The following is a 61,061-nucleotide window of genomic DNA, read 5'->3' as shown; positions in this document are numbered from 1 at the left end:
TAAAGTGATAATAATATCTCAGATGTGTAAACTGTAGGGCCTTTTTAAGTAGTAGTGCTCCTTATTAAGTAAAGACCAATGTGGGATTGATGGAAGAGGGTGTTCAGCGTTGATTTGTGCCCGTCACAGAAGATGGGCACAAAACTAGCATTGGCCTCGGGCCAATTCTTATTTTCTAAGACATTAGATGGCGGGCCAGAACCTATAATGAAAGGCTAATTTAAGATTTTTTTTTTAACCAAAACTCCAAGACAGAACGCCTTACAAGACATTTGTGATACAGAGAATGAATCAGAATGTAAGCTAATAGGTGGCATAATAAACTGTAAACGAGCAGCTTTCCATTTGTGAATAATACGTTTATGGACTGACCATGTAACTTTTAATCATTTGACATACTTTTATTCTCATAATCATTCTTCCAGACGTATAGGCTACAGCGTCATATCAATAAGCATGGTTCATCTGAGGATAGATTGAATATATTCGGGGCGCAGCACCGTCGTACGGCGGAGCATAAACTGGTCGTTACTGAATTGATTGTAAATGCTACTGGTGCCGAGAGTAAAGGGTTAATCTGCTGCTTTAGTGAGCAAGAGAAATGACACACTGTCCATACTTTAGTGCTTTGGTATTTAAATGAGGGGCTGGAGAACACAAACAATGTTCTGCTGAGGAAAGGTGAAAGTGTGACAGAAATCAAACAGCCTTAATTGATTGATTGATTGATTGATTGATTCCTTTATTTATTCTCTAAAAGAGCAATGAGGTTCACCCTCATTTGTAATGCTGTGGAGATTATAGAACAAGATTAAGATTACACACACAAGATAAATTAACAATACATTCTACAATTCAACAATACAACATATAAAACAAACACTTAAATGAACTTCTTATTGAAATGAACTGCATGAGACTTCTCTCTCTCTCTCTCTCTCTCTCTCTCTCTCTCTCTCTCTCTCTCTAACCTTGCTGCTCAAAGATACACAGAGACATTCTCATAATTCAGAACACATTCTGATCTTCTTTTGATTGATTGAATACTTTATTTAGAAAAGACATGGAAACAGTACATGGAAGTACAGTTAACAATACAAGCTCCTCTACATGTAAACAGTACATGTAATGTAATGTAATGTAATGTAATGTAATGAAACAGTACATAGAAGTACAGTTAACAATACAAGGTCCTCTACATGTAATGTAATGTAATGTAATGTAATGTAATGAAACAGTACATGGAAGTACAGTTAACAATACAAGCTCCTCTAAACTGGATCGCTTATTTAAAATGAGATCCTGTGCACTCACATCATGATGACATTTAAGAAAACAGACAAATATACACTACTATGCAGAACATCATACAATCAGCTTACAGGTTACTGCTATGAAACACAAGAAATATGTACAATAAATAGTTAGAGGAAGGGGGGGTGTAGGTTACCCAGGGGCCAGTTTGGAATTGTAAAGTGTCCTCTCAGCTCTCCTCCTGTCTGTCTCTTATAAAACAGACTCAGTTTCTCCCACTCGTTGTTTTTGACACTTTGTTCTGTTGATCATTGGCTAGGACTGCAAAGGTCAAGGGTCAACAGAGAGTCAGCAAAGCTCTGAGTCTGACACAGAGCAGACACACACACACACACACACACACACACACACACACACACACACACACACACACACACACACACACACACACACACACACACACACACACACACACACACACACACACACACACACAGAGACAGACAGACAGACAGACAGACAGACAGACAGACAGACAGACAGACAGACAGACAGACAGACAGACAGACACACACACACACACACACACACACACACACACACACACACACACACACACACACACACACACACACACACACAGTGTATTTTAACCATCAGCACTTACTGTGTTTATAGAGAATAGTCTTTATCATCATATCTAACATATCATTTTATTATGACAAGCTCTTTCCTCACATCATTCAAATGACTGTAATGTTTGTTTTTCTGGTAAAACTGTCTGTTTGAGACAGTTAACATAATATTTAATTATTAATACTTATAATAAACATAATTAATTATAGATTGAAAACTATGAATAATGACGGTTCAGTCGTTGTAATGTTAATGTATTCATGTCATTTAATTATGACTTAAAGGATCACTTCACACATTTTCAACTTTATCTACATATAATTGGTCCTCACTAATGCTCATCTATCCGCCGGAACAAAAACATTTTTGTTCCGGCGGACCGCGATCGTCCGTTCTATTGAATACGCTTCGTTTTTTTCTAACCCTAACCCTAACCCTGAGTTATTGTGTTTTTCTACATCTCATAACATGGTAGTGGACGGAAGTGAATGTTTTTGGATGACGTCATATCCGTCTATTCCTTCTCTCGCAGTCAAGGGATCATTCATAGGTTGGCGAAGAGTGCCCTCTGGTGTAATTTCTAAACAAATGATTTGACTTAGATCTACATCAATGGCAGGGAATGTTTTAATGAACATTTTAAACGTTTGTGTCGTCCAGCGTTCCCGTCAGATCCGGTCGTCACGGTGACTCAGGGTGCGGTCCTCCACTGTGCTGTCAATCACGTCTACTCAGCCAATCAGAGGCTGAGGTTCCAGTGGCTGTCTGGGAGCAGGGAGGTGGGGTCAGAGGTCAAACGCTTCTCCTCTGGGCTGACCAATCAGAGCGTCTCCTCTGGGCTGACCAATCAGAGCGTCTCCTCTGAGCTGACCTACCGTCTGGACAGCCGTCTGGAGGTCGTGACCTGCCGGGTCAGTCTGCTGACCGCTGGAGACGAAGCCTTGAGAGTCAGAGAGACCAACATCACCCTGCGTGTCCACGGTGAGTCCTTCTGCCTCAACCAACCTGTCACTGTCTACAAGTAGAAGAGTCTAGGACGTGTGGAGTGTTGTCCAGGGTGTTTTAGAGAAGAGAGAAGAGTCTAGGACGTGTGGAGCGTTGTCCAGGGTGTTTTAGAGAAGAGAGAAGAGTGTTTTAGAGAAGAGAGAAGAGTCTAGGACGTGTGGAGCGTTGTCCAGGGTGTTTTAGAGAAGAGAGAAGAGTCTAGGACGTGTGGAGCGTTGTCCAGGGTGTTTTAGAGAAGAGAGAAGAGTCTAGGACGTGTGGAGCGTTGTCCAGGGTGTTTTAGAGAAGAGAGAAGAGTCTAGGACGTGTGGAGCGTTGTCCAGGGTGTTTTAGAGAAGAGAGAAGAGTCTAGGACGTGTGGAGCGTTGTCCAGGGTGTTATAGAGAAGAGAGAAGAGTCTAGGACGTGTGGAGCGTTGTCCAGGGTGTTTTAGAGAAGAGAGAAGAGTCTAGGACGTGTGGAGCGTTGTCCAGGGTGTTTTAGAGAAGAGAGAAGAGTCTAGGACGCGTGGAGCGTTGTCCAGGGTGTTTTAGAGAAGAGAGAAGAGTCTAGGACGCGTGGAGCGTTGTCCAGGGTGTTTTAGAGAAGAGAGAAGAGTCTAGGACACTTGGAGCGTTGTCCAGTGTGTTTTAGAGAAGAGAGAAGAGTCTAGGACGTGTGGAGCGTTGTCCAGGGTGTTTTAGAAAAGAGAGAAGAGTCTAGGACGTGTGGAGCGTTGTCCAGGGTGTTTTAGAGAAGAGAGAAGAGTCTAGGACGTGTGGAGCGTTGTCCAGGGTGTTTTAGAGAAGAGAGAAGAGTCTAGGACGCGTGGAGCGTTGTCCAGGGTGTTTTAGAGAAGAGAGAAGAGTCTAGGACGCGTGGAGCGTTGTCCAGGGTGTTTTAGAGAAGAGAGAAGAGTCTAGGACTCGTGGAGCGTTGTCCATGGTGTTTTAGAGAAGAGAGAAGAGTCTAGGACGCGTGGAGTGTTGTCCAGGGTGTTTTAGAGAAGAGAGAAGAGTCTAGGACGTGTGGAGCGTTGTCCAGGGTGTTTTAGAGAAGAGAGAAGAGTCTAGGACGTGTGGAGCGTTGTCCAGGGTGTTTTAGAGAAGAGTCTAGGACGTGTGGAGCGTTGTCCAGGGTGTTTTAGAGAAGAGAGAAGAGTCTAGGACATGTGGAGCGTTGTCCAGGGTGTTTTAGAGAAGAGAGAAGAGTCTAGGACGTGTGGAGCGTTGTCCAGAGTGTTTTAGAGAAGAGAGAAGAGTCTAGGACGTGTGGAGCATTGTCCAGAGTGTTTTAGAGAAGAGAGAAGAGTCTAGGACGTGTGGAGCGTTGTCCAGAGTGTTTTAGAGAAGAGAGAAGAGTCTAGGACGTGTGGAGCGTTGTCCAGGGTGTTTTAGAGAAGAGGGAAGAGTCTAGGACGCGTGGAGCGTTGTCCGGGGTGTTTTAGGAAGGGAGAAGAGTCTAGGACGTGTGGAGCGTTGTCCAGGGTGTTTTAGAGAAGAGAGAAGAGTCTAGGACGTGTGGAGCGTTGTCCAGAGTGTTTTAGAGAAGAGAGAAGAGTCTAGGACGTGTGGAGCGTTGTCCAGGGTGTTTTAGAGAAGAGAGAAGAGTCTAGGACGTGTGGAGCGTTGTCCAGGGGGTTTTAGAGAAGAGAGAAGAGTCTAGGATGTGTGGAGCGTTGTCCAGGGTGTTTTAGAGAAGAGAGAAGAGTCTAGGACGTGTGGAGCGTTGTCCAGGGTGTTTTAGAGAAGAGAGAAGAGTCTAGGACGTGTGGAGCGTTGTCCAGAGTGTTTTAGAGAAGAGAGAAGAGTCTAGGACGTGTGGAGCGTTGTCCAGAGTGTTTTAAAGACGTGGACGTGTGGATGTGGGTGAAAACAAACCTTACATACTGTAATTAATATTCAGTACCTACAGACTGGGTCAGAGTGTTTCCAACCACAGAACAGCATGATGTTTGTTCCACATTCTGATGAAGATTAGGATTAGATTTTTGTTTGGTGATGAAGTTGTTAAACTGCTCTCTAGTGGGTCAAACGTCTAAACAACCTTCTACTACTGATGTTTTAACATATCAATCTGTGTTGTTACAGCGCCCCCTGTCAACACGTCTCTGTCAGTGTCTCTATATTAATAATATTAATAATACTGTGTTACAGCGCCCCCTGTCAACACGTCTCTGTCAGTGCACCCACAGGAGGTGATGGAAGGTCACAGTGTCACCTTCACCTGTCACTCATCAGGAAGATCCTCCCCCGAGGGGCGGAGTCTGGTGCTGAGGAGAGTCAGAGGGGAGGAGTCACATCAGATGAAGGTGAGTGATTGATTGATTGATTGATTGATTGATTGATTGATAGCTCAGAGGTTATTTTTAGTCTTTTGAATGTAAATGTGTGTAAACTGAGTGCCATGTGTTTTTTTTCTTTTCTTTCTTTTGTTGGGGGGGGGGTAGCAAAGACCCAGAATAATAACATCAATAATAAATACATTCATTCATACATTTTCAACACTCTAACCCTAACCCATTAAAACATCAAAGAACAACATGAGTCCTGTTACAACTAGGCATGTAACGATTCACTCATCTCACCATACCATTTGATTCACAATATTAGGTTCACATAATACCATTTTTCACAGATTTTTCAACACAAAATACATTTCCAGACAATTTGAGACAAATCTATATTTTTTTATTTACTCTTACTCTTACTCTACTCTTACACAAATCCATTATTTTCTCTCTCTCTCTTTTTTTTTTTTTTTTTTACAATACTGTGTTTTCTCTCTTCAATACAGATACTCTCTACAACATTGGTTCTCAAAGTGGGGTCCGGGGACCCCCAGGGGTACTTGAGGGGGTTCCAGGGGGTCCCCAGCTAAATGATGGATAGGAACCAAATGGACCCTTATGGGTCTGTAACTCTTGAGAGTGTACAAATGGAACCAAATGGACCCTAACGGGTCCATTTGGTTCCATTTGTACACTCTCAGAGTTAAATTAACATTGATTTTACAATATGAATTGGGGTCCCAGAGATATGAATGCCATTAAACGGGGGTCCGTAGCCTAAAGCATGTCAAACTGGGGGTCCTTGAAATTAAAATGGTTGAGAATCACTGCTAGAGCCGTAAAAATCTTCTCTTATGGGGGTCCCTGGCATATCTTTTCAAATGGGGGTCCGCGGGCTAATAAGTGTCAATTTGGGGGTCCTTGACATGAAAAAGTTTGAGAAGCACTGCTCTACAAAGATCCTGTTTTTTCTTTTGTCTTCTCAGACGTCTGTGATATCACTGTATCTTTATAACCAGCTTCTAACAAGGGTTGCCAGATCTGCTTATTATAATTTCCTCGCAAGATTGTATTTGAAAATAGCCGATTGTGAGCTTGTAGATCTGCTATTTTCAAATAGCTGATGTATGTGTTAAAATGCTCGCGTGGCCCATAGTCGCTTCTTCTGGGCTGGTTGCTTGTTTTTCTCTCACAGAATCTGGCAACACTGCTTCTAACATAACGGCGTACGTCCGTGCTACCAGTGACATCACTGTCCAGTTCTTCATGGAGGTTAATGGAGGATCTAATGGACTCATTCCACTGAACTGCTGCAGGGCATTAAAACGAGTTGTTTCCCATCCTCCAGGTGTCCTCGTCTTCCTCGTCTTCCTCCGTGTCTTTCGTCCTGTCCTCAGTCAGACTGGAGGACTCGGGGGTTTACCAGTGTGAGGCTGCTAACCAGTATGGATCCCAACTGGTCACCATTAACATCTCTGTCAAAGGTCAGGACACGACCTTTACCCTTTAATAACGGCTTCATATTAACATCACTGTAATCTCTCAAGAACAGATTCTGCTCTGCGTTTGAATCTGTTGGTAGCCGTGTTGACAACCCGTGCGCATTGGTTTCAAGTGGGCGTGCCTTCAGATCAGGAAGCAGACCGCGCTTTACCCAATCAAATTTAGTGGGCGGGATTTACGTGTGTGCCGTTCCTTCCCCACTGGAAACAAACCGAAACTCATGTAACACTAGCGTCCTCGGAGCCGACAAGACCACGGAAAGTTAATAACATTTTAACTTACTCTTTCATCATAGAAACAAGTGGGCTTATAACCAAAACCATCCATGTTCTCTGGGAGAAATGGTGTTAGTGTTCTGTGTAGAAATATTGTTAGTGGGAATGAAAACATAGTCGCACCACCGGAAGTGAAGCGCTGAAGGCTATGTATAACCTCATGTACATCACGATGTTGTGTATGCTCTGTGTAGATATGTGTAGATCATAGTTGTTGTTTTTTTACAGTTTTATTTTCTCCTTGCTCTCCTTATCTCTGTCCCTCCACCTGATAAACAACAAAATGATAGAGTTTATGCAAAACCTAATTTCACCAACTTCTTTACATCTTTACACAGTGCTGGACAATAATGTTGATAGTGGTTGTGGTTATGTTGTAGCTCCTCCCAGGACAACCACAGTGGAGTTCTTATTGGTTGTGGTTATGTTGTAGCTCCTCCCAGGACAACCACAGTGGAGGTCTTATTGGTTGTGGTTATGTTGTAGCTCCTCCCAGGAACACCACAGTGGAGTTCTTATTGGTTGTGGTTATGTTGTAGCTCCTCCCAGAAACACCACAGTGGAGGTCTTATTGGTTGTGGTTATGTTGTAGCTCCTCCTAGAAACACCACAGTGGAGGTCTTATTGGCTGTGGTTATGTTGTAGCTCCTCCCAGAAACACCACAGTGGAGTTCTTATTGGCTGTGGTTATGTTGTAGCTCCTCCCAGAAACACCACAGTGGAGGTGTTCCCGTCTACGGTGGTCCATGAGGGTCAGAACGTCACAGTGTGCTGTCGGACCGTCAGCTTCCCGCCCCCCGCCGTGGTGCTGAGAAAACTGACCAATGGCACGGAGCGCCACTCCGCCGACGGGACCTTCCTATTGGTCAACGTGACGGCCAATGACACGGGGCTGTACCAGGTCAACGTGACCAATGAGCTGGGCTTTCAGACGGAGGTGTTCACCATCAGTGTCATGGGTCAGTTTATCATTATTCATATTATTACTATTACTATTACTATTATTATTACTATTATTATTACTATTATTACCCCTATTACTATTACTATTACTATTACTATTATTATTACTATTACTATTACTATTACTATTACTATCACTATTACTATTATTATTACTATTACTATTACTATTACTATCACTATTACTATTATTATTACTATTACTATTACTATTACCATTATTATTACTATTACTATTACTATTACTATTACTATTACTATTATTATTACTATTACTATTACTATTACTATTACTATCATCACCTCTTTGCCAAAGATAGCCGATCTACAAGCTCACAACGCCTCACGCTGCGAGGCGTTGTGAGCTTGTAGATCGGCTATTTTTGGGTAAAGTCCTCCTCAGAAAAGGGATGCTAGGGTTCAAGTGGCTAAGGTAAAATAAATAATCATATCACACAAAGATTTGAAGGACCCCCTGTAGTAACTCTGAGGACCCCCTAGGGGTCCCGGACCCCCTGTTGAAGACCCCTGGTCTAAACAACATGTATCCACTCACAGCTCAGAGGAACTCCATCGAGCGTCTGGAAAGTGTTGTCAAAGTGTGATGTTTAGTGTGTTGACGTTGATACAAAGTGTGATGTTTAGTGTGTTGACGTTGATACAAAGTGTGATGTTTAGTGTGTTGACGTTGATACAAAGTGTGATGTTTAGTGTGTTGACGTTGATACAAAGTGTGATGTTTAGTGTGTTGACGTTGATACAAAGTGTGATGTTTAGTGTGTTGACGTTGATACAAAGTGTGATGTTTAGTGTGTTGACGTTGATACAAAGTGTGATGTTTAGTGTGTTGACGTTGATACAATGCTCTTTAAGTCTTTGACATGATATGTCCAGGTTTGTTCCACTTTAAATGTACTTTTCAATGGTTTTATAAGTTATACAATATATGAAACTTAATTCCTATATCTCCATATTTAGACTTTTCATGTTAGTTTGTTTTTTTGTAACTTAATGCCCTACTGCGCTGTACAAGAGTGTTGCACAATGCTATCAGAAATAGCTGATCTACAAGTTCACAAGATTGTTGTTTACTTTGAAAAAAATCATAAAGAGAAAGTGGAATATCCCACTTTCTCTTTATACATATTTTATACATTTTTAAACAAAGTATTAACTAGAGGTGTGATTACATAATAACTAAATGGATCCATTGGAACACAGATTATCTTTTACATACAAGGTTTACATACAATGAATGAACAGAGGATAAATAAGTGAATAATGACGCTATTCCTCCATGCAGAGAGAAGCTCCAGAGCTCCAGGCAGCCTGGCCAGCGTCCTCATCCCCAGTGTGAGTGTGTTAGTGGGGCTGATCTGCTCCGCTGTGGTCCTGGAACATCTGAGGAGAACCAAGAAGAAAGGCTTCTATCAGCTAGCTAAACCCGCTAAGACCGCTGCTAGCTCTGATGCTAGCTGTGATGCTAGCTGTGATGCTAGCTCTGCATAGACTCAATGAATGAGTGAGTGAGTGAGTGAGTGAGTGAGTGATTGACAGACTTCATCTAGGAACGATCAGAGGATAGACTCATTAATCCATTTAGACCGGGAACATGTATTACTATTTTTAATGACTTTGTCTCCGGTGAGCACCTGGTTGTTGTGTTTTCTCTGTCTTATCTTCATATAATTGGTCGTTGCTAATTAATGCTCATTATAAGATGGAACCTTTTATGTCTACTCGCTCTGCGTCTCTTTCTGTGGACAGTTCAGAAACCTGCCTACCAGTGACATCATCGATGGGGATTCCGAGCTAATAGAAACTGCAAGCCATTGCTTGCATTAATACAACGATATAATGGTTTGAAATCACCAAAGGTTTGTGAACTGTCCACAGCTCACCAATGACACAGACAGTAGACAGATACCATCTTATAATAATGAGCATTAGTGAGGACTAGTTATATGAAGATAGGTTGACAATGGGTGAAGTGTTCCTTTAATGCTGGTTGTTTTATTCATGTTTGACCACATTCATTGTTTTTATAAACCTGTGTAATAATCTAACTGAAAGGACACAGTGTGGACCACAGTGTGGTCACAGTGTGGTCACACTGTGACCACACTGTGACCACACTGTGACCACAGTGTGGTCACACTGTGGTCACACTGTGGTCACACTGTGACCACACTGTGACCACACTGTGACCACACTGTGACCACACTGTGACCACAGTGTGACCACAGTGTGGTCACACTGTGGTCACACTGTGACCACACTGTGACCACACTGTGACCACACTGTGACCACACTGTGGTCACAGTGTGGTCTAGCCAACACCAACTCAGGACTTCTGAATCGCTGCCCTCCAAAACCTCCTGTCTACGTAGGTGGTGCACCTCCTACTGGCTCCACTGTCACACTGCAGTGTGTCTACGTAGGTGGTGCACCTCCTACTGGCTCCACTGTCACACTGCAGTGTGTCTACGTAGGTGGTGCACCTCCTACTGGCTCCACTGTCACACTGCAGTGTGTCTACGTAGGTGGTGCACCTCCTACTGGCTCCACTGTCACACTGCAGTGTGTCTACGTAGGTGGTGCACCTCCTACTGGCTCCACTGTCACACTGCAGTGTGTCTACGTAGGTGGTGCACCTCCTACTGGCTCTACTGTCACACTGCAGTGTGTCTACGTAGGTGGCGCACCTCCTACTGGCTCCACTGTCACACTGCAGTGTGTCTACGTAGGTGGTGCACCTCCTACTGGCTCCACTGTCACACTGCAGTGTGTCTACGTAGGTGGTGCACCTCCTACTGGCTCCACTGTCACACTGCAGTGTGTCTACGTAGGTGGTGCACCTCCTACTGGCTCCACTGTCACACTGCAGTGTGTCTACGTAGGTGGCGCACCTCCTACTGGCTCTACTGTCACACTGCAGTGTGTCTACGTAGGTGGCGCACCTCCTACTGGCTCCACTGTCACACTGCAGTGTGTCTACGTAGGTGGTGCACCTCCTACTGGCTCCACTGTCACACTGCAGTGTGTCTACGTAGGTGGTGCACCTCCTACTGGCTCCACTGTCACACTGCAGTGTGTCTACGTAGGTGGTGCACCTCCTACTGGCTCCACTGTCACACTGCAGTGTGTCTACGTAGGTGGTGCACCTCCTACTGGCTCCACTGTCACACTGCAGTGTGTCTACGTAGGTGGTGCACCTCCTACTGGCTCCACTGTCACACTGCAGTGTGTCTACGTAGGTGGTGCACCTCCTACTGGCTCCACTGTCACACTGCAGTGTGTCTACGTAGGTGGTGCACCTCCTACTGGCTCCACTGTCACACTGCAGTGTGTCTACGTAGGTGGTGCACCTCCTACTGGCTCTACTGTCACACTGCAGTGTGTCTACGTAGGTGGTGCACCTCCTACTGGCTCTACTGTCACACTGCAGTGTGTCTATGTAGGTGGTGCACCTCCTACTGGCTCTACTGTCACACTGCAGTGTGTCTACGTAGGTGGTGCACCTCCTACTGGCTCTACTGTCACACTGCAGTGTGTCTACGTAGGTGGTGCACCTCCTACTGGCTCCACTGTGACACTGCAGTGTGTCTACGTAGGTGGTGCACCTCCTACTGGCTCCACTGTGACACTGCAGTGTGTCTACGTAGGTGGTGCACCTCCTACTGGCTCTACTGTGACACTGCAGTGTGTCTACGTAGGTGGTGCACCTCCTACTGGCTCTACTGTGACACTGCAGTGTGTCTACGTAGGTGGTGCACCTCCTACTGGCTCCTCTGTCACACTGCAGTGTGTCTACGTAGGTGGTGCACCTCCTACTGGCTCTACTGTCACACTGCAGTGTGTCTACGTAGGTGGTGCACCTCCTACTGGCTCCACTGTGACACTGCAGTGTGTCTACGTAGGTGGTGCACCTCCTACTGGCTCCACTGTGACACTGCAGTGTGTCTACGTAGGTGGTGCACCTCCTACTGGCTCCACTGTCACACTGCAGTGTGTCTACGTAGGTGGTGCACCTCCTACTGGCTCCACTGTCACACTGCAGTGTGTCTACGTAGGTGGTGCACCTCCTACTGGCTCTACTGTCACACTGCAGTGTGTCTACGTAGGTGGTGCACCTCCTACTGGCTCTACTGTCACACTGCAGTGTGTCTACGTAGGTGGTGCACCTCCTACTGGCTCCACTGTGACACTGCAGTGTGTCTACGTAGGTGGTGCACCTCCTACTGGCTCCACTGTCACACTGCAGTGTGTCTACGTAGGTGGTGCACCTCCTACTGGCTCCACTGTCACACTGCAGTGTGTCTACGTAGGTGGTGCACCTCCTACTGGCTCTACTGTCACACTGCAGTGTGTCTACGTAGGTGGTGCACCTCCTACTGGCTCTACTGTCACACTGCAGTGTGTCTACGTAGGTGGTGCACCCCCTACTGGCTCCTCTGTCACACTGCAGTGTGTCTACGTAGGTGGTGCACCTCCTACTGGCTCTACTGTCACACTGCAGTGTGTCTACGTAGGTGGTGCACCTCCTACTGGCTCTACTGTCACACTGCAGTGTGTCTACATAGGTGGTGCACCTCCTACTGGCTCCACTGTGACACTGCAGTGTGTCTACGTAGGTGGTGCACCTCCTACTGGCTCCACTGTGACACTGCAGTGTGTCTACGTAGGTGGTGCACCTCCTACTGGCTCTACTGTGACACTGCAGTGTGTCTACGTAGGTGGTGCACCTCCTACTGGCTCTACTGTGACACTGCAGTGTGTCTACGTAGGTGGTGCACCTCCTACTGGCTCCACTGTCACACTGCAGTGTGTCTACGTAGGTGGCGCACCTCCTACTGGCTCCTCTGTCACACTGCAGTGTGTCTACGTAGGTGGTGCACCTCCTACTGGCTCCTCTGTCACACTGCAGTGTGTCTACGTAGGTGGTGCACCTCCTACTGGCTCCACTGTCACACTGCAGTGTGTCTACGTAGGTGGTGCACCTCCTACTGGCTCTGCTGTGTGTCTACGTAGGTGGTGCACTCCACTGTCACACTGCAGTTAGTCCATGAGCCAGACAAGATTTCATTATCAAAAGAGTGGGCAAAACCAAACCTATATTAAATTGTTCATAGGGTCAATACGAGTAAATAAATATATGATAACCTCTCCACAGGAGTAGCTTTTTCATGGTTATCACACATTTTGTTATTTTCCCCATACGTACATGACAGGTGAAAAAATGACAACATTTAAAAAAGAGTTATCATAATGAAACTTCCTGAGTTGATTACTTACATAAAGACAATGATTTATCGTATTACAAGTTTTCTGAAATTGTATATTTAAATATGCAAATTAGGCATTTAGTCCATGAGCCAGAGCCCCAAAATTGAGCCAGATATTGAATATTCCATCGTTAAAAACCTTTGACTCCAACATCTTAACAAAATGAAATAAGTTTGTTGACTCTGGCTTTGTCCAATGTTCCAATGTTGATTCTGGAAAGTTATGCAAATGTGGGCATATTTTCCTAATGCATAATTTGCATATTTAAATATACAATTTCAGAAAACTTGTAATACGATAAATCATTGTCTTCATGTAAGTAATCAACTCAGGAAGTTTCATTATGATAACTCTTTTTTAAATGTTGTCATTTTTTCACCTGTCATGTACGTATGGGGAAAATAACAAAATGTGTGAAACCATGAAAAAGCTGCTCCTGTGGAGAGGTTATCATATATTTATTTACTCGTATTGACCCTATAAACAATTTAATATAGGTTTGGTTTTGCCCACTCTTTCGATAATCATTGCTCAATTTTGGGGCTCTGGCTCATGGACTAAGTGTGTCTATGTAGGTGGTGCACCTCTTTCCCTCCTAGCTGTGCTCTGGGTTGGTTCACAGTGTCAGTTTGTTTGCCTCAGTGAAAGAACACTTGTAAGTGAAAGTATTGTCTAATTAATCAGTTTGTCAATTCAACATTTAAAAAATGTGATAATGAAATGTATAAAAGTGTTTGTATCTTTTATTGTATAGATATGTACAGTAAACCTTACACACATATAGATATGTACAGTATGTTTTATATTTTTATGACGTTTTTATTATTAAAGAGATTTATTTGTAACATTGTTTGTTGATGGAGAAACATGTCAAAACCACTTCCTGTGTGCAGCTCAATTCTTTTTCTTAAGATCTGTTGAGTAGACAATCATTTTTTACCCCTTTTTCTCCCCAATGTAGTCGTTATGCCCCCACACACATCTCTGTGTTGTATCCTAATGACTCACCTGCCAGTGAGGAGCCCCCACCAGGAGGACATAGAGCCTTCGTCCTACTCCTCCCACCCAACACTCCCCGCTGACAGGTGCCGCCCCAGCCTGTAGGAGTACGTGCAATAACTGATATCACCCTCCTCCTCCCCGCACGACTTCTCACAGTCAAGGCCAATAGTGTTCGTGTAGACGCCGAACAAAGCCGGATGCTCCACGGTGGATTTGAACCCACAACCTCCGTGGTGGAGGGCAGGGACTTTACCGCTGAACCACCTGAGCACCTTATTTCATGACTGTGAGAGTCTGAAGATGATTAAACACATCAATGTGAGGCCCCTCCCACTAGACTAATGTCTCTGTTCTAACTCAGGGTGGGGTTAGTATTCTACTCCACTACACCTTAGAGGCAAATATTATACATACGATTTTGGTTATTATTACAAAACATTCATTAACCACTTCAGTCCTATATACATTTAAGCCAAATAGCAGATCTACAAGCTCACAATGCGTCGCAAACTTCTGGCCGATCCACACGGTCACGACTTTTTTCTGTTCTGGCCCCACAGTGGTGGAATGAATTCCCCACTGATGTCAGGACAGCAGAGACACTGATGTCAGGACAGCAGAGACACTGATGTCAGGACAGCAGAGACACTGATGTCAGGACAGCAGAGACACTGATGTCAGGACAGCAGAGACACTGATGTCAGGACAGCAGAGACACTGATGCCAGGACAGCAGAGACACTGATGTCAGGACAGCAGAGACACTGATGTCAGGACAGCAGAGTCACTGATGTCAGGACAGCAGAGTCACTGATGTCAGGACAGCAGAGTCACTGATGTCAGGACAGCAGAGTCACTGATGTCAGGACAGCAGAGTCACTGATGTCAGGACAGCAGAGACACTGATGTCAGGACAGCAGAGTCACTGATGTCAGGACAGCAGAGTCACTGATGTCAGGACAGCAGAGACACTGAATGTCAGGACAGCAGAGACACTGATGTCAGGACAGCAGAGACATTGATGTCAGGACAGCAGAGACACTGAATGTCAGGACAGCAGAGACACTGAATGTCAGGACAGCAGAGACACTGATGTCAGGACAGCAGAGTCACTGAATGTCAGGACAGCAGAGTCACTGATGTCAGGACAGCAGAGTCACTGCCCATCTTTCACCGCAGGCTGGAAACGCACCTCTTCAAGAAACACTACCCTTCCTCTTGGCCTGGCCTACTTGTTGTTAACTAGTTGTACGAACTCTTGTTTTATTGTTGTATTGGATCTTGTTTATTCGATACACTTATTAGTTTTATCTCTTGCTCATTTGATTTTGCTATTTTATCTCATCTGTTTAAGACAGTAGGTGGCTGATATATTACACTTTTACCTTAGCTCTAGGTATACTCTTAGTTGCTTGTTTTTGCAGAAAATGCACTTCAGACTTCTGGTGATTAGTAGTTTTGTTCCCTATATGTTGAATGCACTTATTGTAAGTCTCTTTGGATAAAAGTGTCTGCTAAATGACTGTAATGTGAGCTTGTAGATCTGCTATTTTCAATATGGTCCAGGAGTCATAAAGTGAGAGTTTCCAGAAGCAGAGCAGGATGACAGGGTGTTCTGGAGGTTGAGGTGGTTAAAGGCCACAACGTTGTGACAACTAAGTGCTCAGTCAGCTGAATGAGGACGTGTGGCAGAGAGAGAGAGAGAGAGAGAGAGAGAGAGAGAGAGAGAGAGGAAGAGAAGGACAGCGAGAGAGAGAGAGAGAGAGAGAGAGAGAGGAAGAGAAGGATAGAGAGAGAGAGGAAGAGAAGGATAGAGAGAGAGAGGAAGAGAGAGAGAGAGGAAGAGAGAGAGAGAGGAAGAGAAGGAGAGAGAGAGAGAGGAAGAGAAGGAGAGAGAGATAAATCTATGCTGCCACATTTCAGCTGCTGTTGGTCCGGTGCCGACCTCTGGATGACCTCTTTGTGACCTTGCATCTCCTCAGGAGGTTCTAGTCTCTTTCAGGAGGAAACCTTGTAAGTCCATTTAAACTCATTTATATATGCAGGAACAAATAAAAAGCTGAAATATGGAAATACAATTTACAATTAGCCCGCGGACCCCCATTTGAAAAGATAAGCCAGGGACCCCCATAAGAGAAGATTGTTTACAGCTCTAGCAGTGATTCTCAACCATTTTAATCTCAAGGACCCCCAGTTTGACATGCATTAGGGCTACAGACCCCCATTTAATGGCATTTATATCACTTGGACCACAATTTATATTGTAAAATCAATGTTAATGTAACTCTGAGAGTGTACAAATGGAACCAAATGGACCCGTTAGGGTCCATCTGGTTCCATTTGTACACTCTCAGAGTTACAGACCCACAAGGATCCATTTGGTGCCTAATCTATCATTTAGCTGGGGACCCCCTGGAACTCCCTCAAGGACCCTTGGGGGTCCCCGGACCCCACTTTGAGAACCCATGATGTATGATATGAGGTTTCTTTGTGACATACAGTAATACATGATGCCAGTAAAGCTGAGGTTCTGTGTTCTGTCATGTTAATCACTCTGCTAACACCACTTCCTGTTTCAGCTCTCTGTTGTTCAGACAAACAGGAAGTGTTGGCACGGCGATGCGTGGAGGAGGTGAGGGTTTGTGTCGGGGCAGAGAGGTGGTCAAAGTGCGGTGCGGGGGGACGGCACAGGGTCTTCCTGAAGGGTCCCAGGCAAGACACATGAGGAATATTGTATTACAGTTAAATGAATCTATTTCTAATGTACGGTTATGACTTTTACATGATTTCATTTAACCTAAAGCATGTTTTATATCAGGGTATCTAGGATATAATCATTTGAAATGGGGGTCCTTGGTTTTCATGATGTATTTGGGGGTCCTTGGTTTTGGGGGTCCTTGGTTATTCATTATTAAACTATGGAAATGTTTCAGACCATTATAGTGTTTACTCTCACTTTGGAAGGACTTGGTCTCTGAACATACTGTTATAATAGCAGCATCCATTGTGAGCTTGCAGATCTGATATTTTCGACAAAGATGTAGTGTGAAAACAGGAGGGCTACAGTACAGAGCCCTGAGGGCCTCCGGTAGGTCAACAGGGGTCAAGTGTCTGAACTCTTCACCATGTGTTTATTTATAGCTCTGTGGAGCGTGCTGCTGACATGAAGATATATGAACCACATGAGCTGCTGGATGAATCTAGAACAGCAGTGGTTCTTCTCAGCAGGTGGAGCTTGTAGATCTGCTATTTTTGTATATTTTTTTATTTGAAAACTTGTGAAACGGAACATTCTGCACAATGAGTACTTTCTACTTTTGTAGTTGAGTTGAGTATATTTTTATACCAATACTTTTGTACTTTCACTCAAGTAAATTTAGAATTCTGGACTTTTACTTGTAACAGAGTGTTTCTATATTGATACATATACATTTACCATTAAACATAATGTGGACATTATGTTTAATGTCGTCATCCACTATGACAGTTCAGCACGATACATTGATTGATTGATTGATTGATTGTGATCAATCAATGACCTCAGTACATCTCCACATACAGTATAATGTGTGTGTGTGTGTGTGTGTGTGTGTGTGTGTGTGTGTGTGTGTGTGTGTGTGTGTGTGTGTGTGTGTGTGTGTGTGTGTGTGTGTGTGTGTGTGTGTGTGTGTGTGTGTGTGTGTGTGTGTGTGTGTGTGTGTGTGTGTGTGTGTCAGTCAGTCAGTCAGTCAGTCAGTCAGTCAGTCAGTCAGTGACCTCAGTACATCTCCACATACAGCAGTATAATGTGTGTCTGTATATATATGTATATATATATATATATATATATATATATATATATATATATATATATATATAGTACTGTACTATGTAATGTGTAATTACAGTGTACTATGTATTACAGTAATGTGTGTCTGCATTGACCTCTGTTAGGGTCAGTGAGTGGCTGTCTTTATACCAGCACTCAGCAGTTACAGGGTTAAGTGTGTTGTTCTAGGGACACTTCAACACATGGACCGTGTGTGTGTGTGTGTGTGTGTGTGTGTGTGTGTGTGTAGTAGTGTCATAGTGAGTGCAGACAGGCTCAGCTCTGTTCTGATAACATTCACACACACTGTCAGGTCATCCAGTTCACACACACTCTGTGTTTTTAAATCTAATGTTTTATGTATTTATTTATCTCTGCTGTACATTGTTTTATGACTGTCTTTGTTGTTACAGTGATTGTCCTGTGGCTATAGAACACAATGTGTTATCACTTACTTTACTTTACTTACTTTATGTCTGCTTTTATTTATTCTGGAATTAACCCATTCAGACCAGGAATGCATCCATGTAACCACTTTATCCACATTTAATACTATTTAAAAAAAATAGCAGATCTACAAGCTCATAGAAGCCGTAGAGGCCGATCCTTGATCCACAGTCTCTATTGCAGTGGGTGCATAATGTGAATGGTTGACTGGGTGGTGGTGGTGGTGGTGGTGGTGGTAGTGGTGGTAGTGATGGTGGTGATGGTGTGAGGAGCTGTTTTGGTGGAAGATCTCTTTCCTTCAGCGGCACAGTGGAGGTCCTTCTCTAGGTGTGTGCCTTCATGGACCATCCTGCTCCACGTGTCTGTCTGGAGAGCAGCCTCCTCCCAGTTCCTGAGGCTAAAGCAGTGGTACTCAAACTTTTTCATGTCAAGGACCCCCAAATTGACACTTATTAGCCCGTGGACCCCCATTTCAAAAGATATGCCAGGGACCCCCATAAGAGAAGATTTTTTACGGCTCTAGCAGTGCTTCTCAACCATTTTAATTTAGATTGACATGCATTAGGGCTACAGACCCCCATTTAATGGCATTTATATCTCTGGGACCGCAATTCATATTGTAAAATCAATGTTAATGTAACTCTGAGAGTGTACAAATGGAACCAAATGGACCCGTTAGGGTCCATTTGGTTCCATTTTTACACTCTCAGAGTTACAGACCCATAAAGGTCCATTTGGTGCCTAATCTATCATTTAGCTGGGGACCCCCTGGAACCCCCTCAAGTACCCCTGGGGGTCCCCGGACCCCACTTTGAGAACCAATGGGCTAAAGGACACTTTCTCAGGTGTGTTTTGATGTTGTCTTTTATACCTCTTCTTCTTCTTCTTCTTCTTCTGCCCCCATGAGTGCTCTGTCCTTCCTTCAGCTGACCCACAACCTAAACCAACAGTAGTATTTAAGAGCGGGAACACATCTGTGTCATTTTTACATTTATTTGGCTATTCAAAAAATAAAAGATCTACATGTATACTTGTAGATCTGCTATTTTTTTTATGTGAATATGTGTGCAAATCTTTGAATATATATATATATATTTATAAAGCGAACATTTTTAACTAAAATCTTTGCTTCATGGAGGTCCCTGGAACAACATATTTTGAGATGGGGGTCCGCTGCCAAATACATATCATTTTGGGGGTCCTTGAAAACGTTTGAGAACAACTGATATAGAAACAAAAAACTAATACATGTAAAAATGACACAGATTCTTTTCCAGTGTAAAGATGTTGTTCTGAACCAACCAATCGTCTTTCAGTCTCACTTTAAACACAACATTAACTCCTTCACTGCTGCTCACTTCCTGTTGGCCTGCACTGACCTTCAACCTTTCCTGGACCCACTCTGTCTCTACGAGACAAACACCACATGTTGACCCTCTGCTCCTGAACCACACACATACACACACACACACACACACACACACACACACACACACACACACACACACACACAGCACGCACGCACGCACGCACGCACGCACACACACTGAATTCTCCACATATGCCTCTCATCATAGAGGTCATGTTATATATATATAGAGAGAGAGCGGCCGCTTGGGAGAAGGAAGGTTTCCGGTTCGATCCCCTGCAGCTCCCCGAGTTATATTAGTGTGGAAGTGTTCTTGAGCAAAACACTGAACCCCCAACTCTGTCCTGATTAACAGCTTGGTGCCTTGCATGTTTTCCTCTCTCTGTGTGTGTGTGTGTGTGTGTGTACAAGCTCAGCTCACAATGTTGTGAGCTTGTAGATCTGCTATTTTTGCGCACGCACGCACGCACGCACGCACGCACGCACGCACGCACGCACGCACGCACACACACACACACACACACACACACACACACACACACACACACACACGTATAAAGTTCCCAGGAAGTTATCCCCATGGTGCTCCAGGCTGTGAGCCAATCAGATCCTCTGATTCCAGCGGCCCCAGTCCAAATGAATACTAATGAGCTGGTTGTCATGGAGATCTGTTCTTCTGTGTAACCGCGGGCGACCGTACAGCCTGGAGACTTTGTCCTCATCTAGGTCAACAAACACACTGCTGTTACCATGGCAACAAGAACCTGAAACCTGCCTGGAAGAGATTTATACTATTATTATAATAATGATTGTGTTAATACCAAGGAGACACTGTATTAGTATTAGTATTTATACTATAGTATTATAATAATGATTGTGTTAATACCAAGGAGACACTGTATTAGTATTAGTATTTATACTATTATTATAATAATGATTGTGTTAATACCAAGGAGACACTGTATTAGTATTATTAGTATTTGAGTTAATGTGATGGTATTTTAGTTTATTGATATTAGACCATTAAGAGCGGGAACACTTTGTGTGTCATTTTTTGATTTCTTTGGCTATTTTTGAAAAATCGTGAACATTTGTGCAAATCTTTGAATACATATTTTTTTGAAAGCGAACATTTGTAACTCAAATCTTTGCTTCTGAGGGGCGGTCCCTGGAACTAAATATTATACAAATGTTCACTTTAAAAATATACATATTCAAAGATTTGCACAAATATTCATGAATTTTCCAAAATAGCAGATCTACAAGCTCAGCGCTGCACTCGGTAAGTCTGCTATTTTTTAACAGCCAAATAAATGTAAAAAATACTCAGATTCATGGATTATTGATTTAAGGTATTGTTTATTTGAATATAAATTATGTTGACACAGTTCTGAAACCTCTGTATGATATAGAGTTTTATAAGAGCTTTAGTTCTAGTGGAAAATGACCGGATGTCAGGATTATAATGAAGAGTTTAGTCAGAGATGATGTAACAAGGCCTTGTAACTCGTAACCGTAACGTGATGAACAAAGTGCTTAATTTAGGACATTTACAATAAATCCCCTAAAAAATACACAACGATCTCCTCTATTCAGTGCAGATAGAAACATAAGATAGTGTGTGTGTGTGTGTGTGTGTGTGTGTGTGTGTGTGTGTGTGTGTGTGTGTGTGTGTGTGTGTGTGTGTGTGTGTGTGTGTGTGTGTGTGTGTGTGTGTGTGTGTGTGTGTGTGTGTGTGTGTGTGTGTGTGTGTGTGTGTGTGTGTGTGTGTGTGTGTGTGTGTGTGCGCGCGCGTGTTAGTGTCTCTGTGGGAAGTGCGTGGGTCTGACAGTTAGGATCAGTGGGAAATGTGTGGTCAGTGGTTTATGGTCGTTGGTCAGTAAGTGTGTGGTTGTGTCTTAATGAGAAACAGACCTTCAGGAATTCTTTCACTCACTGTAGTGGATCACACTGTTCTGATGTTACAGTGTTTCACTCACTGTAGTGGATCACACTGTTCTGATGTTACAGTGTTTCACTCACTGTAGTGGATCACACTGTTCTGATGTTACAGTGTTTCACTCACTGTAGTGGATCACACTGTTCTGATGTTACAGTGTATCACTGTAGTGGATCACACTGTTCTGATGTTACAGTGTTTCACTCACTGTAGTGGATCACACTGTTCTGATGTTACAGTGTTTCACTCACTGTAGTGGATCACACTGTTCTGATGTTACAGTGTTTCACTCACTGTAGTGGATCACACTGTTCTGATGTTACAGTGTATCACTGTAGTGGATCACACTGTTCTGATGTTACAGTGTTTCACTCACTGTAGTGGATCACACTGTTCTGATGTTACAGTGTTTCACTCACTGTAGTGGATCACACTATTCTGATGTTACAGTGTTTCACTCACTGTAGTGGATCACACTGTTCTGATGTTACAGTGTATCACTGTAGTGGATCACACTATTCTGATGTTACAGTGTTTCACTCACTGTAGTGGATCACACTGTTCTGATGTTACAGTGTTTCACTCACTGTAGTGGATCACACTGTTCTGATGTTACAGTGTTTCACTGTAGTGGATCACACTGTTCTGATGTTACAGTGTATCACTGTAGTGGATCACACTGTTCTGATGTTACAGTGTTTCACTCACTGTAGTGGATCACACTGTTCTGATGTTACAGTGTTTCACTCACTGTAGTGGATCACACTGTTCTGATGTTACAGTGTATCACTGTAGTGGATCACACTGTTCTGATGTTACAGTGTATCACTGTAGTGGATCACACTGTTCTGATGTTACAGTGTTTCACTCACTGTAGTGGATCACACTGTTCTGATGTTACAGTGTTTCACTCACTGTAGTGGATCACACTGTTCTGATGTTACAGTGTTTCAGAGAGAGAGAGAGAGAGAGAGAGAGAGAGAGAGAGAGAGAGAGAGAGAGAGAGAGAGAGAGAGAGAGAGAGAGAGAGAGAGAGAGAGAGAGAGAGAGAGAGAGTGTGAGGGGACATTGGTCACAGTGCTACAGTGTGTTTCACATAAAAACATCTTATAAAATAAGTAATTTAAATAATAAACTGAATAATTTAAATGTATTTGTTGCAGTAAGGGTTAACTGCTAGCCTGGCATTGGACAGACTGATAACATGGATTCACTCTCATGTTCCTCCTGCTATCAGTCTGCCTTGCTCAATGAGCCCTCAGTCTGTACAGTGGTGGTGGTTGAGGGGGGTTGGATTGGAACCATGTGACGTGATCATGTGATCATGTGATCAGTTGTTGCTGTGTCCTATTGGCTCACTGTTCACTAAACATCACTGAATGAAGCAGAGCAACGAGGACACCTAGTGGTGAACATTAGTCATCACACTGTGTCATTACATTACAGTCATTTAACAGACACTTTTATCCAAAGAGACTTACAGTAAGTCACTTATAATAAATAAGTACATTCAACATAGTGGGAACTAAACTACTAATCACCAGAAGCATTTAGTGCATTCTCTTTTTTCCCTCTACACTGAAAATAGCTGATTTACAACACGCTGCAACACGTTGTGATCTTGTATATCTGCTATTTTCGGTGAGTGAGCGTTCTTGTATTCCAGACTACTACCCAGGAGGGCTTGGGGATCTATGGCTGTTTATCTGGAATACATTAAATGTATGTAGGTCACCTAGGTCATACATGGGCCACATGGGGCCCCCACCTTCACTTAATGTGGCCCCCACCTTCACTTAATGTGGCCCCCACCTTCACTTAATGTGGCCCCCACCTTCACTTAATGTGGCCCACAGGTTAATATCAGAATAGTGATATATTAATAATATATATTTATTTCAGCTGTTATGATTCTAAACATGTAAACATGACCCGCTTTAATGACTTCTGTCTATATTAGTAGCTTAATGACTTGTATTAACATTCTATTGTCTTTTTTATGTCCAATGTATTTGTATTTAAGTTCATAAAGTTAACATAAGTATAACTAAATGCATTTGAAATTAAACAAAAATGGTACTTTTCAGGATTCCAAATTCAAAAATAGCAAAAATAGCAGATCTACAAGCTCAAAACGTGTCGCACTGTGACGCGTTTTGAGCTTGTAGATCTGCTATTTTTGCATTTTTTTTTGCTCCTCAAGCGTGTAGAATGACGTCACTGGGATCCATTCACTCAGCATGCTGCTATTCCGGATCCGGTCTAGAGCGGAAACGGTGAGCATGTGAAAATCACCGGATTCGGTAGGCGGGCTCTAGACCGGAAACAGAACGCTGGTACGGAGAGCATTGATGCTATTGGCTGAACGTTCTGCCCCTCGCCGCCGCTGATTGGCTGAACGTTCTGCCGCCGGTAAACAGCGCCATAATCAATGTGTTTCATCCCGCTGTGTTTGTTATGAAGATAGTACTTTATACAACTTTATCCTTCATTAATAGAGTTATAAATGAACTACAGCCTCTATATACTCTATATGAGGCTACATGATGCTAAGCTAACCTAGTAGTTACTTTCTATGAGGCTACATGATGCTAAGCTAAGAAGCTAACGGTAAGACTGAAGACAACGCTAGCCTGGCTAATGCTGCTAGTGTTTACTTTGTTAAATGTTTCATTGTAACCTTAATGGTGTTTAAAGTGCTTTAATAATAACCTTAGTTTATTTTAATGTTTAATTCCGTCAGATATGAGCTGTCAGGAGTCAAGTCAATGTATTTTAATATATTTTAATGTGTTTTAATAATGTTTATTTGGTCAGATATGAGCTGTCAGACTAACATTAACATATTGTAATGTATTTTAATAATGTCTAATATATTTCAATAATGTTTATTGTATCAGATATGAGCTGTCAGGAGCAACCTTAATGTATTTTAATATATTTTAATGCATTTTAATGTATTGTAATGTTTATTTGGTCAGATATGAGCTGTCAGACTAACATTAATGTATTTTAATGTATTTTAATATATTTTATTTGGTCAGATATGAGCTTTCAGACTAACATTAATGTATTGTAATGTTTATTTGGTCAGATATGAGCTGTCAGACTAACATTAATATATTTTAATGTATTTTAATGTTGTTTATTTGGTCAGATATGAGCTGTCAGACTAACATTAATATATTTTAATGTATTTTAATGTTGTTTATTTGGTCAGATATGAGCTATCAGACTAACATTAATATATTTTAATGTTGTTTATTTGGTCAGATATGAGCTGTCAGACTAACATTAATTTATTTTATTGTATTTTAATGTATTTTAATGTTTATTTCATCAGATATGAGCTTTCAGACTAACATTAATGTATTTTAATATATTTTATTTGGTCAGATATGAGCTGTCAGACTAACATTAATATATTTTAATATATTTTAATGTATTGTAATGTTTATTTCATCAGATATGAGCTGTCAGACTAACCTTAATGTATTTTAATGTATTTTAGTGTTGTTTATTTGGTCAGATATGAGCTGTCAGACTAACATTAATTTATTTTATTGTATTTTAATGTATTGTAATGTTTATTTCATCAGATATGAGCTGTCAGGTGAAGTTACAGGATTTACCGTCTCATGTGTTGGAAACTGTTTTAACTACAAACAATATGATGACCAGGTGAGTGTTTTAATATTGATAATAATAATAATAATTATTATAATAATAATAATAACTACAAACAATATGATGACCAGGTGAGTGTTTTAATATTAATGATGATAGTAATTATATTTCACATTGTTTTACAAATCACACATGAGGACTTGGTCTCAATATTTCGTGTTGTGAGATTTTATTTGGTTTTTATCCATGATAATAATACATATAATAATAATAATAATAATAACCAGGACCACTTAGGAAAAAAGTCAATTCAGTGTGCATCATCTCACTGCATGTACCTGTATTATTTGTATTATTTGTATTATTTGTATTATTTGTATGAGGTACAAATAAACCCTTGATTCTTGCGTCTGAGATGTAGTGGAGTAGAAGTATAAAGTATCAACACATAGAAATACTCAAGTAAATAAAAAACCCTCACAATCGTACTTGAGTGCATTACTTTAATACATGTATTTAGTTACTTTGCACCACTGTTGGCCAGCGAGGGCTCTAGGTTTATTTATTGTCACATTTTACATCAGAGTCCAATTAACTAGTTCTGCTTCCTCAGTATACAGTGTAAAGAAGTAATAATAGTTAACTATAAAGAAAACATCACATGGGACGTATCATCAGTGTTGTAGCCTGGGGTCATCGTGTGTTTGGGGTCTCACAACAACATACACCCTCACCCAGGTGACCCAGCCGGGGTTGATCAAGCCCTGACTTACGTCCCAGTAGCTACTGTACCCACAGTCAGTCCTCTAAGGCAGTGGTTTTCAACCAGTGGTCCGGGGACCACCAGTGGTCCTTGAGGGAGTTCCAGGGGGTCCCCAGCAAAATTATAGATAGGAACCAAATGGACCCTTATGAGTCTGTAACTCTGAGAGTGTACAAATGGAACCAAATGGACCCTAACGGGTCCATTTGGTTCCATTTGTACACTCTCAGAGTTACATTAACTTTGATTGTATGATAAACATTGGGGTCCCAGAGATAGAAATGCCATTAAATGGGGGTCTGTAGCATAATGCATGTTAAACTGGGGGTCCTTGAAATTAAAATGGTTGAGAATCACTGCTAGAGACGTAAGAATCGTCTCTTATTGGGGGACCCTCACATATCTTTTCAAATGGGGGTCCCTGGGCTAATGTGTGTCAATTTGGGGGTCCTTGACGCAAAAAAGGTTGAAAACCACTGCTCTAAGGGAAAGACAGACTTATGTCCCAGTAGCTACCCACGGTCAGTCCTCTTAGGGAAAGACAGACTTATGTCCCAGTAGCTACCCACGGTCAGTCCTCTTAGGGAAAGACAGACTTATGTCCCAGTAGCTACTGTACCCACGGTCAGTCCTCTTACGGAAAGACAGACTTATGTCCCAGTAGCTACTGTACCCACGGTCAGTCCTCTTACGGAAAGACAGACTTATGTCCCAGTAGCTACTGTACCCACAGTCAGTCCTCTTAGGGAAAGACAGACTTATGTCCCAGTAGCTACTGTACCCACGGTCAGTCCTCTTACGGAAAGACAGACTTATGTCCCAGTAGCTACTGTACCCACAGTCAGTCCTCTTACGGAAAGACAGACTTATGTCCCAGTAGCTACTGTACCCACAGTCAGTCCTCTTAGGGAAAGACAGACTTATGTCCCAGTAGCTACTGTACCCACGGTCAGTCCTCTGAGGGAAAGACAGACTTATGTCCCAGTAGCTACTGTACCCACGGTCAGTCCTCTTAGGGAAAGACAGACTTATGTCCCAGTAGCTACTGTACCCACGGTCAGTCCTCTTAGGGAAAGACAGGGCCACTCAGTCCGCTTCTCCGGAAGTACTCTGCCGGGACTCGGGGAGAGGGGAGGCTCTGGCACGTGGAGGGACTAGGCTCTGTGGGTTGTCTCCTGGCCGGGCTCCTCCTTCGTCTCATCTGGTCCAGGACCTGAGTGCTGTACCAGATCCTCTGCACCGGCCCCGATCCAAACGTTTCATTCTGGCGTGATGGTGTGTTGGGCCGTGGTGGTACTGCAGGCTCCACTAGCAGAACAGTGTAAATGAATGTATAATATAATAATAGTGTTTGGTTTTGGTTCTTCCAGGACGTGTCCTCCAGAGAGGCCTGGTTCTGCCCTGATCTTCCCCCAGAGCAGGTGTTCTCTGTGGGATCCCAGTCCCACCGGAGAGGCCCTGTCTGTCCACCTCTCCTACTACAGGTACATTAAAACACCTCTCCTACTACAGGTAAACTATACAATAAATACATTAAAACACCTCTCCTACTACAGGTAAACTATACAATAAATACATTAAAACACCTCTCCTACTACAGGTAAACTATAAATAAATACATTAAAACACCTCTCCTACTACAGGTAAACTATAAATAAATACATTAAAACACCTCTCCTACTACAGGTAAACTATACAATAAATACATTAAAACACCTCTCCTACTACAGGTAAACTATAAATAAATACATTAAAACACCTCTCCTACTACAGGTAAACTATACAATAAATACATTAAAACACCTCTCGTACTACAGGTAAACTATAAATAAATACATTAAAACACCTCTCCTACTACAGGTAAACTATACAATAAATACATTAAAACACCTCTCCTACTACAGGTAAACTATAAATAAATACATTAAAACACCTCTCGTACTACAGGTAAACTATAAATAAATACATTAAAACACCTCTCGTACTACAGGTAAACTATAAATAAATACATTAAAACACCTCTCCTACTACAGGTAAACTATAAATAAATACATTAAAACACCTCTCCTACTACAGGTAAACTATAAATAAATACATTAAAACACCTCTCCTACTACAGGTAAACTATAAATAAATACATTAAAACACCTCTCCTACTACAGGTAAACTATACAATAAATACATTAAAACACCTCTCCTACTACAGGTAAACTATAAATAAATACATTAAAACACCTCTCCTACTACAGGTAAACTATAAATAAATACATTAAAACACCTCTCCTACTACAGGTAAACTATACAATAAATACATTAAAACACCTCTCCTACTACAGGTAAACTATACAATAAATACATTAAAACACCTCTCCTACTACAGGTAAACTATAAATAAATACATTAAAACACCTCTCCTACTACAGGTAAACTATACAATAAATACATTAAAACACCTCTCGTACTACAGGTAAACTATAAATAAATACATTAAAACACCTCTCCTACTACAGGTAAACTATACAATAAATACATTAAAACACCTCTCCTACTACAGGTAAACTATAAATAAATACATTAAAACACCTCTCCTACTACAGGTAAACTATAAATAAATACATTAAAACACCTCTCGTACTACAGGTAAACTATAAATAAATACATTAAAACACCTCTCCTACTACAGGTAAACTATAAATAAATACATTAAAACACCTCTCCTACTACAGGTAAACTATAAATAAATACATTAAAACACCTCTCCTACTACAGGTAAACTATAAATAAATACATTAAAACACCTCTCCTACTACAGGTAAACTATACAATAAATACATTAAAACACCTCTCCTACTACAGGTAAACTATACAATAAATACATTAAAACACCTCTCCTACTACAGGTAAACTATGTGTGGTTGTGTCTGGCTGTTCTCCAGTTCTCCAGTAATCTCACAGACCACTGGACCAGACAGTGTGTGGAATACGGAGTCACATGTCATAGATCATTTAACTAAAACTAAGATGAGAGAACATATTACTCCAGCTCTAGCTTCACTACACTGGCTCCCTGTTGTGTTTAGGATTGGTTTGACTAGTTTATAATTAAAGCTCTAAATGGTCTGGCACCTTCCTACCTCTATGACTGCCTAGAGAGATATGTTCCAAACCGGCCCCTCAGGTCTAGATATGTTCCAAACCGGCCCCTCAGGTCTAGATATGTTCCAAACCGGCCCCTGCGATGTCTGCGTGCATCACAGATTCATGTCTGTTTCATGTCCTCACTGTATCGACTGAATGATTGACATGACTATGTCGACTGAATGATTCACTGCCATCTGTGCTTTTCTTTTAATGTTTTATGCTTTTTTTCTTTTTTTGCTTTATTGTTAAATTAGTTGTACTTTTCAGTAAGTGTGTGTGTGTGTGTGTGTGTGTGTGTGTGTGTGTGTGTGTGTGTGTGTGTGTGTGTGTGTGTGTGTGTGTGTGTGTGTGTGTGTGTGTGTGTGTGTGTGTGTGTGTGTGTGTGTGTGTGTGTGTGTGTGTGTGTGAGAACAGAAACCCCAGGCTGGTCCTCTCAGAGAAGACGTTACGCCTGGCTCATCGTCATGCCAGACAGAACAACAAGAGCAGCTTCAGCTGCTTCCTGCTGGGAACCGTGTCTGTGGACCTGGGTGAGACCTTATGACCACACACACACACACACACACACACACACACACACACACACACACACACACACACACACACACACACACACACACACACACACACATAGTGAAATGTCAGACCCAGAATAAGTACTTATTAGCTCTGATCTTATAAAGTAAGATCAGAGCTATTTAGCCGGACTTCACATGACGTGTCAGCCTGTGTATGCCCATGTATGGACGAAAGGGGGACAGACTTTTACATGCCCATGTATGGACGAAAGGGGGACAGACTTTTACATGCCCATGTATGGACGAAAGGGGGACAGACTTTTACATGCCCATGTATGGACGAAAGGGGGACAGACTTTTACATGCCCATGTATGGACGAAAGGGGGACAGACTTTTACATGCCCATGTATGGACGAAAGGGGGACAGACTTTTACATGCCCATGTATGGACGAAAGGGGGACAGACTTTTACATGCCCATGTATGGACGAAAGGGGACAGACTTTTACATGCCCATGTATGGACGAAAGGGGACAGACTTTTATGGCTGGGGCCTAAGGGTAAAGGGGGCATGCCCATGTATGGAGAAAACAGGTACAAAGCCTCATGTAGGCCCGACCCCCTGGGTCTGGCAACTAGACTGGTTAAGGTTCATTCAGAGTCGTCCTGTATGTATGCTGGTGAGGCCCAGGTGTCTCTTGTTGTTGTTGAATTGACTGTTGTTGTTGTTTTGCTGTGCCGTGTAGATGAGGAAGGAGTAGCCGTGACTCTGGACCGCTTTGACCCGGGTAGAGAGCAGTCTGGAGTGAAGGTTCCCTCTGGAGAGCCGGGTAGAGAGCAGTCTGGAGTGAAGGTTCCCTCTGCTCTGGCACCAGGAGATGTGTGCGTTCCCTGTGTGTTTGTTACGGACACACACAGCGAACCACACACAGACTCCATCATCCAATCAGAGGCCCAGTTCCATGAGGCCTTCAAGGTACCCATTCATGTCTTTATTTTATTGAACAAACAGACCAGTAGACTCTGCTGTAACTAGGGTTGCCCCCCGTCTCGTAAAATACGGAATCGTACCGTAATTGGAAACTAAAAGACGTGTTCCGTATTGAACCGATACAGGACGCACTTTGTCCCGTATTGTCAGGTCGGGGAATCAATATGAATGATAGGGCGTCTATGAGCCGTCCTGTCTCTTCTCTCCACTGTGTGACTGAGAGAGTGAGAGCTCAGCTGTGCGGGTGTCAGTCAGTGTTGCCAAGTATAGTGAGAGAAATGAGCCAGCCGACCTACAAAAACAATCCAAAAACAAGCCAAATTTTGTCCAAAAGTTGCGGTAAATAAACAGACTTGGCAACGCTGGTATGGTGCTATTGTCTGGGAGTGTGCTCAGCGGCTCATTACTCATGACATGACCAATGAGAGTTAGCGCTTTCACGTTGCTAAGATACGTTCTGTGCGGCTGTGCCAATCCTCATGGTTGCCTAGTTACCTCTGCTCAGTCACTGCACCGCGCTGTTTGAAAATGTCTACATCCGTCACTCCACCGCGTCCTCAAAGGAGAAAACGCCTCTTAAAGTACAGACGTGAGGGAGTGGGAACGGGAAGAGGCAAACCCTCGGCTTGACAGCGTCTGCGTCAGTGCTTGTTTTTGGAGGTGGGTTGGCTTATTTCTCTCACCAGAGTTGGCAACACTGGCACTACAACAAACCAGAGGCAGAGAAAAAGGATTTGAGCGATATGAGTGTCTTACTTTATAACACATGACATGGTTCCCCCCATGGAGATAACACACTTACTACAGGTACAACTATGAAGCTGGACATGACTTCATAAAGTATGTCCTGAGTCCTGCAACGTCCCGCTTATAAAGGAGGGAGAACATCTCACATCTCTCACTATTCCACCTCTACAAGACCAGTGTAGCCCTGTAAACCTAAATGTTAACATGTTATTCAATATATTATTTTAACAACATAGAGGCTATTCTAAACCAAGCCCTGTTTCCATGGTTATGTTATTGCATTGAATGAATTATATTCTACAGTTTAACTCAGTGATTCTCAGCCATTTTAATTTCAAGGACCCTCAATGTGATAGAAATTAATGAAATTAATTAATCCCATAGATTAATAGAAATGAATGTATGGGACCTTAACTCATTCAGTGCCAATGACGGGAACACGTCAAAATAGTGTTTATTTCTTTTTTCGCCAACCCCCCCCCCCTCTCAGAGGGGAAAAGGAAATTAAACACTGACATCTGCTGGTCAAAAAATCTCATAAAAATCAGAGGAACAGGTGGGCCTAAATATTGATTTGGCCAAAAGCTATAAATGATGTGAAGCCTGTGTAGTTAGTTTAGGCAGCATGCCAACCTGATCAGGTGACCAGTCACATGATCTGTTCTCCTGATCTGGGCGGCTATGACCTTCATTGGCTCCCAGCAAAACACAGAATAGATTTCAAAATACTCATCACCACCTACAAAGCCCTCAATAACCAGGCCCCCCCGCTACCTCTCTGACCTCCTCCACCGCCCCACGCCCCCTCCCGCTCCCTCAGGTCTGGCAACGCAAACCTCCTGGACTTCCCCAAAAAAATAAAAAAACGCACCTGGGGTGACAGACAGGGTTTTTTCAGTTGCGGCCCCCACCCTTTGGAACCCACTCCCACCTCACATCAAAGCCCCCCCCCCACTCTTGCCGTGTTCAAAGCCTCCCTCAAAACCCGCCTCTTTAGACTCTCTTTCCCTGCCTAAACCTAACCAAACCTCACTTCCTTCCTCCACGTCTTAGCCTTTGTTTTTAGCCTTTTAACGTTTTCTTTTCTCCTAATAAAAGTTGTTTTTAAGCTGTTTTGTAAAGCGACTTTGGGTACTAGAAAAACGCTATGTAAGTCTGATGTATAGACCACTGAAGTCTGACGTAATTTACGCATCCTTTGTTTGTCTACCTGGTTCGCAGTTTTCCACCCCCATTCTGAATCCCACAGACGTATTTAATATCGCTAGCCTCGCGTAGCCAGACAATATCACACGACACACTGCGTGGATATTAGTCTGGTCCCTATCAACGGTAGATTTTCTTCCAAGGGGCGGTTACAAAAAGATCCAAACGGACTCTATTGGTTAGACCTAAACCAATCAGAGCAGTGCTTCCTTGAACGAACCAATCAGAGCAGTGCTTCCTTGTACGTCATTGCTCCAAATAAGGTGATAAGCCCGCCCACATTTGGATACTGGGCCCTGGTTGGCTCCGCACAACTGCGGAGGGAGAGAATTGAAATCTCTATGGAGGGGGGCCAGACCTAATCTGCCGAGGGCTAAAGTGCATGCAATTTTGCAAAGGCAGATTCGTCTGGAACCAGGCTATAATATCGCGTCAAATAAGAACTGTGTTCCAAAAATAAACTAATGACCCCGGTGGTTTGACTCTTATGGATATGAAGCATCAACTGACGGTGAGAAAACCATAATGTTACTTCCACCGAATTAGTTACATTTTCGCCAGAAACAGACTGTATCAAATATAAGTGACTGACTATCATAAACGATACAGAACCTCCCTGACAATATCGCCGAGACAGTTTGTTTATTTTTGGATCACAATTCTTATATGAGACGATTCTATGATGACCCAATGTTATTCTCCATAGAGACATTACTTTATGAACCTGGGGATGAACGAGTGACGTCAGGACTTTGGTGGTCTATTATTATTATTATTATTAGGTGTTACCTCACAGCCTGTCTGTCTGCCTGTCTGTCTCTCTAGGTGTTACATCACAGCCTGTCTGTCTGTCTGTCTGCCTGTCTCTCTAGGTGTTACATCACAGCCTGTCTGTCTGTCTGCCTGTCTGTCTCTCTAGGTGTTACATCACAGCCTGTCTGTCTGTCTGTCTGCCTGTCTGTCTCTCTAGGTGTTACATCACAGCCTGTCTGTCTGTCTGCCTGTCTGTCTCTCTAGGTGTTACATCACAGCCTGTCTGTCTGTCTGCCTGTCTGTCTCTCTAGGTGTTACATCACAGCCTGTCTGTCTGCCTGTCTGTCTCTCTAGGTGTTACATCACAGCCTGTCTGTCTGCCTGTCTGTCTCTCTAGGTGTTACATCACAGCCTGTCTGTCTGTCTGCCTGTCTGTCTCTCTAGGTGTTGCATCACAGCCTGTCTGTCTGTCTGTCTGCCTGTCTGTCTCTCTAGGTGTTACATCACAGCCTGTCTGTCTGTCTGCCTGTCTGTCTCTCTAGGTGTTACATCACAGCCTGTCTGTCTGCCTGTCTGTCTCTCTAGGTGTTGCATCACAGCCTGTCTGTCTGTCTGTCTGTCTGCCTGTCTGTCTCTCTAGGTGTTGCATCACAGCCTGTCTGTCTGCCTGTCTGTCTCTCTAGGTGTTACATCACAGCCTGTCTGTCTGTCTGCCTGTCTGTCTCTCTAGGTGTTACATCACAGCCTGTCTGTCTGTCTGCCTGTCTGTCTCTAGGTGTTGCATCACAGCCTGTCTGTCTGTCTGCCTGTCTGTCTCTCTAGGTGTTGCATCACAGCCTGAGCAGCAGAGAGACACTGGACCTGTCTAAGGTGTTGTGTGTGAGGTCAGAGGTGAGCTGCAGACAGCAGGGTGACCGTCTGTCTGTCTGTCTGCGCTGGCTGTGTGTCCTGCCCGCCTCCACCCTGGACCTGGTCCCTATCAGACCTGTTCCTCTGATCCCTACAGCGCTGGTCAGGACCCTGACCTCTCTGACCCGCCTGGCCCAGCCCCACCACACTACTACACACTCACAGGGGTAAGAACCATGACCCCTAACCCCTAACCCTAATATAACCCCTAACCTGACCTCTCTGACCCGCCTGGCCCAGCCTCAACACACTACCACACACTCACAGGGGTAAGAACCATGACCTCTAACCCCTAACCTGATCTCTGACCAGCCCCACCACACCTCCACACACTCACGGGGCCCGTTCGGCGTTCCGTGGTGGGGCGGGAGGGGTCATGAAAAAACCCGACCCGCGCATCACTAGCGACATAGCCCCTAAGACAAGTAGCATATCCAATCCAACCTAGCAGTGCATGTAAAATGTATTAATTTTGCTGGCTGCAGACTGCAGAGATGGGGCAACAGCGCAGGCCAGTGCAGCCTCGCGCTCATGGCAGATTAGCGACCCGACTCCCCCGGGCCAATCAGGTGGCGAGTTCGAGTGAGCCCGAATGGACCCGAGTGCAGCCTGAATGCAGCCGACCAAAAACGAACGGCAGCCATCTTTTTTGACCACAGTGTTTTCTACTCTCTTTTAAACTTCAAAACGGTCTCAAACTTCTATTTTGAGGCACGGAATTTACTTTTAAGATATCGTTTGGATAGAATGTAGTTGTTTAACTTCATATATGTGGTCAATTAATCATGACAGAGCCTATTTAAAAATATAAATTCAGAGAACCGGCAGGGGCGGACAGTGACACGCATGTATCCCAATAAGGCAACCTATTTTGGGCATGGCCGTCTCAAAAGTCCTGTTGCTTCACATTAGTCTGGAGGTGGTAAAAATGCACTGCTGAAGGGGAACACAGCTGATTGGCTGAAGGGGAACACAGCTGATTGGCTGAAGGGGTTGTCAGTCCAACAGTAGTACTCCCGCCCAACTCCAGCCCACAGCCAAAGTGAATGAATGGGCGATGATGCCAGACTCACTCCTGAAATAAATGACAAATGAGATTTCCGGAGGGAGGGTTTACCAGGCTACTAAACCCCTAACCTGACCTCTGACCCGCCTGGCCCAGCCTCAACACACCCATATGCCCATATATTAGTCCATGAGCCAGAGCCCCAAAATTGACAAATGATTACCGAAAGAGTGGGCAAAACCAAACCTATATTAAATTGTTCATAGGGTCAGTACGAGTAAATAAATATATGATAACCTCTCCACAGGAGCAGCTTTTTCATGGTTATCACACATTTTGTTATTTTCCCCATACGTACATGACAGGTAAAAAGTTGAGTTGATTACTTACATGAAGAAAATGATTTTTCGTATTACAAGTTTTCTGAAATTGTATGTTTAAATATGCAAATTAGGCATTAGGAAAATAGGGAGGCATGCGTTAATCCGACAGACCTTTTCTCCGACTATGTGGCATCCGCGTGCGGTTAGGGTTAGGGTGCGGGTTTGGTTCGGGTTTACTGTTTAATGTCGGAGCACTGCGCTATCGGAGGAATGCGCTGTCGGACTAACGTATTGCACCCGGAAAATATGCCACATTTGCATAACTTTCCAGAATCAACATTGGAACATTGGACAAAGCCAGAGTCAACATTCTTATTTTATTTTGTTAATATGTTGGAGTCAAAGGTTTTTAACGAGGGAATATTCAATATCTGGCTCAATTTTGGGGCTCTGGCTCATGGACTAAATGCCTAATTTGCATTTTTAAATATACAGTTTCAGAAAACTTGTAATACGATAAATCATTGTCTTCATGTAAGTAATCAACTCAGGTAGTTTCATTATGATAACTCTTTTTAAAATTTTGTCATGTTTTCACCTGTCATGTATGTATGGGGAAAATAACAAAATGTGTGATAACCATGAAAAAGCTGCTCCTGTGGAGAGGTTATCATATATTTATTTACTTGTACTGACCCTATGAACAATTTAATATAGGTTTGGTTTTGCCCACTCTTTCGATAATGAAATCTTGTCTGGCTCATGGACTATATAGGCAATTTGTTTTACCAGACCCAACGATCCAACTGATATGCCGCTATATGGCTATGCCCATATATGGGCATATACCACATCGGGCATCTCCATATATGGGCATGAAAGAAACATGGACACTGGACAGGCATTAAAGGGACACTGACAGACAGACAGGTATAAGGGGTGGGGCATCATCCCTGACTGGACCATGCAAGTCGGGGACCTGCTTTATTTTCACTATTGATAAATCTACAAGCTCACAACGGCGTGTGATGTGTTGTGAGCTTGTAGATCACTATTTGCACTATTTCTCAGCGGATGGCTTCATACTAGAAATGATTGTGACAGTTATGCATAATAATTGTATTAATGTTGGTCAGGTGATCAGGATAGTGACCATATGGAGCAGTTATAATTGTATCGTAATGTAATGTATTGTAATATATTGTATTGTAATGTTTCAGGTTTCTGACGATGGACCAGAACCGTAAACTGTTGCTGATGTTGGAGATGGATCCTAAAGCCTGCAGCATGCCTCTGGTGGGAGTGTGAGTTACACTGACTTATAGCTTCATGGTTCTCTGCATGGTGGGAGTTACACTGCATTATAGCTTCATGGTTCTCTGCATGGTGGGAGTTAATTATAGCTTCATGGTTCTCTGCATGGTGGGAGTTACACTGCATTATAGCTTCATGGTTCTCTGCATGGTGGGAGTGTGAGTTAAAACGGTGAATAAAACACAGAACATCCACAGCCAGGGGTTGAATACACTGTTTATCTGTCATTTCACTGCCTTGTCTAGTTTGTGTCTTAACCTTATTACTCCTTAACCTTATTACTCCTTAACCTTATTACTCGTTAACCTTATTACTGTCCTTGTTAAATGTGGTTAACAGCTGGCTGAGCGGTGTCACACACATCTGGAGTCCTCGGGTGTGGCTCTTCTGTCTCAGGTTTCTGTTCAGCGCCGCCCTGCAGGACAGGTGAGTCACCGCACCGACCTGAGCACAGTGCAGCTAATCAACGCCTACCAGTGACATCATCGGTAGGCAGGTTTGGTCGTTTCAAACGAGATTTCAAAATGTTTTTTTGTTTTTTATTATCACCAGAACAATGGCTTCTGTTACAGCAGGCTAACTTTACAGGAATAGAAAGCCTGCCGTTTTATATTAGCTTGGACTCTCCATCGATGCGGTCACTGGTAGGCACTAGGCAGGTTTCTGAACTGTCCGTAGCGCGTCTGCACCACTGATATAGAAACATGAGTATTTCAGAGAACTGTTTTTTTTTTTGTATTTAGAAGACATTTGTAGAACCGTCCTTGGGTCTTAAAGGGCAAGAGCACTTTGGTAGAGGTTAGGGTTGTGTAGTTACCTTGTCATGATGTAGAACGCGTTACTGTAACGCCATTATTGTTTTTCAGTAACTAGTACTCTAACGCATTATTTTTTTAATTCAGTAAATCAGTTACCGTTACTACATGGTGCGTTACTCCGTTATTTTTTATATAGTATTTATTTATACAGCGAGGCAAACGGTGACTGAGAATTCTACTTAAGTACAGTACTTGAGTAAATGTACTTATTTACTTTACACTAGTGTCTGTGTCACATGCGGAGACGCGCTGTGAGCTGCTTTGCAAGCTCTCTCTCTCTCTCTCTCGCTCGCTCTTTCTTTCTCTCTCTCTTAACAGCGTGTGTGTGTTTCTGGGACTAGGAATACCACGATAACGCAATGGTGACTATGAACCACGTACACAAACCCGTTGGAGGCTGCTTTTCCCAAGCTGAAATCTGCATTTAAACTGCAAGGCTTCATGGCTGTGTTGTTGAACACACACAGCTTAACGTCGGGAAAGTTACACGACTCACTCGCCCAGGTGGTGTCAATAATAGGCTGCTAATCACCGTAATCCTAACAAAATTCAGAATCACAGCGCTGCCTGTTTCGGAATCCGCACGTTAAAGTATATTCATTCATTTGTTTGTCTATTTATTAACTGCTGCTACTGCAGTCCCTGTGGTACATGAAAACTCCTGTTACAGTCAAGGATCACCTTCAACCTGGTGTTTGCACTTTCTCCATTTACGGTCCGTACATCTATATAAACGTTCAGATTTCAAATATAAAGTGCTTACCCCATGGCCACGGATGTTACAATTATGCATTATGGACTCTCAAAAGTACCCGTATATTCTGTATTGTTCAATGAAAAGCATTTTAATCCGATCAGTGGCCATTTTCTCATAATGTATTGGAGTGCAATACACCTACCAACCGATAGGGTCACTCAGTTGAAAGCATATGGAGAAAATGGCCACCGATCAGATGGCCAAAATGCTTTTTATTGAACAATACGGATGATACAGGTACTTCTGAGAGCCCTATATATTATACATGTAACATCCGTGGAGAAAGTGCAAACACCAGGTTGAAGTTCATCCATGACGGTCGAGACAGTCGACCGTCGTGTATCCATGGCTATTACTCCCTCTAACATTTCCCATGTTTTTAGTTTATTAAAATAATGTCATGCACATGTGTCCAGTTCATAGCCTACTGCAGGCCTTGTTGACTAGATTTAGAAGAGATTTTGAAGCTCTTAATCCTGAAATGATTGATTATTTTTAAGGGGAAAAGCCATCATTTAACATGCAAGTCAATGGGTGAGAAGCAGAGATTGCCAGGCACAAATGGTAGTGTAGGTAATTAATGCATTTGTGCAAGATGACCCTGCTACTGTATATAAAATGTGTATATTACTCGTTCATCATGGTTCATGTTCAAATAGCTCAACCCAAAATATAATGCTGTAGGCCTAAGTGTTAGGCTGTATTTATGCACCTGCTTGTAATTAATGCTTAAACATAATTATGACCTGTATTTTTTATCAGATGTCTGATAAATTTGAATCATTCCGGGACCAGCAGATTACAATCCTATAGCGCGACCCCTGGTATAGACCACATTGCTTAGCAGAGTTCAGTGATGCAAATGCATGTGAAGTTGATCAATAGATTGTATTATTCTCCAATGCAATAACAATACTGAAATGAAGGCTATAAGGGCAATAATGGAAGCCCTTTTTTTTAAGTAACTAAAAAGTTACTTTTCACAGTAACGCATTACCTTTTGGTGTAAGTAACTAGTTAAGTAACTGAGTTACTTTTAAATTAAGTAACTAGTAATGGCAACTAGTTACTGGTTTTCAGTAACTAGCACAACACTGTAACTCCAAAGGTGGACAAGAAATCAAACATAATTGCTCCATTGATTAGAAATTGATCTAATTCTAAATATACTCTTCATTGTCTTACATTGTACGGTGAAACAGATCTCAAAGTCACTCTTTTAGCACATAAACGAACACAAACAAAGTTGATTCAGACATTATAGAACATCACCAAACACACTACTGTTTTATGTTTTTATAAAAATGTCAACTTCCTGCTGATTTTACTATTTGAAGATATGTGGATCCAGTCTGGGCTTTCTTAATAAAAATCACAAAATCAACAGGAAGTTAACATTTGTATTAAAAAAACAAACAGTAGTGGGTTTGGTGATGTTCTATTGTCTGAATCAGCTTTGTTTGGGTTCATTTATGTGCTAAAAGAGTGACTTTGAGATCTGTTTCACCGTACAATGTCAATGAGGAGTATATTTAGAATTATCAACTTCAAGGTCCAGACCCGTTCCCACAGTGATCAGGATGATGTGTTTTCAGGGTTGTGTACATTGTGTGTGTGTGTGTGTGTGTGTGTGTGTGTGTGTGTGTGTGTGTGTGTGTGTGTGTGTGTGTGTGTGTGTGTGTGTGTGTGTGTGTGTGTGTGTGTGTACAGGGTGGTGTCAAAGGACGGCTGTTTCCTGGTGGTTCTGTTCTCTCAGCTGCAGAGACAGGCTCAGTTCTATCAGTGTCACACAGCCTCTGGATCTACTGGATCTACTGGATCTACTGGATCCTCTGGATCCTCTGGAACTCAGCAGAAGATGGAGTACCAGCTTCTGACCAGCACACACACTGTCTCACTGTACCAGGTACACACACACACACACACACACACACACACACACACACACACACACACACACCACACAGACACACACACACACACACACACACACACACACACACACACACACACACCACACACCCCCCACACACACACACACACACACACACACACACACACACACACACACACACACACACACACACACACACACACACACACACACACACACACACACTGTTGTTTTTAGAGCCTGAACATGACATATGTGTGGGTCTGTAGAGTCCTAAAGTCCACTGATTACCTACATACATATACTGTATGTTTTGACCCATTACTTGTACAACATTTTCTAATAATAAAGAAAACAGGTTTGTTTTAGTTTTAGTCGACTAAATCTACAGTTGATTTAGTCGACTAAAATGTGTGTTGGTGGTGCCTTGATGGCGTCGTAATGGCTGATTTTACACTCTGTTGCGCTCTGAAAATAGCAGATCTAGATCTGCTATTTTCAGAGCGCAACACCCGAGTGCAACCAGACATAAAGTGACTTGTCTTTTAGTTCTACTGGATCTCTTCTCCTCTTCTCCAAATAAAAACATTTTAGTCTAGTTTTTATTTGTTGACGAAATTGTCAATATATGTAGTCTTAGTTTTAGTCATCATAGCTTAGTTTTTATTTAGTTTTAATTGTGTTTTTATGTAGTTTTCGTCAGTGAAGAAAGGAAGTCGACGGACATTTTTCGTCTTAGTTTTAGTCGACGAAATCAACACTGTAAAGGCCCACGCATGCTACACAATGAGGTGGTCACCCTATCACCTTTTAGGTGATAGAGAGAGAGCTCTCTGTGATAGAGAGAGCTCTCTCTATCACCAACGGGGTGATAAGGTGACCACCGAAAATGGTAGCATGTGCCCCCCTTAACTCGCTCCTCTGAGGGAGCTAGCTCTCTTAGTGTTGTGTTGGACTGGTCAGACCGGGGTTCGACTCCAGCTCAGATCACAACAACACTGTAGCACAGTTTAATGAGGTTAATATGTCTGTTTAAAGAGGTTGAATTAGTGTGTGTGTGTGTGTGTGTGTGTGTGTGTGTGTGTGTGTGTGTGTGTGTGTGTGTGTGTGTGTGTGTGTGTGTGTGTGTGTGTGTGTGTGTGTGTGTGTGTGTGTGTGTGTGTGTGTGTGTGTGTGTGTGTGTGTTCAGCATGTGGAGGTGTCAGACAGCAGCAGTGTGCAGTGTGAGTTGACCCCTGACCTTCACAACCAGCAAACTGCACTGTTTGCACACACAGTGGACCAGCTGTCTGCCAGGTACACACACACACACACACACACACACACACACACACACACACACACACACACACACACACACACACACAATGTTAACATTTAGATAGCATATTCTTTAGACTGATGTGATTGATTGACAGCTTGTGTGTTTTGTCCCATAGTGCCCCGCCTCCAGGCCTGTCAATCAGCGACCAGGACTCGGGAGTGGAGGACGGAGACCTGTCGCCCCGCCCCTCCCCTAAACCACACCCCTCCACCCAACAGGTCCCTCCCACTGCACCACAAACACACATCTGTTCCAAATAGAAAAGTTTTGATCTTTGCCAGGCCGGGTTGGCTACCCAGGGCCCGCAAACTTGGTTTGAAGTTATTCATTGCCAATCTGAATGTATTAATACAACTTGATCACATGACAGAGATAATGACCCTCATTAATCAATGGAGTGTAAAAAACGTCTTATTTTTTGCTTTAAATTCGCCAGTAGGTCCAAGTGACATTTATCAAGCAATCCTACACAGCCAATCATAGCGTACATTTGGTTAGAGCTTTGATGAATGTGACGGCTGAAACCGAGCGTCATTTAAATAACACGCCCTTAAATTCTCTCGAAACGCCCCTATTTTACGGCGTGAAGAACCGGAATACGTCCAATAAAAGCATTGAGAAGAGTTTCCCCTGCCTGCCTCACTGTCTGTCAAGACACACACTCGCCCGTAACGGTACAATCTTTGTCACGTAGGCTAGTAGCCTACATGAATGACACATTATGACACCAATCACATCGCCATGAATGGAATACGTTTGTATATTAATTTATTTAACCCATACCGAGCAGTGCGCGTTGGAGTTACACTAAAATAAAGCCGTCATGTAGGATATTCCCCGTGAGACTCGGGCGGGCTGCAGTCAGTCCCGTGCCGCCACGTTAATGAGAGATAACCTGGACTGGAGAGGCAGTCATAATCTGAACGTTTATGGAGTGATTGATGAATGAATGCATGAACATTAATGGATGAATGCTGGTGTGTGTTGGGAGGGTTAAATGTCAGATCTCCCGCGGAGGCCCACATGAATCCACAGCATGAAGAATACTGACAAAGGTTTGGAGTGTCGGGTTTATATTCTCCACCCAGGTAGTACATATATCTATAACTCTATAGGTAGTACATAACTCCATTTGGAGACCTCACTGTCCATGAAAAGATTACAGCGGCGCGTCTGCACCGCTGTAATCTGTATATCTGTATATCTGTATATCTGTATATCTGTATATCTGTATATCTATATATTTTGAAAATAGCGGATCTACACGCATCGCATCGACACGTTGTGAGCTTGTAGATCTGATTGTAGATATATTCTCAAACAGCCAATGCAGCCAGATCTGCAATCTTATCTGAATGACTGTTAAAGTAGTTTGTTTAAATGAGTTTATAAAATATGTATTTATTAGTGTGATAGATATACATGAAGGAGTGTATACATGTGTCCAGATGTCTGTCAGACGGTCAGACATGCTGCTCCACAGGTCTAGATGGAACAAACAGGTTCAGCTAAAGCCAACAACGTCCTCAGACCTGATGTGAGATCTGAACGGGCCGTTACGCTGAAGTCAAAGTCAGGATATATTGATAAATGCATAAAGTTGAGGTGATCTCGCCGTACGCCCATTATTTGGTCTGCAGCGCGTTGATAAATGAGGACCACTATGTACTGATTTGTGAGTTTGGGACAAAATCTGTGGACGTTGTAGCAAGAAGTGTTTTTTGCAAAAAAAAGAAAAATGGCAGAAAATTGTCAGGCAGAAATGGGTGTGGCCTATGGGGTCTCTTTCTCTTTTTTTAAATGTGTTTTCCAGCTGAAAAGAGGCGGGCGCTCTGTGTTAAACATTTGTATTGTTTGTGTCTCAGACTCCTAGAGTCCAACCTCTGGTTCCAGAACTCTCTCTGCTATTGGACGGCAGCTTTCTTGGCCCCTCCCACGTCCCTCGGCCCCCCACCCCCACAGAGCAGCAGGAGGCCCCGCCTTTCGCCTCGAGACCCGCCTCCCTCAGGAGGTCGACGTCTCCATTCGGACAGACCAAACAAAATACCAACACCAAATATGGGCCTCCCCATCACCCCCACCCTACCCAAACACCTCCCCATCACCCCCACCCTACCCAAACACCTCCCCATCACCCCCACCCTACCCAAACACCTCCCCATCACCCCCACCCTACCCAAACACCTCCCCATCACCCCCACCCTACCCAAACACCTCCCCATCACCCCCACCCTACCCAAACACCTCCCCATCACCCCCACCCTACCCAAACACCTGCTCATCACCCCCACCCTACCCAAACACCTCCCCATCACCCCCACCCTACCCAAACACCTCCCCATCACCCCCACCCTACCCAAACACCTCCCCATCACCCCCACCCTACCCAAACACCTCCCCATCACCCCCACCCTACCCAAACACCTCCCCATCACCCCCACCCTACCCAAACACCTGCTCATCACCCCCACCCTACCCAAACCCCCGCACAGCGCTCTCCACCCTGCCCAAACACCTGCAAAGCACCCCCGCCCGGCAGGAGCATCTCCACCCTGCCCAAACACCTCCACAGCACCCCGGCGTCCAATCAGAAGCTGCCCTGTGAGTGTTGCTCCGCCCAGACACACGACTTCACGCCCATCTACCACTGCAGCTCTCCTGCTCCCGGCCACGCCCACCATTCCTCCGGAGCCCCTCCCTCGCTCCAACAGACACACCCCCCACCTCCTCCTGTGTGTCCTTGCACTCCGACCCCCGACCCCCTGCCCTCTGACCCCTACCGCCTCCTTGTGGAGCAGGACAGACAGCTGAAGATACTGCAGGCTCAGGTAGGATACTAGTAATCTATTACTATTACTACACACCACACCTGTGTACACACACCTGGTGTGTGTACACAGGTGTGTGTAAGTGCTTGTCACGGTGGTTGAAGGACACAAGGGTCTGACAATTCCCTCCAGGGGATCCTAAGTGAGCGATCCGCTGGGGCACGTCGCGTGGACGTGGTGAATACAGGTGTGTGTCAGTCACAGGTGTGTGTCAGTCACAGGTGTGTGCCGGTAACAGGCCTATTTTAATGTTGTTTTATGCTTTTGCTTTTACTTTATTTTATTTTATTTTATTTTATCTTTGTTTGCTTCATTGTTAAAATGGTTGTAACTGTAACTGTATTCTTGCTCTGTAAAGCACTTTGCGCTGCATTTCATGTCATGAAAGGTGCTATACAAATAAAGTTTATTATTATTACTGTTAATATTAAGATACTGCAGGCTCAGGTAGGATACTATTACATAGGAACGGCAATTTACCGGTGTTAATTTTACTCCGAGAGGGTACAAATAAGACCCTTGCGGGTCCATTTGAGAGTAGGGGAAACGCCGCTATTTTAAGAGGCATCCAGAGGGTCCACATAGGATCCCTCCAGCGGCCGGTGTTAAAACAGACCAAACTCTGCTGGACTTAATGGTTATGGTGTGAGCTTGTGAGCGGTCACCAGGCCAGGCAGGCAGTGTGTCTAGTACGGTTATGATGCCATAGCATGGGAGGACGACCGCCGTTCAGAGTATGGGAAGTCTCCCCATTGGCTTAAAGGACAGCCAATGATGAAGAAGTTGAAAAGGTGTCACATAGGTGTTGACTAGTTGTTCTGTCTGTTCGTAGACCAGCCTGCTCTTAGAGCACTTTTTGCGAAACCGGGAATTCACCCAATGTATTAATACTATTAATTAGTTATTATATATTATACTATTAATTAATTATTAATACTAGTTGTATTTGTGTCTGTAGATCCAGATGCTGCTTGAAGCTCAGAGCAAACCCACCAATCAGATGTCTAACACTCAGCAGACAGCCAATCAGATGTCTAACAACACTCAGCAGACAGCCAATCAGACGTCTAACAACACTCAGCAGACAGCCAATGACAGCAGTAGACCATCAGAACAGCCAATCAGAAGCACCGTCAGCGTTGCCGTGGGAACAGGTATGTGTCGTTAAAGTTAGAGGTCACGGCAGAACCGTTTATAAGATAGATGTGACCTTTGACACTATGACCTTTGCTGCGTAGGAGCCAGTCTGTTCTGGGGAGATCCTGTCCACGCCCCCTCAGCCAATGAGCAGAGGGAGGCGGGGCCGAGCGGCTCCAGTGGGGGTAAGGCCTCGTCTAGCCCCGCCTCCTCTTCCAATTCCCACCCCCTCTCCTGTGGGTGGTCAGGGGGTGGAGCCGAGGAGAGTGACAGCCGACCCCACCAACCAGGCTTCTGCTCTCCCTCCCCCCAGCCCAGGTAAGCACTGTGATTGGATAACTTTCTGTCTGTCTCTGTCTGTCTGTCTCTCTGTGAAGAATTTCTAAGGGACTGCCACCAGATGTCATTAGACATGTCTTAAACGCTTTAGTTCTGTCACAGCTTGATTATTGTTTTGTTATTTGGTCTAGTGCCTCAATGATGGATATTAAGAAATGACAAGTTGTTCAAAATAAAGCTGCACGTTGTGCGTTAAATTGTTCCTATAGAACTAATGTAAAAGACATGCATGACAGTCTGAGATGGTTGTCTGTTAGTCAAAGGGCTTCTTATTGTTTAGTTAATTTTATTAGAAACATAAAAGTTACACAATCTCCAGAAATATTATATAAAAGGTTATTAAAACATTATACTCATCATGAATATCAAACAAGACATGCAATTGAAGGAAGGTTGAATTTTCCCAAAGTTAAAACCTCTGTTATACAGAAAACTGTTATGTATAGAGCTATTGTAAGGTGGAATTCATTGCCGAGTTATATTGTTCAAGCCAATACAAAAGAGGGTTTCAAAATTATGGTAAAACAGTATCTTCCAATATTTCATGAACTTTAATGATTTTGTGTTTAACCTTTGACATCTTATTGACTTGTTTGTTATTAACATGAAATGTATGTTTTGGAGAAAAAAAGGAAAAGAAAAAAAAAGGAAATAATAATAATGTATGGGTAACCCTTTTCTCCTTTTGATCATGAAATGTACAAAATCGTAAAATTGTTTAAATGTATTTCTGATTTTTTGTAAGTGAACTATTGTCTTTGTCTGTGTTTGTATCTGTAATGTTTGTTGTGTATGATGTGTATGTTGGGTGTTGGACCCCAGGAAGAATAGCCATGCTTAGTGCAAGTGCTAATGGGGATCCATAATAAAGTAAAGTAAAGTATGTCTGTCTGTCTGTCTGTCTCACTACATATTGTATAACATTGTGTTGCAGATTAAACCTTTCCATATATTTCATAGACAGATGGATTCATGTTAATTACTTCATGTATTTTCAGATGTTTAACGTTTTAAACCCTCAATATGTAATGATTTATGAACTTGACCGCTAAGATAAGAAGGAATCAATTAGCATAATGACAACATGGGGAGAAAAGGGGGGAAACAGAAAGTGAAAAGAAAATACACTGTATAATGATTATTCATCATGTGTGTGTGTGTGTGTGTGTGTGTGTGTGTGTGTGTGTGTGTGTGTGTGTGTGTGTGTGTGTGTGTGTGTGTGTGTGTGTGTGTGTGTGTGTGTGCATACAGGTGTGGGTCAGTGTGTAGTACACAGAGTCCAGTGTTAGGAGAGAGTGCCAGTATGTACCAACAGCCCTCTCCTCCTCCTCCTCCTCCTCAACCCAACACCACCCAGCTGTTCTACCACCACCTCCTGGTACACACACACACACACACACACACACACACACACACACACACACACACACACACTCTTCCATAAACCCTAATGGTCTTGGATATTTCATAAAAGCAAAAGTTTAAAGCCTCAATCTGTGATTTCTTGGTTAGCATTTTGTAGAATAGCAGAAACATAGGTTTAAATGATGTAGAATAGCAGAAACATAGGTTTAAATGATATCTAATCTAGATCAGATAGTCTTTATCTTTTAAAGACATGGTAAAGGAATATGGATATCCCTGGTCAAACATATCTAACCCTAGATGACATAACTCTATAGAATATGAATATTAAAGACGTGGTAAAGGATAAGGTTAGAGGTTAAAGGTAAAGGAATATGGATATCCCTGGTCAAACATATCTAACTCTATAGAATATGAATCATTAATTTTATCCCACAGGAGCGAGGGCTTCTCAGCACCAACCGTGGCCCACGCATACAGAGACATAAATAGACTTATGCAGCCTTTAAACTAAAGTTTTACTGCATACAATATTTCATATTCAAAATAATACAAATTCCATATTTGAAAGGTCATTTTTGGCCAATTCTGACGGCACTACTAAGCACGGACATGTGCAAAATAATGCAACAGAGAGGATCGTTAGGAATGTGTTTATATGGTAAATATATCCCGTTTCAAACGGTATATACCAGCCCTCCAAACCACAATGAAAGTTCATTCAGATCAGACCTGAATGGATTGGCACTGGGTGAAAAAAATATGGGTTACAAAATCATGGGATAAAAATGATAAAAGTTTTTAAAAAATTAAAAGAAAGATCAGACCGGAATGGAATATTCTATTCCTATTGGCGTGTTTACATGAGCATTTCTATTCTGAATGAGCAGTCATTCAGAATAAAAGTGGAATAATCCTGTCCATGTAACCACAGCCACTGTTCTTTATCCAACTCTAGATGAGGGCTAGACAGAACATTACTGGTTTTAGACTTAAACAGTACATTAAATATGAAACCGTACATTAACACATCGTGTGCCAATCGCGTAGATTTACGCGAACCTAAATAACTGCGCTGCGTGCCAGTCGCGTAGATCTACGCGAAGTGGTCTTTTTTTTTTTTTCTCTCACAGTGACACATTTCATTGTAGCACTCTCTCACAGTGACACATTTCATTGTAGCACTCTCTCACAGTGACACATTTCATTGTAGCACTCTCTCACAGTGACACATTTCATTGTAGCACTCTCTCACAGTGACACATTTCATTGTAGCACACCAGAAACGGAAATGAATGTCAATCGAAGATTTTCGTTCCCATCCGCCGCCGCTCGAAAGCTTCCGCTAAATCGCCATTATCTCGGTGTTGTTTTTCTCCTCGCTGAACACTGTTTAACAGAAACTGCGTCGACTGCAAAATGAAATGTCGCCGATTGAAAATGTCTTCTCTGGGCGTCTCACACAGCTACCCTGTGTGTCTACAAACAGTTTAACTCACACAGCTACCCTGTGTGTTTACAAACAGTTTAACTCACACAGCTACCCTGTGTGTCTACAAACAGTTTAACTCACACAGCTACCCTGTGTGTCTACAAACAGTTTAACTCACACAGCTACCCTGTGTGTCTACAAACAGTTTAACTCACACAGCTACCCTGTGTGTCTACACACAGTTTAACTCACACAACTACCCTGTGTGTCTACAAACAGTTTAACTCACACAGCTACCCTGTGTGTCTACAAACAGTTTAACTCACACAACTACCCTGTGTGTCTACAAACAGTTTAACTCACACAACTACCCTGTGTGTCTACAAACAGTTTAACTCACACAACTACCCTGTGTGTCTACAAACAGTTTAACTCACACAGCTACCCTGTGTGTCTACAAACAGTTTAACTCACACAGCTACCCTGTGTGTCTACAAACAGTTTAACTCACACAGCTACCCTGTGTGTCTACAAACAGTTTAACTCACACAACTACCCTGTGTGTCTACAAACAGTTTAACTCACACAACTACCCTGTGTGTCTACAAACAGTTTAACTCACACATCTACCCTGTGTGTCTACAAACAGTTTAACTCACACAGCTACCCTGTGTGTCTACACACAGTTTAACTCACACAACTACCCTGTGTGTCTACAAACAGTTTAACTCACACAGCTACCCTGTGTGTCTACACACAGTTTAACTCACACAACTACCCTGTGTGTCTACAAACAGTTTAACTCACACAGCTACCCTGTGTGTCTACAAACAGTTTAACTCACACAACTACCCTGTGTGTCTACAAACAGTTTAACTCACACAACTACCCTGTGTGTCTACAAACAGTTTAACTCACACAGCTACCCTGTGTGTCTACACACAGTTTAACTCACACAACTACCCTGTGTGTCTACAAACAGTTTAACTCACACAGCTACCCTGTGTGTCTACACACAGTTTAACTCACACAACTACCCTGTGTGTCTACAAACAGTTTAACTCACACAGCTACCCTGTGTGTCTACAAACAGTTTAACTCACACAGCTACCCTGTGTGTCTACAAACAGTTTAACTCACACAGCTACCCTGTGTGTCTACAAACAGTTTAACTCACACAGCTACCCTGTGTGTCTACAAACAGTTTAACTCACACAGCTACCCTGTGTGTCTACAAACAGTTTAACTCACACAGCTACCCTGTGTGTCTACAAACAGTTTAACTCACACAACTACCCTGTGTGTCTACACACAGTTTAACTCACACAGCTACCCTGTGTGTCTACACACAGTTTAACTCACACAACTACCCTGTGTGTCTACACACAGTTTAACTCACACAGCTACCCTGTGTGTCTACACACAGTTTAACTCACACAACTACCCTGTGTGTCTACACACAGTTTAACTCACACAGCTACCCTGTGTGTCTACAAACAGTTTAACTCACACAGCTACCCTGTGTGTCTACAAACGGTTTAACTCACACAACTACCCTGTGTGTCTACAAACAGTTTAACTCACACAGCTACCCTGTGTGTCTACAAACACTTTAACTCACACAACTACCCTGTGTGTCTACAAACAGTTTAACTCACACAACTACCCTGTGTGTCTACAAACAGTTTAACTCACACAGCTACCCTGTGTGTCTACAAACAGTTTAACTCACACAGCTACCCTGTGTGTCTACAAACAGTTTAACTCACACATCTACCCTGTGTGTCTACAAACAGTTTAACTCACACAGCTACCCTGTGTGTCCACAAACACTTTAACTCACACAGCTACCCTGTGTGTCTACAAACAGTTTAACTCACACAACTACCCTGTGTGTCTACAAACAGTTTAACTCAAACAGCTACCCTGTGTGTCTACAAACAGTTTAACTCACACAGCTACCCTGTGTGTCTACAAACAGTTTAACTCACACAGCTACCCTGTGTGTCCACAAACACTTTAACTCACACAACTACCCTGTGTGTCTACAAACAGTTTAACTCACACAACTACCCTGTGTGTCTACAAACAGTTTAACTCACACAGCTACCCTGTGTGTCTACAAACAGTTTAACTCACACAACTACCCTGTGTGTCTACAAACAGTTTAACTCACACATCTACCCTGTGTGTCTACACACAGTTTAACTCACACAGCTACCCTGTGTGTCTACACACAGTTTAACTCACACAGCTACCCTGTGTGTCTACACACAGTTTAACTCACACAGCTACCCTGTGTGTCTACACACAGTTTAACTCACACAATTACCCTGTGTGTCTACAAACAGTTTAACTCACACAACTACCCTGTGTGTCTACACACACTTTAACTCACACATCTACCCTGTGTGTCTACACACAGTTTAACTCACACAGCTACCCTGTGTGTCTACACACAGTTTAACTCACACAACTACCCTGTGTGTCTACACACACTTTAACTCACACATCTACCCTGTGTGTCTACACACAGTTTAACTCACACAGCTACCCTGTGTGTCTACACACAGTTTAACTCACACAGCTACCCTGTGTGTTTACAAACAGTTTAACTCACACAGCTACCCTGTGTGTCTACAAACAGTTTAACTCACACAGCTACCCTGTGTGTCTACACACAGTTTAACTCACACAGCTACCCTGTGTGTCTACAAACAGTTTAACTCACACATCTACCCTGTGTGTCTACAAACAGTTTAACTCACACATCTACCCTGTGTGTCTACACACAGTTTAACTCACACAACTACCCTGTGTGTCTACACACAGTTTAACTCACACAACTACCCTGTGTGTCTACAAACAGTTTAACTCACACAGACACCCTGTGTGTCTACACACAGTTTAACTCACACAACTACCCTGTGTCTACAAACAGTTTAACTCACACAACTACCCTGTGTGTCTACAAACAGTTTAACTCACACAGCTACCCTGTGTGTCTACACACAGTTTAACTCACACAGCTACCCTGTGTGTCTACAAACAGTTTAACTCACACAGCTACCCTGTGTGTCTACAAACAGTTTAACTCACACAGCTACCCTGTGTGTCTACAAACAGTTTAACTCACACAACTACCCTGTGTGTCTACAAACAGTTTAACTCACACAGCTACCCTGTGTGTCTACAAACAGTTTAACTCACACAGCTACCCTGTGTGTCTACAAACAGTTTAACTCACACAACTACCCTGTGTGTCTACACACAGTTTAACTCACACAGCTACCCTGTGTGTCTACACACAGTTTAACTCACACAACTACCCTGTGTGTCTACAAACAGTTTAACTCACACAACTACCCTGTGTGTCTACAAACAGTTTAACTCACACAGCTACCCTGTGTGTCTACAAACAGTTTAACTCACACAACTACCCTGTGTGTCTACAAACAGTTTAACTCACACAACTACCCTGTGTGTCTACACACAGTTTAACTCACACAACTACCCTGTGTGTCTACAAACAGTTTAACTCACACAACTACCCTGTGTGTCTACACACAGTTTAACTCACACAACTACCCTGTGTGTCTACAAACAGTTTAACTCACACAACTACCCTGTGTGTCTACACACAGTTTAACGTGCGATCTTAAGGTATTTAGTGAGGTCTTTGGCGACGTGAAAAAAACAACAATAAATCGCTGGCACTGGTGAGTACATTATGATATTAAACTCTGTATGTCAATGCTCCTCATTGACTTACATGTTATGGTGAAACGGATCTCAGAGTGAGAAACGGACATTACATTACATTACATTAGTCATTTAGCAGACATTACATTACATTACATTACATTACATTACATTACAGTCATTTAGCAGACATTACATTACATTACATTACATTACATTACATTACAGTCATTTAGCAGACGCTTTTATCCAAAGAGACTTACAATAAGTGCATTCAACATAGGTAGGGAACAAAACTACTAATCACCAGAAGTCTGAAGTGCATTTTCTGCAAAAACAAGCAACCAAGAGTATACCTAGCACTAAGGTAAAAGTGCAGTATATCAGCTTCCTATCTCCTTAAACAACGGACGATAAACGAGTGTCTCCTGACCACAGACAAACAGCTGTGCTGGTCAGCTCAACGTGTGTCTACTGATCCCTAGCCTCGGTCCCAGCCTCACTTATCTGCGAAAAGAAGAGCCTGGTCACGACCTAAAGCAGCGAGTGTCTAGGAAGTCCTGAGTGGGTAGGATTTCCGTCGTACGCGTTTCCCCCGGAAACGATATTTTTTTACCAATCACAACACTCGTTTCATTCACGGAGAATGTTAACAGATTTGTAAAGCATCAACGTCATTTCGTTGGGCGGTACTTCCGTCAAATTCAACCGTTTCCGGTTCTTCACTTCCTAGACAACCAACATCCCAGGTCTTGTCCAGCGTGACTGATCCCATAGCTGGGCCGGTCGGTTGCATCTGTGATTGGTTGATGGCCAGCAAGCAATAAAAGCCATTTCAGGAGATCTTTAACCCAATAGTTCTAATTGAAGATTACAGTAAATGACTGTATGTCTGTACTGATACAGTAAATGACTGTGTGTTTGTACTGATACAGAACAATGACTGTGTGTCTGTACTGATACAGAACCAGGTGAACAGCGTGCTGCACGCCTCAGACAGAGAGGAGGAGGAGGAAGAGGAGGAGGAGGTGTCCATCAGGAGGAGGAGCAGAGAGGAGGTTCAGGGAGAAGACACAGGGATCAGCAGCGCCACCTTCAGGCAGTTACAGCAGCTGGGAGTCCCTCCTGACCTGATCACCCTGGACACTTCCAGGTACACACACACACACACACACACACACACACACACACACACACACACACACACACACACATATATATATTTTAATCAACAACACAACACTCTGCCAGCCCTCCTGCCTGGTTTCTGGGGTTCCAAGTAGTGTAAACCCGCTCTAACAACCAGTCTGCGGGGGTCATATCCCAGGCTGGACCACCAGAGGAAACAAAGTTCTCAGTCCACTCCCGCACTGCTGCCCGGTGTCAAAGATCTCTCCATAGCGTAGCTGCTCCCACCATCCCTAATGTCTGTTAACTCATTACCTGCCTAGAACGACTAAAACGACTTTAAAAAAAAAATCAGTGAGTGTGGGCTGTCAGTATAGCTACTCTATCAGTGAGTGTGGGCTGTCAGTATAGCTACTCTATCAGGCAGTGTGGGCTGTCAGTATAGCTACTCTATCAGGCAGTGTGGGCTGTCAGTATAGCTACTCTATCAGGCATTGTGGGCTGTCAGTATTGCTACTCTACCAGGCATTGTGGGCTGTCAGTATAGCTACTCTATCAGGCAGTGTGGGCTGTCAGTATAGCTACTCTATCAGGCATTGTGGGCTGTCAGTATTGCTACTCTACCAGGCATTGTGGGCTGTCAGTATAGCTACTCTATCAGGCAGTGTGGGCTGTCAGTATAGCTACTCTATCAGGCATTGTGGGCTGTCAGTATAGCTACTCTATCAGGCAGTGTGGGCTGTCAGTATAGCTACTCTATCAGGCAGCGTGGGCTGTCAGTATTGCTACTCTACCAGGCATTGTGGGCTGTCAGTATAGCTACTCTATCAGGCAGTGTGGGCTGTCAGTATAGCTACTCTATCAGGCATTGTGGGCTGTCAGTATAGCTACTCTATCAGGCAGTGTGGGCTGTCAGTATAGCTACTCTATCAGGCAGTGTGGGCTGTCAGTATTGCTACTCTACCAGGCAGTGTGGGCTGTCAGTATAGCTACTCTATCAGGCAGTGTGGGCTGTCAGTATAGCTACTCTATCAGGCAGTGTGGGCTGTCAGTATAGCTACTCTATCAGTGAGTGTGGGCTGTCAGTATAGCTACTCTACCAGGCAGTGTGGGCTGTCAGTATTGCTACTCTACCAGGCAGTGTGGGCTGTCAGTATAGCTACTCTATCAGGCAGTGTGGGCTGTCAGTATAGCTACTCTATCAGGCAGTGTGGGCTGTCAGTATAGCTACTCTATCAGGCATTGTGGGCTGTCAGTATAGCTACTCTATCAGGCATTGTGGGCTGTCAGTATAGCTACTCTATCAGGCAGTGTGGGCTGTCAGTATAGCTACTCTATCAGGCAGTGTGGGCTGTCAGTATAGCTACTCTATCAGGCAGTGTGGGCTGTCAGTATAGCTACTCTATCAGGCAGTGTGGGCTGTCAGTATAGCTACTCTATCAGGCAGTGTGGGCTGTCAGTATAGCTACTCTATCAGGCATTTTGGGCTGTCAGTATAGCTACTCTATCAGGCATTGTGGGCTGTCAGTATAGCTACTCTATCAGGCAGCGTGGGCTGTCAGTATAGCTACTCTATCAGGCATTGTGGGCTGTCAGTATAGCTACTCTATCAGGCAGCGTGGGCTGTCAGTATAGCTACTCTATCAGGCAGTGTGGGCTGTCAGTATAGCTACTCTATCAGGCATTGTGGGCTGTCAGTATAGCTACTCTATCAGGCATTGTGGGCTGTCAGTATAGCTACTCTACCAGGCAGTGTGGGCTGTCAGTATAGCTACTCTATCAGGCAGTGTGGGCTGTCAGTATAGCTACTCTATCAGGCAGTGTGGGCTGTCAGTATAGCTACTCTATCAGGCAGTGTGGGCTGTCAGTATAGCTACTCTATCAGGCAGTGTGGGCTGTCAGTATAGCTACTCTATCAGGCAGTGTGGGCTGTCAGTATAGCTACTCTATCAGGCAGTGTGGGCTGTCAGTATAGCTACTCTATCAGTAAGCAGCTCCTTCTTGTACACAAGCTAGTGATCATAATGAAGCACACGGTTCACAGAAGTTGTGAATGCATCTTAAATGTGCATCTACTACATTAACACTGGTAGTTTAACGTCATGCCCAGGACACACACACACACACACACACACACACACACACACACACACACACACACACACACACACACACACACACACACACACACACACACACACACACACACACACACACACTAGGGTTGGGATCCTTTAGGATTTTAGTGATTCTGTGTCCTTAATGATTCCCTCTTATCGTCTGATTCTTTAACCATTACAATAGAGGGTTCAATGTGGACCCTTACAGGTCTGTAACTCTGAGAGTGTACACATGGAACCAAATGGACCCGGTCCATAATTATATTGTCTTTTTTTATGTCCAATGTATTTAAGTTGATAAAGTCAACATAAGTATAACTAAATGCATTTGAAATTAAATACAAATTTTACTTTTAATTTTGTAATTTTACAAAGAGAGCAAAAAATAAATACTAATTAAAAAATAGTAGATCTACAAGCTCAAAACGTGTCGTACTGCGACGCGCTTTGAGCTTGTAGATCGGCTATTTTTGCTCCATTTGTGACATAGAACAGTATAATGCAACGTGTCCCTCTGGAGTTAGTGTGTAAATATAATGTCCCTCTACATCAACACAGTTACATCACCCCTGAGATAAGTGGTTGAAGATGGTGTTAATGACACTGTGTGTGTGTGTGTGTGTGTGTGTGTGTGTGTGTGTGTGTGTGTGTGTGTGTGTGTGTGTGTGTATGTGTGTGTGTGTGTGTTTGTGTGTTGCTCTGATTTACATGCACTTTGTAACTAACTGTTTTCCCTTCATCTGACTGCACTGGCAGTGTTTTTGTCCTTTGTACACCCTGTACTTCTCAATATGTGGACATAAATAAATATTTAAAATGTGTGACTATACTTGTGAGGACCGTTTTCCTGGTCCTCACAAGACAAATGGTTGATTTATAGTTAAAAAAACATTTTTCTAGTGATACGTTTACAATTAGAAAAACATTCAGGTCAGGATTAGACACTTAGGTGTCTTAGAGGTTAGGTTTAGGGATTGGAATTAGAGTTCAACATGATTTATACTTAGGGTGCGTTCTGAAATACAGCACTGAGTGCACTGGCCGATACAAACTAATAGGCGAGTGCGCTCCGGTGCGCAATTTCTGAACGCACCCTTAGTTGAGCGCCAGTGTCATGCACCGAAAAACAGCAGATCTATAGATCTGCTGTTTTTCGGCATAAAGGTCCTTACACACCGGGGCGATTTTTTCGTGTGAATAATGCGTTTTTTTTTAAAACCTTATAAAGTCAATGGCTCCGTACATGGAGCGAAAAAGCGAAGCGAAAAAGCGTCTTTTAATTATTCGGAACGAGTCCGAATTTTCACTATATTCGCCGGTATGTAAGGACCTTTAGGCTTGTTTAGGACCTAAAATGGCAATTACTATTTTTAAATGGCATTCAGAACATGGCTGTCCTAAAGTGTTGATGTCCTCACAAGTATAGTAATACAAACGTGTGTGTGTGTGTGTGTGTGTGTGTGTTGTAGCGTCCCTCTAGCCTCCATCAGTCCTGCTGCTCTGGCCTCCAGACTCAGCCCTCCAGAACGCTGCCCTCCTTACAGCAGCAGCAGCAGTGTGTTTGTGCCGCCACTGGGAGGCGCCGTGGACATGACTCTGGAGTGGAACGCCATCGCCCTGCGACGCGTCCCCGACTCACAGCTCAACAGACTCCTCCCACTGAGGGGGCGGAGTCACTCCTCCCCTGGGCCCGCCCCCCTCCTCTCCACCCCCTCCTCCTCCACGCAAGGTGATCACAGTTTGTATTTTATTTCATTTAGAATGAATGTTTTCCGTTTAAATTGAGTTGTAATCAGTTTTTAAGCAGTTGTTTGCTGGATTACTTTAGTTTAGATATTTGTTTTATGCAGTGAAATCCCAAAAGGATTTTATTTGATTTTATTTCGTAATAAAAACATACCATTTAAAGAATTATTCAGATAAATGGTAAATAGTGCATTTATATAGCGCTTTTATCCAAAGTGCTTTACATAGATTGTATTACATTCACCCATTCACACACACACACACACACACACACACACACACACACACACACACACACACACACACAGATGGAGGAGGAAACCATGCAAGGCACCAACCTGCTCATCAGGAGCAGTTAGGGGTTCAGTGTCTTGCTCAAGGACACTTCAACACTGCCGCCACCTGCCTCCTCACCAACACTAATAGGCGGGACCATATCACCCCAGTCCTCTCCTCCCTCCACTGGCTCCCTGTCCGCTTCAGAATTGATTTTAAGATTTTAGTGTTTGTTTTTAAAGCCCAAAACGACCTGTCCCCTCCATCACTGAATTGATCGCTCCACACGTCCCAACAAGAGCCCTGAGATCGGCCAATCAATCTCTCCTGGTTGTGCCCGACACACGTTTCAGGACCTCAGTGCGTTCACCGCGGCCGGTCCCAACCTCTGGAACGCCTTTTCATGTTCGCTCTGCTCGCTCTCTGACGGCTTTTAAATCCCTATTAAAGACCCATTTTTACTCTATCGCTTTTAATTCAATTTAATTTAGATGTACTGCTTATTGTATTTTACATTTTGCTCTTTTACATATTGAAGCAATGCCTGTGTATGTTATATATTGTTCTATCTAGGCGTGTCTCCCAGTGACATGTCTCTGGTTATTAATACTTATATAGTGAGTTATATATATAGTTAATAATAGTTATATATTGTTCTATCTAGGCGTGTCTCCCAGTGACATGTCTCTGGCAACCAGGAAGTACATGAGGAGGTACGGAGTCCTGGAGGAGGAGCTAGAGGAGGAGCTAGAGGAGGAGGGAGGAGTCAAACCCTTCAAAAGGTCAGAGGTCAAACCACTCCACTGTGACTCTCAGAGCCGCCGCCCACTCAGAGAACAGACTCCTAAGCATCAGTTCCTACCGGCGGCCAGCAGGGGGCAGTCTCCTCAGACTGACGGCTCTATGGGGAACTTCCTGGATATCAGCAGACTGAGACAGCTGCCTAAACTCTTCTGATCCATACAAATATCTGATCTATAAGTCCTCTGATCCTTACAAATATCTGATCTACAAGCTCTTCTTATCAATACAAATATCTGATCTACCAGTCCTCTGATCCATACATATATCTGATCTACAAGCTCTTCTTATCCTTAAAAATATCTGATCTACAAGTCCTCTTATCCTTACAAATATCTGATCTATAAGCCCTCCAGATCCATACAAATATCTGATCTACAAGTCCTCTTATCCTTACAAATATCTGATCTATAAGCCCTCCAGATCCATACAAATATCTGATCTACAAGTCATCTTATCCTTACAAATATCTGATCTATAAGCTCTCCTGATCCATACAAATATCTGATCTACAAGCTCTTCTTATCCATACAAATATCTGATCTACAAGCTCTTCTTATCCATACAAATATCTGATCTATTAGCTCTTCTGATCCTTACAAATATCTGATCTACAAGTCCTCTTATCCATACAAATATCTGATCTATTAGCTCTTCTGATCCTTACAAATATCTGATCTACAAGCTCTACAAGGCGTGGCTTGTTGGTCAGATATTTGGCCTGATGTTTGGACGTTTGGACGTTTTGAGAGAAGTTTTAGTTTTTTGGTGATTTTGCTCAAAGGACAAATTGTCTGTTTTTAACCTGTGACATTTTAATGTGAATATTATTATTATTATTATCATTGTTATAATAATAATAATCTAATGTGAATTACAGGACTATTCTGCTAAGTTAATTCTTAAAGACTGGATCCATCCACTAACGTGTTTAGTGTGATTGATGTTTTGAGCCCCAGACATGCTTGGTAGCATAGAGATCTATAATCCCACATTGTGGAGCTTGTAGATTAGCTATTTTCGGCGCACTGTGGAGCATAACTTAGGTTTGATGTTTGAGCGTTTGGGTCGTTTTGGGTGAGCGGTTCAAGTGTGTTGTTTACTCAAGGACATAATGGCTGTTTGGGGATTTGAACCTGTGATGTTCTCATGTGAATTATGATATTATTATTATTATTATTATTATATTCATCGAATGTGAATCAGAGGAAACTTCAGGTTAATTCTAAAGGTTTGTTGTGTGTGTGACCTCCTGGTTCATAAACCCTGTTGTTGTTTGAGTTGGCACACACACACACACACACACACACACACACACACACACACACACACACACACACACACACACACACACGTTTATTTATTCTCCAAAGACATTGAGTTTGTCCTCATTCACAGTGTTGTGGAGATACATCACACACAGTACAATTTATTTTTCATTTTTTCATGACAAAACAGAACCCAATAAAACAACCTTTCCCTGTCGTGTGATACAATACACATTTAAAACATATTTAAAAGCCATTGCAGACCCTTGTGGGCGGGCCTGCAATCAATGATTTAAATTGACCGTATGTCATGGGAGAACAGATCTTAAACTTAAGTCTGTAGGTCATTCCAGGTGGTGAGGGCTCTACAACAAAAAGCTGTTTTCCCCAGTTCAGTCTTTACTCTGGACACACACACACACACACACACACACACACACACACACACACACACACACAGAGAGGTTGGTCTGCTTGTCAGTCATACAGATATAATACATAACATATTCCATGTTCATGTAAAGTGATTCTATCAGTTTATTTATTATCATACATATATTAACACACAGCTGTTTACACTAGCTCCTCAACAGTCTCTTATCAGACACGTTTAGTATTAAACTATTTGTTTTATGTTCCATGTTTATGTTTAAGTGATTGTTTTTGCACAGTTTGGTTTTATTTATGATTTTTCAAATAAATACAAAGATTCATAAAGTGTTTTTATTTTTTACATGTTAATAGAAGAGCTTCATCTATGAGATGAAGTCAATAATAATTATAATGTAAACCAACATAACGACCCCAGCCATACGTTTATGGGTCATTATTATTATTGTATTGTTTTTGTGTCCTAATGTTTAACCACTTCACCCTGGCCTCACTGTTTGGTTCATTACAATCTTCAGTTATTTTCCCAAAATAACAGATCTACAAGCTCACACTGTGATGCTTTGTGAGCTTGCAAATCTGTTTCTTTTTAAATAGGGCTTAAACACTTAAAGGGGAAATCCACCCATTTTCAATATTTAACTATGTCATTAATATAGCATAAAGGAGTTGTGTGGAAATAA

The 61,061-nt window shown here is 43.0% G+C and overlaps 2 protein-coding genes across 3 annotated transcripts in view; both read left to right on the top strand.

Moving 5' to 3' along the window:
* Positions 1 to 9,952, top strand: part of vcam1b (vascular cell adhesion molecule 1b) — a 25,208-nt gene extending 15,256 nt beyond the window's left edge. For both annotated transcript variants that reach the window (XM_084066982.1, XM_084066983.1), the window contains 5 exons: positions 2,551 to 2,871; positions 5,031 to 5,185; positions 6,513 to 6,648; positions 7,641 to 7,901; positions 9,209 to 9,952. In XM_084066982.1, the coding sequence (XP_083923108.1) occupies positions 2,551 to 2,871; positions 5,031 to 5,185; positions 6,513 to 6,648; positions 7,641 to 7,901; positions 9,209 to 9,414 (1,079 nt within the window). In that variant the 3' untranslated portion in view covers positions 9,415 to 9,952. The remainder of the gene's footprint in view (positions 1 to 2,550; positions 2,872 to 5,030; positions 5,186 to 6,512; positions 6,649 to 7,640; positions 7,902 to 9,208) is intronic.
* Positions 9,953 to 24,248: 14,296 nt separating this feature from the next.
* stil (STIL centriolar assembly protein) lies at positions 24,249 to 60,377 on the top strand. Its single transcript, XM_084066278.1, has 18 exons — positions 24,249 to 24,365; positions 25,355 to 25,436; positions 27,516 to 27,629; positions 29,701 to 29,816; positions 30,551 to 30,780; positions 34,324 to 34,577; positions 36,960 to 37,043; positions 37,393 to 37,479; positions 40,339 to 40,534; positions 41,712 to 41,818; positions 41,962 to 42,064; positions 43,712 to 44,674; positions 45,633 to 45,828; positions 45,913 to 46,129; positions 47,402 to 47,528; positions 53,615 to 53,802; positions 57,367 to 57,626; positions 58,584 to 60,377. Exons 2-18 carry the CDS (start codon positions 25,357 to 25,359, stop codon positions 58,874 to 58,876), a joined length of 3,615 nt encoding a protein of 1,204 aa, XP_083922404.1. The 5' UTR covers positions 24,249 to 24,365; positions 25,355 to 25,356; the 3' UTR covers positions 58,877 to 60,377.
* Positions 60,378 to 61,061: the final 684 nt, after the last annotated feature.

Source organism: Gymnoscopelus microlampas (assembly GCF_963454915.1).
Source record: "Gymnoscopelus microlampas genome assembly, chromosome: 9".
In the NCBI taxonomy this organism is placed as follows: Eukaryota; Metazoa; Chordata; class Actinopteri; order Myctophiformes; family Myctophidae; genus Gymnoscopelus; species Gymnoscopelus microlampas.
The sequence above is the reverse complement of the archived record's forward strand: the minus strand, read 5'-3'. Positions and strand labels throughout refer to the sequence as shown.

Coding starts and splice junctions, on each gene's coding strand:
- stil (XM_084066278.1), top strand. CDS start 25,357: ATGAGCTGTCAGGTGAAGTTACAGGATTTACCGTCTCATGTGTTGGAA. Junction 29,817..30,550: donor AACCGTGTCTGTGGACCTGG/GTGAGACCTTAT, acceptor TGTGCCGTGTAG/ATGAGGAAGGAGTAGCCGTG. Junction 37,480..40,338: donor AGCGCCGCCCTGCAGGACAG/GTGAGTCACCGC, acceptor GTGTGTGTACAG/GGTGGTGTCAAAGGACGGCT.